Source organism: Pristiophorus japonicus, chromosome 5, assembly GCF_044704955.1.
Source record: "Pristiophorus japonicus isolate sPriJap1 chromosome 5, sPriJap1.hap1, whole genome shotgun sequence".
Lineage (NCBI taxonomy): Eukaryota > Metazoa > Chordata > Chondrichthyes > Pristiophoridae > Pristiophorus > Pristiophorus japonicus.
This window is the reverse complement of record NC_091981.1, coordinates 269,714,955-269,787,043: the sequence shown is the minus strand read 5'-3', so window position 1 is coordinate 269,787,043 and position 72,089 is coordinate 269,714,955. Positions and strand designations below refer to the sequence as shown.

At 42.4% G+C, this 72,089-nt stretch overlaps 1 protein-coding gene across 1 annotated transcript; it reads right to left on the bottom strand.

The window, feature by feature from the left end:
- Positions 1-36,768: 36,768 nt before the first annotated feature.
- On the bottom strand, positions 36,769-50,251 carry shha (sonic hedgehog signaling molecule a). The gene is made up of 3 exons (XM_070880108.1): positions 49,946-50,251; positions 45,830-46,091; positions 36,769-37,463 (listed from the first exon to the last, which is right to left on the bottom strand). Exons 1-3 carry the CDS (start codon positions 50,240-50,242, stop codon positions 36,769-36,771), a joined length of 1,254 nt encoding a protein of 417 aa, XP_070736209.1. The 5' UTR covers positions 50,243-50,251.
- Between the last annotated feature and the right edge of the window lie 21,838 nt (positions 50,252-72,089).

The window sequence follows — 72,089 nt, the reverse complement described above, 5'->3', positions numbered from 1 at the left end:
TTTACCTTCGTGACCAGTCTGCCATGTGGGACCTTATCAAAAGCCTTGCTAAAATCCATATACACTACATCAAATGCATTACCTTCATCGACCCTCCTGGTTACCTCCTCAAAAAATTAAATCAAGTTAGTCAGACACGACCTTCCCTTAACAAATCTGTGCTGACCGTCTCTAAGGGATAAATTGTAGCAGACAGATAGGTGGTCAGAACACAATGCTGAAGGTAGTGAACTAATCAGTATTAGGGGGGTCTGAGAAATTGCCTATGTATGTAACACTTGCTTATGTAGGTATAGCACACTTATAATGCATTAAAACTGTATCCTTAACCTTAGTAACAAATACAAGTCAGCAGTTACAATTTTGATTAGAAGTCTCTGAGGAAAAGATAAGACAGCCAATATTTTGAGAATAGTTGCTTTAGGCGACATGCAGGCTAGGGCAGAGGGAAAATAATGGAACAACACAATGATGGGAGATGGACAATTGCATGCACCACTCAGAGCCAGTCTGATAAGAGTCGACAAATCAATGTACCTCCGCTGATAGCAATAGACCTAGCGATGATTTTGTAGGAGGGTAGCTCCTCTCCAAAGCCTGTATAAATTATACTCAAAACCTCATGTATTTTGAAGGTTTCACGACCGAACCTTCCCTTGTATTGCTTGAAATAAAGCCAGTTAAACCTGAGGTTTCATGTGTTTACTTCATTATATAGAGGAGAAGGGTGAGGTGTCGATTATCTATATCAGGTAGTCTGCCCTGAGGGAGAGAAGCCTTCCTTTTACCCCTACACTCTCCTTGATTAATCTGTGTCTTTCTAAATGAAGACTTATCCTGTCCTTCAGAATTCTTTCCAATAATTTTCCCATCACCGAGGTTAGGCTGACTCATCTGTAATTACTCAGTCTAACTCTTTCTCCCTTCTTAAACAAAGTTACCACATTAGCAGTCCTCCGGCACCACACCTGAAGGCAGAGAGGATTGGAAAATGATGGTCAGAGCCTCTGCTATTTCCTCTTTTGCTTCTCTTAACAACCTGGGATATATTTCATCCGGGCCTGGGGATTTATCCACTTTCAAAGCTGCTAAACCCCTTAATATCGCCTCTCTTACTATGTTTATTTCATCTAATATGTCACACTCCTTCCCGATAGCAGTGTCTGCATCGCCCCTCTCTTTTGTGAAGACAGACGCAAAATATCATTAAGAACCATATCCACATCTCCCACCTCCACACACAGATTACCCTCATGTTCTCTAATAGGCCCTACCCTTTCTTTAGTTATCCTCTTGCTCTTAATATATTTATAAAACATCTTTGGGTTTTCCTTGAATTTACTTGCCAAGAATTTTTCATGCTCTCTTTGCTTTCCTAATATCCTTTTTAATTTCACCCCTGCACTTTCTATACTCCTCTAGAGATTATTCAGTATTTAGCTTTTGGTATCTGACTTAAACTTCCCTTTTTTTCTTTATCCTACCTTGTATGTCCCTAGACATCCAGCGGGCTCTAGATTTGTTAGTCCCGCCCTATTTCTTTAAGGGCACATATTTGTTCTGAACCCTCTGGATCTCCTCCTTAAATGCCTCCCAAATGCTCTGACATTGGTTGAGGTTGTAACTAGCAGAATAGATAAGGGGGGGCAGTAGATGTGGTGTATTAGGATTTTCAGAATGCATTCGATAAGATGCTACACAAGAGGTTATTGAATAAAATTAGGGCTCTTGGAATTGGGAGTAATATACCAGCATGGATTGAGGATTGGTTAACAGACAGAAAACAGAGAGTAGGAATAAACAGGTCATTTTCAGATTGGCAGGCTTTAACTAGTGGGATACCGCAAGGATCGGTGTTCGGGCCCCACCTATTCACAATCTATATCAATGATTTGGATGAGGGGAGCAAATGTAATATATCTAAGTTTGCTGATGATACAAAGCTAGGTGGACATGTAAGTTGTGAGGATGATGCAAAGAGACTTCAAGGGGATATAGACAGACTAAGTGAGTGGGCAAGAACATGGCAAATGGAATATAATGTGGAGAAATGTGAAGTTATCCACTTTGGTAGGAAAAGTAGAAAAGCAGAGCATTTTTAAATGGTGAGAGATTGGGAAATGTTGGTGTTCAGAGGGACCTGGGTGTCCTTGTACACTAATCACTGAAAGTTAACATGCAGGTACAGCAAGCAATTCAGAAAGCAAATAAAATATTGTCCTTTATTACAAGAGGATTTGAGTATGAGTAAAGACATCTTACTGCAATTATATAGGGCCCTGGTGAGACCACACCTGGAGTATTGTGTACAGTTTTGGTCTCCTTACCTAAGGAAGGATATACTTGTCATTGAGAAAATGCAACAAAAGTTCACCAGACTGATTCCTGAGCTGAGGGGGAATTGTCCTATGAGGAGAGATTGAGTAGACTAGACCTATATTCTCTCTAGAGTTTAGAAGAATGAGAGGTGATCTCATTGAAACATACAAAATTCTTAGAGGGCTTGACAGTATAGATGCAGGGAGTATGTTTCCTCTGGGTGGGGAGTCTAGAACCAGTAGTCATAAACTCAGAATAAGTGGTCGGCCATTTAGGACTGAGATGGGGAGAAACTTCTTCACTCAGAGGGTGGTGAATCTTTGGAATTCTCTACCCCAGAGGGCTGTGGAGGCTCAGTCTTTGAGTATATTCAAGACCGAGAACGATAGATTTTTAGATATTAAGGGAATCAAAGGATATAGGGATAGTGCAGGAAAGTGGAGTTAAGGTAGAAGATCAGCCATAATCTCATTGAATGGCGGAGCAGGTTCGAGGGGCCGAATGGTCTACACCTGCTCCTAATTCTTATGTTCTTATGTTCTTTTAAATACAAGTTGTTGTTGTAGATGTTTAATGTCATGTCCAAAATTTGACACTTTCAACAATGCAGCAGTCCTCTAGTGCTGCATTTCAGTGACAGTCCAACTTATGTGATCTAATCTTGCGCTATAATTTGTTGACTCAGATGGAGAGTCAAACCTTCTGACTCTTAGTTTTAAAAACTTCATTCTCAGGATTTGTGCATCCCTGGCAAGACTGACATTTATTGCCCAAACACTATTTGTTCTTGAGAAGGTGGTGGTGGGCCTTCTTCTTGAACCGCGTGGTGAAGGTACTCCCACAGTGCTGTTAGGTAGAGTTTCAGGATTTGACCTTGAGACGATGAAGGAATGTTGATACATGTTGAAGTCAGGATGGTGTGCGACTTGGAGGGGAACTTTGAGGTGGTGTCTTTGGTCTTTGGTTCCTGCCACAAACTGCGTTCCCTGGTCACCGACTCCATTCCTCTCCCTGGTGTCTGTCTGAGGCTGAACCACATTGCTCACAACCTAGGTGTCATATTCGATCCTAAAATGAGCTTCTGGCCACGTATCCGTGGCATAACTAAAACCGCCTATTTCCACCTCTGTAACATCACCCGTCTCCACCCCTGCCTCAGCTCGTCCGCTGCTGAAACCCTCATCTAGGCCTTTATTACCTCAAGACTTGACTACTCCAACGCACTCCTGGCTGGTCTCCCACATTCCCCCTACGTAAACTTGAGGTCATCCAAAACTCAGCAGCCCATGTCTTAACTCACACCAAGTCCCGTTCACCCATCACCCCTGTGCTCGCTGACATACATTGGCTCCCGGTTGAGCAACGCCTCGATTTCAAAATTCTCATCCTTGTTTACAAATCTCTCCATGGGCTCGCCCCTCCCTATATCTGTAATCTCCTTCAGCCTCACAATCCCCCGAGATGTTTGTGCTCCCCTAATTCTGCCCTCTTGAGCATCCCTGATTATAATTGCTCAACCATTGGTGGCCGTGCCTTCAGCTGCATGGGCTCTAAGCTCTGGAACTCCCTCCCTAAACCTCTTCGCCTCTCCACCTCTCTTTCATCCTTTAAGACACTCCTTAAAACCTACCTCTTTGACCAAGCTTTTCTTCATCTGCCGCAATTTCTTCTTATGTGGCTTGGTGTCAAATTTTTTGATTTGTCTTATAACACTCCTGTGAAGCGCCTTGGGATGTTTTACTATGTTAAAGGCGCTGTATAAATACAGGTTGTTTTTGTTATTGTTTCCATGCACCTACTGCTCTTGTCCTTCTACAACAACAACTTGCATTTATATAGGGCCTTTACTGTAGTAAAACATCTGAAGACACTTGCTCAGTGGTAGAGGTCATAGGTTTAGCACCTGCTGCTGAAGAAACCTTGGCAAGTCAAAAGTACACACTGCAGCTCCAGCACGCTGATGGTGGAATCGATGGATATTTAGGCAAGTGAATGACATGCCGTTCAAATGGTCTGCTTTGCCCTGGATAGTGTCAAGTGTCTTAAGTGTTGTTGCAACTGCACCCATCCAGGCAAGAGATGTCAATCCATCACAATCCTGTCTTGTGTCTTGTAGGTGCTGGAAAGGCTTTGGCGGGATTAGGAGATGAACCATTTGCCGCAGAATACCCAGCATCTAACCTGCTCTGGTAGCCACGGTATTTATGCAGCTGGATCAGTTGAGTCCCTGGTCAATGGTGACCCCCAGGATGCTGGGGGATTTGACAATGGTATTGCCATTGAATGTCAAGGGGCGGTGGTTAGGCTCTGTTGTTGGAGATGGTCGCTTGTGTGGCACGAATGTACATGCCACTTATCAGTCCAAGCCTGGTTGTTGTCCAGGTCTTGCTGCCATTGGTCATGAACTGCTTCATTAACTAAGGAGCTGTGAATGAAGCTTAACACTGTGCAATCATTAGCAAACATCTCCACTTCTGACCTTATGATGGAGGGAAGGTCATTGATGAAGCAATTGACGATGGCTGGGTCTAGGACACTGCCCTGAGGAACTCTTACAACCATCACAAAATCATAGACAATACAACACAGAAAGACGCCATTCAGCCCACTGTGTCTGAAACCAGCTCCTCGAAGAGCTATCCAATTAGTCCCATTCCCCTGCTCTTTACCCGTAGCACTGCAAATTTCTCCTTTTCAAGTATATATCCAATTCCTTTTCGAAAGTTACTATTCAGTCTGCTTCCACAACTCTTTCAAGCAGTGCATTCCAGATCATAACAAAGCATTGCATAAAAAGATTCTCTTTATCTCTCCCCTGACTTTTTTGCCAATCAACTTAAATCTTTGCTCTCCTGCCAGTGGAAATGGTTTCTCCCTATCTACTTCTCTCAAAATCCCTCATAATTTTGAATACCTCTATTAAGTCTCCCTTAACCTTCTCTGCACTAAATAAAAACAATCCCTGCTTCTCTAGTCTCTCCAAATAACAATGCACTGAGGCTGAAATGATTTGTCTCTAACAATCATCTTCTTAGTGCCAGGTATGATTCTAGCCACCGGAGAGTTTTCCCCTGATCCCCATTGACTTCATTTTTGCTGAAGTCCCTTCGTGTCGCACCCATCCGAACACGACAATGATGTCAAAGGACAGTCACTCTCACCTCACCTCTGGAACTCAGGTCCTGTGTCCATGTCAGAGGCTGACTTCCTCATCTTGTTTGAAGTCCCAGAGTGTCACCATGCAGTGTCACACTTTGTTGTCCTCCTCCATTTTGAAGCGGCATTGGATAATCTAGGTCAATGACTTCTCCTCGGCCACTGTGAATAATACTTGCTGATTATCAGCCAGAGGTGAGAATTTAAGTTCTCGATTGTTCTCGGAGAAGGACCATTCACTGGTCCATCGGGTAGCTAGCTGAATATAGTGGCTCTTTCAATGGTGATTGTCAATTGTTAAAGAATGTTTATCCAGCTAGTTATGGTGACTCCCTCCCCACCTTTATCTAACACATGTGGCAAATAACACCAGGGGAGGGGGAAGATTTCTTCTGCTCACTATATGTTAGCAGCATTGTAAACATAATGGGAAGATCTCTTCTGATCATTACTTCCAGTGGACTTGTAAAAATGTTCTTACAGAACAAATTAAGAATTTAACTTGAAATAGCAATCAGAGGAAATCGCCCCCATTTGACAAAGTTATGAGTTTACATGGGATATCAACAGCAAAGCATGGAAAGAAAGACATTTATATAACCCCTTTCACAACCACCGGACATCTCAAAGCACTTTTTGAAGTGTAGTCACTGTTGTAATGTGGGAAACTCAGCAGCCAACTTGCACACAGCAAGCTCCCACAAACAGCAATATGATAATGACCAGATCATCTGCTTTTGTTATGTTGAGGGATAAATATTGGCCAGGACACCAGGGATAACTCCCCTGCTCGTCTTTGAAATAGTGCCATGGGATCTTTTATATCCACCTGAAGGCAGACGGGGCCTCAGTTTAACGTCTCATCCGAAAAACAGCAGTACTGCACCGGAGTGTCAGTCTAGAATTATTTGCTCAAGTCCCTGGAGTGGGACTTGAAACCCATCACCTTCTGACTCTGAGGCGAGGGTACTAACCACTGAGCCACAGCTGACAGTGACAGTAGGGAAGAGAACAGTCCATAAAATGTGAGCAGCGACACGAGAGAGCAGTCAGTTCTCTAGTAAGATAGCCAGGGATTTAAAAAAAAGTTATCTGCACCTTGGAAATGTTGAGGGGTAAAAAGGGCACAGGATCGGTGTAAGGAGTGAGCTGTCTCCAATACTGCGCTGCACAAGTAGAGCTCAGTCTACTCACTAGATGGCGCTGGAACTCCACGGAACCTTATTGTCTGGACAACTTCAGAGCTTCCACTATATTTATATTCATGCATAATCCTCAACACACGTGATTATTCAGCGTGTCGCCATCTGAAGCTTAACTTGAACCAATTAACTAAAAGAAATGAATACCGGAAATACGAGGTTTTAAAAAGTACTCGCTACCTTTAGAAAGGTTTACCCATCTGTCTATTTGTACAGGAGAAACTTGATTTCAGCTCAAAGTTTTTGAATGTAAACATAGCCACTCGCCTCCAACAGGCTCCTTTCACCTGGCAACTGGTGCTCCACACGTTAGCTGTATATTAAAACACATTTTTCAAACTATTAACCTTCTGTTTTAACTTTGAACTGTTCTTTTAACTTTAGACTCAGGGATTCTTAGGCGGACCAGCATTCCCAGTGCTGGCATTGTCAGCGATATGAATATTGTCGCAAAGCACTCGCATTCTCGTGTCTTCTCACAAACTCCTGATATTGTGTGTGAAAAATAACCCCCACCACCACCCTGTATAGATCTGATGCATCCTTAACTTCTTCAACCCATTCCCTCTACAGGGGCAGCACTTTGCCATTTCTGACCTTATTTATGTTTTATTTCAAGGGTTTCCTATTAAAATCTTTGTATTTGTTTACACATAATTAGCTCGGCAGTGCTGGGGACACAGACAAGCAACCACAACTTGCATTTATATAGCGCCCTGAACATAGTAAAATATCCCGAGGCGCATCACAGGAGCGTTATCAAACAAAGTTTGCAACCGAGCCATATTTTTACTTGAAGTTTTCATTTGTGTCAAACTCCTGGACTTGGAGCTGTTCTTCTGAGAGCTGAAGGGAATTACTAAATTGCCACAGAGTCCCAGGATACCAGAGTCTGATCGCATGCAATGACGACAATCTCCCAGCCTGCATTAGTATGATTATTTCACAAACATAACTGCAAGTATGTTGAACTTCCAAGTTTACCTTTTCAATTTATCATACATGAGTTGGAGAATGAACGTTTTAAAGGTTCCACAGGCAAATAAATTTCCAAATGCTTATTTTTACTTCATAGAGAGGCTTTTGAGAGAGCAAGAGAAAGAACAGATCAAGGCCGTAGGAGACTTCTTTTTATTCACGTGGGATGTGGGTGTCACTGGCATGGCTAGCATCTATTGTCCATCCCGAATTGCTCTTGAGGAAGGACATTCTTGCTATTGAGGGAGTGCAGCGAAGGTTCACCAGACTGATTCCCGGGATGGCGGGACTGACATATCAAGAAAGACTGGATCAACTGGGCTTGTATTCACTGGAGTTCAGAAGAATGAGAGGGAATCTCATAGAAATGTTTAAAATTCAGACGGGTTTAGACAGGTTAGATGCAGGAAGAATGTTCCCAATGTTGGGGAAGTCCAGAACCAGGGGTCACAGTCTAAGGATAAGGGGTAAGCCATTTAGGACCAAGATGAGGAGAAACTTCTTCACCCAGAGAGTGGTGAACCTGTGGAATTCTCTACCACAGAAAGTTGTTGAGGCCAATTCACTAAATATATTCAAAAAGGAGTTAGATGTAGTCCTTACTACTAGGGGGATCAAGGGGTATGGCAAGAAAGCAGGAATGGGGTACTGAAGTTTCATGTTCAGCCATGAACTCATTGAATGGCGGTGCAGGCTCGAAGGACCGAATGACCTACTCCTGCACCTACTTTCTATGTTTCTATGAGAAGGTGGTAGTGAGCCGCCTTCTTGAGTCGCTGCATTCTTGTCTTATTGTGGTTTCTTGTAGCAGGTTGATACAATCGAGTGGTTTGCTTGGCCATTTCAGAGGAGCAGTTAAGAGTCTGTGAGCTTGGAGGCAGGTATAGGCCAGACCGGGTAAGGATGGCAGATTTCCTTCCCTCAAGGTTGCATATTCAATTTATCATACATGAGTTGGAGCATGAACATTTTAAAGGTTTCACAGACAAATTATTTCCAAATGCTTATTTTTACTTCATAGAGAGGCTTTTGAGAGAGCAAGAGAAAGAAGAGATCAAGGCCGTAGGACACTTCTTTTTATTCACGTGGGATGTGGGTGTTACTGGCATGGCCAGCATCTATTGTCCATCATTAATTGCTCTTGAGAAGATGAACCAGATGGGATTTTACAACTATTACAAATACTAGCTTTTTATTCCAAATTTGTTTAATTAACTGAGTTCAAATTTCCCTGGTAGGATTTGAACCCTTGACTACAGGTCAGTAGTCCAGGCCTACTGGATTACTAATGCAAAAGCAAAATAAATTCTGGCATCTGAAATAAAAACAGAAAATGCTGGATGTCGCAGACCTGAAACAGTAACTCTGTTTCTCTCCACAGATGCTGCCTGACCTGCTGAGATTTCCAGCATTTTATTACTGGATTACTAGTCCAGTAACATAACCTCTATGCTACCGTACCCCTTTACAGGACACCATCCTCCCCAATGCATCATGAGTATCATTAATGCATTACTTAAGTGAACCTTATTATCTCTTGGAACCAGGTTGTAGCCATGGAGCAACATCTGAACGGTACTATCATTGGAAGTGGAAGTGAAAATGTCCACCACACTCAAATGCTAGACAACTGGACCTTTCAAGGAGACAGCAATTGATCAGCCAGTATGTGACTCAGTGCCGCATTATTGAGGTATCAAATGCCACCTTGTGCCACCTGTTAGCGTACCTCACATTCACTAGCCACATTCAGCACTAGCTGGAGAAGCAGATCCAATGTTAGCAGTAATGTCGCACTCCTGAGTACATCATCATCATCATAGGCGGTCCCTCATATCGAGGACGACTTGCTTCCACGTCAAAAAGGGATGAGTTCACAGGTGTTTCATTGATATTCCAGGTCGCGAACTACATATTGAAGGGTGGAAGATGCCTGTGTGTGGATTTTTTTAATGTGTGGTGGCCATTGCACACCAGCCACCACACGGGCTTAACAGAGCTCGGTCTTGGTCCAGTGGCAAGAGTTATCCAAGTCGACTGGAGACCAGCTCTGCTGCACGGGCCTAGTGCGCACACATATCGCAGTGTGGGCTGGTCCGTGCTGCCCTTGTCCTGAGTACAAGGTGTCATTAATTGCAGTCACATTACCATTCAGACATTTGAAGGAATATTGTGGGGAATATGCCTACAATTTCCCGATAAGTGCACCATGGCAAAATCAACGCATACAAATATAGATTTGGAAATCTATGCAAGTAACGGAGGTGGACAGTATGCCCTTGTTACAAATAGTTGGTTGTGAATTACATATCAGCACTGGTAAAATGTCATACATGTGCATTTATGAAGCTAGAAATTTAACCTAGTTACATAGGATGGCATTAAAATATGAGCAAATCTTCTGTCCTGTTGCTCACAGTGAGTCAAAGATTCCTGAAAGCATTTGTAAAGACGTTAGTAAAAGAAATATGTGCTCAGGGATGGTGAAGTAAGTGTTTTTGATTGTTTCCCAGAAAATAAATGCATACAATCAATAAACATGCCAAGAATTCTTATGGAGGCTTCTCCCAATCTTCCACCGTAATTTTGGCAGAAGACTAACGGAAATCCTAGAAAAGCTATACAATGAGAGAATGGGAAGACTCCAAGGAAATTCTGACCCATAGCATTTTTCTTACCCATTGCAGGTAGACTATAGAATCATCGAAATTACCACGCAGATGTGTAACAAATTAAGCTTGAAATAACATCACTGGGGATATATTGTGTGTTACATAGTTGGTGTTTTTTTGTTTGAAAAGACAGGTGACAGCCTGCACTTCATTGACAGGAGCTGAAAAGAAAGATTTGTTTCATAATAAAGGAAAATTGAAGGCTCTGTGGATCAACCCAATGCTACACACTCCTTTCATAAAATAACAGGTGGATTTTTGGTTGGAGTCTATTTCAGGCGATAATGGCGACGGGACAGCAAGTTTTGTGCCGGGGAATGGTTTGCATCTGTAGCCACAAAATGCAGCAGCTGGACCCTGAGTGTGGAACGGAGCGTTAAGGGAGGCGCTCCACACCTCTCTTAGGGCTCTAGGCCGGCTGAGCAACTGAAACTCTGTTGCTAAAGAGCCGGCCCCAGAGCGCCTTAAGAGAGGCTTCCCTGGAAAAAGAAAACGTAAAAACACCCACAAAAAACTTGCTCATCCCACATAAAGATAAATTGCAAAAATAACAATAAAAGATCCATAGACACTGACCTCATTTAGTCATTCCTTCCGTCACCGACATCGGAACATCTCGGACCGCCCACTTTCCCAGGCGGTCCCTCTACGGGGCACTATGGGTCCCGCTCCAAACAAAGTTCACAGTGGTGTCACAACTGGGGGCGTTGCACACCGGCTCGACGGTCCCAGGCGATACTGCTCAGCGCCCCCGCTAAACCGGCACTGAATGTCCTCGCGGGGCGCTGGAAGCTGGCTGCCCGGCCGGAAATCATTTGCAGATCCATTACTGCCCCTCTGGGGCACCAGTAGAGGTACAAGCCCAATGCAAATTCACCCCCATAGCTTCTGTCTTGGATGAGATTTGATAGTTTACATTAAATTCTTGCATCCAGCATGAATTTGCTCCATTCACTTCGGTTGTCACACTTTGCGATCTGCTATTTCAGTGTCCCTTTTGCACCTGAGTAAAATGATTGAGCCTACCTATGCAATAGCATTTTCTGCATTTAAAATTTGTGCAACAATGTTTCCTGCTGTAGTCTGCGCCTTTCTGAGAAGCCAATGAGCTTCCCAGCACCACCAATGTCAACTGAGGAGACTGAACACTGTAGTGGGCTACAATTCCTGTCTCCTTGTCAAGCAATGGAAAATTACACAGAATAAGAGGACACAGATTTAAGGTGATTGGTAAAAGAACCAAAGGCGATGTAAGAAAAAACCTTTTTTACACAGCGAGTGGTTAAGATCTGGAATGCACTGCCAGAAAGAGTGGTGGAGGCAGACTCAATTTTATCTTTCAAAAGGGAGTTGGATAAGTATCTGAAGGAAAACATTGAAGGGCAACGGGGAAAGGGCTGGAGAGTGGGACTAGCTGAGAGTCGGCATGGGCTCGACGGGCTGAAAGGCCTTCTTCCGTGCTGTGAGCATTTTATGATTCAATGAAAATCCCCAGGAAACCATGTTTAGATAGCAGTAAACGTAACCAGAATAATGGCATTGTTATTAATCAAAAACAACATGTTACCTGTTTTAGTTAGTGCACTTTGAAATTTGTTGTTCTTTATTCTTTGTATTTTGGAATGTAATCTAAATGGCTATACCAGCTACAATTCTTGTAGTTATGTTTATCTCAGAACTGAAGAATAAACAGCAAAAATTATTCATGTAAATGGCAGAAATTCTGGAAAGACTGATATTTTTCAAGTTTGATATAAGGTTCTAAATAAAAGTCCTGAATTGAAGCCTGTTTATTTAAGTAGAACTTTTAGTAAGCTTAAATGCTGTTGCGGATATCTTTGACAAGGAAAGATGCAAGTTAGGTTAACCATTCCTCAATGTTTATACATTTATAGAGGAAGCCATAAAAAGGCCAATAATTTGGTTTCATAAATAGCAGCATAGATTAGAAGAGTAAAGAGGTTATTAGCACACGACAATGGGTAGGCCATAATTAAAGTTCTGTGCACAGTTTTTGGTACCCCATTATAGAAAGTACTTGGATACTATTAAAGCTTGGAGATTGCATGACATAGATTTACCAGGAGGTTACCAAGGATAGCTAGCCATAGTTGTGAGGCGAGATATGAAATGCTGGTGCAGGGAAGATTTTATAGGGTTTTTTAAACATTTTCACCTGAGAGAATGAGGAGAGGAGTGTTAAGAAATTTGTCTACCCAGAGATTTGTTGGGAGTATGGAACATGTTGTCACAGGTTAAGTCAGAGACCATTGCATCAAGAAGTGTAGATGAACATTTGAAGCAGAGGAAGATACAGGGTTCTATTTCTTGATCTCCATTATAAAAAAACATAAACTAAACAGATGAGTCATAAAAGGTAGACCATGTTATATGCAGAAATGTATTTATTTTCTTAAATCTAATGGAGTGGACAAGGGAAAACCAGTGGATGTGGTGTATTTGGACTTTCAAAAGGCTTTTGACAAGGTCCCACACAAGAGATTGGTGTGCAAAGTTAAAGCACATGGTATTGGGAGTAATGTATTGATGTGGATAGAGAACTGGTTGGCAGACAGGAAGCAGAGAGTCGGGATAAACGGGTCCTTTTCAGAATGGCAGGCAGTAACTAGTGGAGTGCCGCAGGGCTCAGTGCTGCGACCCCAGCTATTTACAATATACATTAATGATTTAGACGAAGGAATTGAATGTAATATCTCCAAGTTTGTAGATGACACTAAGCTAGGTGGCAGTGTGAGCTGTGAGGAGGATGCTAAGAGATTGCAGGGTGACTTGGACAGGTTAGATGAGTGGGCAAATGCACGGCAGATGCAGTATAATGTAGATAAATGTGAGTTTATCCACTTTGGTGGCAAAAACAGGAAGTCAGAATAGTACCTGAATGGTGACAGATTAGGAAAAGGGAAGGTGCAACGAGATCCGGGTGTCATGGTACATCAGTCATTGAAAGTTGGTCTGCAGGTACTGCAGGCGGTGAAGAAGGCAAATGGCATGTTGGCCTTCATAGTGAGGGAATTTGAGTATAGGAGCAGGGAGGTCTTACTGCAGTTGTACAGGGCCTTGGTGAGGCCACATCTTGAATATTGTATACAGTTTTGGTCTCCAATCTGAGGAAGGACATTCTTGCTTTTGAGAGAGTGCAGCGAAGGTTCACCAGACTGATTCCCGAGATGGCAGGACTGACATATGAAGAAAGACTGGATCGACTAGGCTTTTTTGCACTGGAATTTAGAAGAATGAGAGGGGATCTCATAGAAACATATAAACATCTGACGGGATTGGACAGGTTAGATGCAGGAAGAATGTTCCCGATGTTGGAGAAGTCCAGAACCAGGGGTCACAGTCTAAAGATAAGGGGTAAGCCATTTAGGACCGAGATGAAGAAAACTTCTTCACTCAGAGAATTCTGAACCTGTGGAATTCTCTACCACAGAAAGTTGTTGAGGCCAGTTTGTTAGATATATTCAAAAAGGGTTTGTTAGATTTATTCAAAAGATGTGGCCCTTATGGCTAAAGGGATCAAGGGGTATGGAGAGAAAGCAGGAATGGGGTACTGAAGTTGCATGATCAGCCATCATCTTATTGAATGGTGGTGTAGGCTCGAAGGGCCGAATGGCCTGCTCCTGCACCTATTTTCTATGTTTCTATGTTTCTATAAGGAAAATGCTATTTATTTATTTCTAGCAACCAATCAAAATGCTCCCTTCGCTGTTACCGAGCCGTTTTCTTTTCAAATTCTTTCAGCGGAGATGTGATCTTCTACCAGCAGCATGACCACTGATATACTGGGAGCAATGCCACATGAGATCTGCTCGTAAATGGAAACTAGCCACGCAGGCATTATTGTCCTCGGGAGCCGGCACCTCACAACTTGAGCCTCTTCCGGAAAATCCCCTCTGTGCCGGCTGCTCTTGCACACTCTCCACTTTGCCATCCTCGTCTGCAGTCCGGACATCTTGGTGTCTGCAGGAGGCAGGGGTCCCCAATGGAGTGCTCTCTATGCAGGAATCCTCCCTTTATTTATTGGGGACTTGGCCTGGAGGGTATTGCATGGAGCAGTCCCGTGCAATATGTTTTCAAGTTGATTAATGGACCCCCAGGCCGCCTGCAATTTGTGCAATCTGGAGGAGTCCGTGTTCCATGTCTATGTCGAACGTGTGAGGTTGCAGTCCCTATTCCATTATTTGAAGGGGCTGCTCCTCAGATTCTGCTTGCACGTCAGTCCCACGCTCCTGATCTTTGGGCACCCGGTGCGGAGAGCGGGCAGGTCGGAAGTTCTCCCCGTAGAACTGCTCCTGGACATGGCCAAGGTGGCCTTCAACCGGTCCAGGCAGCGGGCGGTCGAGGGGGTCGTTCAGACTGACTGCCTGCCTCTCTTCCATGGATATATTCGAGCCAGGGTGTCCCTGGAGATGGAGCAGGCGGTGTCCACCAGTACGCTCGCAGTCTTCCGCAAGTGGTGGGTGCTGGAGGGACTGGAGTGCATCATCACTCGCGGCAACCAAATTTTAATTTGACCATAGAAACATAGAAAGTAGATGCAGGAGTAGGCCATTCGGCCCTTCGAGCCTGCATCACCATTCAATAAGATCATGGCTGATCATGCAACTTCAGTACCCCATTCCTGCTTCCTCTCCATACCCCTTGATCCCTTTAGCCGTAAGGACCGCATCTAACTCCCTTTTGAATATATCTAACGAACTCGCCTCAACATCTTTCTGTGGTAGAGAATTCCACAGGTTCACAAATTTTCTGAGTGAAGAAGTTTCTCCTCATCTCGGTCCTAAATGGCTTACCCCTTATCCTTAAACTGTGACCTCTGGTTCTGGATTTCCCCAGCATCGGGAACATTCTTCCTGCATCCAACATGTCCAATCAAGTCAGAATTTTATATGTTTTTCAAAAGTATAATTTGATTATTTATCAGTTTTAGTGCCTCTTTAACAAGGGGGCACTTGATTTAAAATTTATTTTAAAATAGTTGCAGGCATTATTGTTATTTTAACCCCCTTCTTTGAATTGTCTGTAGTTAGAGTCCAATCATTTTAAAATGACTGTTAATTTAATGTTATTGGTGCCACTCAGCTGCAGCACCAGGATAGAACCAATCCCATCAGACTATCTAATGGCATGGTTTCCATAGAGACCCAAAGAGTGCATTTAAGGATCAGGTTGTAGCCTAGTTCACTGCACAACCAATTTCTGCAAATAGCGTTTTAAGACTGCATTTTAGAGCATGCTGGCAACAGGCAATAATTCCTCGCACTTATTTAGTCAACCCATTGTACTTAAACGTGCTAAACAACATGAGTAGCTGAGAGATCAGTTGTCATTTATCTGTGACACCGTGCTAAAAGTTCCTGATTTTTTACGAAAACAGAATAATATTATAGATCTTTGACTTCTGGTCTATTGAACATAAGAACATAAGAAATAGGAGCAGGAGTAGGCCATTTGGCCCCTCAAACCTGCTTCACTATTCAATAAGATCATGACTGATATGATCACGGGCTCAACTCCACTTCCCTGCCCGCTCCCCATAACCCTTTACTCCTTTATCACCCAAAAATCTGTCTATCTCTGCCTTAAATATATTCAATGACCCAACCTCCACAGCTCTCTGGTGCAGAGAATTCTACAGATTTACAACCCTCTGAGAGAAGAAATTCCTCCTCATCTCAGTTTTAAATGGGCTAGCCCTTATTCTAAAACTATGCCCCCTAATTCTAGAGGCCCCCATGCATGGAAACATCCTCTCTGCATCTACCTTGACGAGCTCCCTCATCTTATATGTCTCAATAAGATCACCTCTCATTCTTCTGAACTCCAATGAGTACAGGCCCAAACTGCTCAACCTTTCTTCATAAGTCAACTCCTTCATCTCAGGAATCAACTGAGCGAACCTTCCCTGAACTGCCTACAATGCAAGTATATCCCTCCTTAAATAAGGAGACCAATACTGTATGCAGTACTCTCGGTGTAGCCTCACCAATACCCTGTACAGTTGTAGCAGAACTTCTCTGCTTTTATACTTTATCCCCTTTCCAATAAAGGCCAACATTCCATTTGCTTTCCTGATTACTTGCTGTACCTGCATACTAACTTTTTGTGTTTCATGCACAAGGGCCCAGGTCCCTCTGTACTTCAGCATTTTGTAATTTTTCTCCATTTAAATAATAATTTGCTTTTTTATTTTTTCTGCCAAAGTGCATAACCTCACACTTTCCCACATTACACTCATTTGCCAAATTTTTGCACACTCACTTCGCCTGTCTATATCCCTTTGCAGATTTTTTGTGTTCCCCTCACAACTTGCTTTCCCACCCATTTTTGTGTCATCAGCAAACTTGGCTACATTACACTCAGTCCCTTCATCCAAATCATTAATATAGATTGTAAATAGTTGAGGCCCCAGCACCGATCCCTGTGGCACCCCACTAGTTACTGGAAAATCCATGCTAATATATTACCCCCAACCCTGTGAACTTTTATCTTGTGCAGTAACCTTTTATGTCATCATCATCATAAGCAGTCCCTTGGAATCTGGAAGACTTACTTCCACTCTTAGCATGAGTTCTTAGGTGGCTGTATAATCCAATACGAGAACCACAGTTTCTGTCATAGGTGGGATAGACAGTGGTTGAAGGAAAGGGTGGGCGGGGAGTCTGGTTTGCCACACACTTCTTACGCTGCTTGCGCTTGATTTGTGCATGCTCTCGGCGATGAGACTCAAGGAGCTCAGCGCCCTCCCGGATGCACTTCCTCCACTTAGGGCGATCTTTGGCCAGGGACTCCCAGGTGTCAGTGGGGATGTCGCACTTTATCAGGGAGGCTTTGAGGTTGTACTGTCCAACTTTTTATGTGGCACTTTATCGAATGCCTTCTAGTAACCCAAATACACCACATCCACTGGTTCTCCCTTATCCACCCTGCTCATTACGTCCTCAAAAACTCCAGCAAATTTGTCAAACATGATTTCCCTTTCATAAATCCATGCTGACTCTGCTTGACTAAATTATGCTTTCCAAATGTGTTGCTACTGCTTCTTTAATAATGGACTCCAGCATTTTCCCAACCACACATGTTAGGCTAACTGGTCTACAGTTTCCTGCTTTCTGTCTGCCTCCTTTTTTAAATAGGGGCGTTACATTTGCAGTTTTCCAATCCGCTGGAACCTCCCCAGAATCCTGGGGATTTTGGTATATTACAACCAATGCATCCACTATCTCTGCAGCTACATCTTTTAAGACCCTAGGACGCAAGCTATTGGGTCCAGGGGACTTGTCCATCATTAGTCCCATTATTTTACCGAGTACTTCTTGTTTAGTGATAGTGATCGTTTTAAGTTCCTCCCTCCCTATAGCCCCTTAATTATCCACTATTGGGATTTTTTAATGTCTTCTACGATGAAGATCGATACAAAATATTTGTTCAAAGTCTCTGGGGCAAGAATTACCCCAAAGCCCGCCAGTGCCCAATTGCCGCCCAAAAAACCACTAAGGCTGGAAGATTAGCGCCGGCGAAAACGTCCCCAAATATTTTTTTTTAAACCGCCCAGCGAAAAATATGCAATTTCAGCTGGATTGGGCAGTGCCTAAAGAAAATGGCCGATAAATTAAAAAATCTATAAAAATTTACACTGAGGCTGTGAGTTGGGCCTAACATGAGAAAAAGAATAAAAATAAGTTTTCAAAAAACCTAACTAAAAAAATCAAAAAAACATTCCCAGCACACTTTAAAATTAAGTTACCCCAATAGATTTTTGAAATAAATAGTAAAAAAATCAATCACTTACCTTTTTCTTGCAGCTGTACTTACCTACCGCCCAGCTCCGCTGATCCTCGTGGGCGATCAAAACATTTTTTTTCATACTTAGCTATGGATCCCCGCACAGCCAAGGATCGTGCCAAAGCAATCTGTGGACAGTGCACGCCAGTGGTCTGCTCCACAGCAGTATTTCAAAACTGTTGGCGTACCTCAGCTGGGGAGTTTTTTGCCGACCTGGTTCTCACCCAAAACGGCCAATATGCTGAGAATCCGGGCGGTGAACCAATGCAAATTTTAGCCCTCCGTCATTTCCCTGTTCCCCTTAATTAATTTTCCAGTCTCATCCTCTAAGGGACCAACATTTACTTTAGCCACTCACTTCCTTTTTATATACCTGTAGAAACTCTTACTATCTGTTTTTATATTTCTTGCCAGTTTAGTTTCATAATCTATCTTTCCTCTCTTTATTATTTTTTTAGTCGTTCTTTGCTGGTTTTTGAAAGTTTCCCAATCTTCTGGCCTCCCACTAATCTTGGCCACTTTGTATGTCATTGTTTTCAACTTGATACCATCCCTTATTTCCTTAGTTAGCCATGGATGTTTATCCCTTCTCTTACAGCCTTTTCTTCTCATTGGAATATATTTTTGTTGAGAGTTGTGAAATATCTCCTTAAATGTCCGCCATAGACGGAGAACAAAACGGCGCACTTAACGGAACCTGGCAAGGAACCAGTACCGTGCATTTCATGGAAGGCGCTGAGAATGTTTTCTGCAAAGCCTTGCATGCTCCACATGTAGTCCTCACCCATGCCAAGGTCTCTCACAGACTTGAAGCTCGCTCTTTGCATCTCGTACATACCCATACCTCAGGAACACACGCCGGCAATGCAATGAGGAATGGGACACTTGGCCACAATCACTTCTGTCAAGGCTGTTATATGTCAAGTCACTTTAAACTAACCTACATGCTGCGCAGTCACTTACTGGAAACCAGGCTGGTGTGCATGTCTGTCATTGTGTATGTGCTCCTTCAGCTTTCAACCTTTTTGGCTGGCTTTTCTGCTGGTAGAACGAGATGTCGCTTTGAGGGCTCAATCATCAGCTGCAGAAAGGCCCCTTTGTTCCACAGTAGGTGCCAAAGGCACTTCTGCATTAACATGCTCGATGGCTTATCTGTACCTCCAATCTATTTACCCACCTGTGCTCCATATCCCTTGATACCCTCCCCTAACAAAATTTGCTCTATGTCTTGAAAGCTCCAATTGTCCCAGCATCCACAACCTTTTGAGGGAGAGAATTCTTAATCTCTACTACCCTTTGTGTGAAAAGTGCTTCCCAATTTCACTCCGAAATGGCCGAGCTTTAATTTTAAGATTATCCCTCTTGTTCTGGATTCTCCCACCAGAGGAAATAGTTTATCTGTATCTACACTATTGAATCCCTTAATCATTTTAAACACCTCAATTAGAGTACCCTTCAACTTTCTAAACTCACGGGAATACAAGACAAGTTGATGCAACCTGTCCTCATATCTTAACCCTTTAAACCCTGGTCTGGTGAATTGTACTCCTTCCAAGGCCAATATTTACTTCCTAAGGTTCAGTGCCCAGAACGGGTACTTCAGATGGGGTCTGACTAAAGCTCTGTGTAACTGAAGCATCACTTCCTCACTTTTAAATTCCAATCTCCTTGAGTTAAAAGCCAACATTCCATTCAATTTGTCCCTGTGCACTAGCTTTGAGTGATTTCTACACATTGATACCTAAATCCCTTTGCTCTTCTACAACTCCAAGGGGGTGAAATTAATTATCGTTCTGTTTGTACATCAAGCAGAGCGCCGGGCTGAGCGATCGCAGCCAGGGACCCCGTGAAGAAAATGGAGCAGCAGCGGGAACCACCAGGTAAGTTTTTTCTCCCCCTCCCCCCGGCTCCGATCCTCCTTGCCTTTAATTCTCGCCCCGGTAGTGGCCATCCGCCTGAGCCACGTCCCCTGCAGCTATTGGTGCTTTCCCTCGGCACTGCTGCAGGGGCCGAAAGTAAATTTTGATGCCGGGGTGCTAACAGGGCGATGCGCCCGGCGATGACATCACGATTTCCGGGCGCAGGAGATTGGGACACAACTCTGTAGCGCCACCGCTAGACTCCCGCCCAGTATAGAAACATAGAAACATAGAAAATAGGTGCAGGAGTAGGCCATTCGGCCCTTCAAGCCTGCACCGCCATTCAATGAGTTCATGGCTGAACATGCAACTTCAGTACCCCATTCCTGCTTTCTCGCCACACCCCTTGATCCCCCTAGTAGTAAGGACTACATCTAACTCCTTTTTGAATATATTTAGTGAATTGGCCTCAACAACTTTCTGTGGTAGAGAATTGCACAGGTTCACCACTCTCTGGGTGAAGAAGTTACTCCTCATCTCGGTCCTAAATGGTTTACCCTTTATCCTTAGACTGTGACCTCTGGTTCTGGACTTCCCCAACATTGGGAACATTCTTCCTGCATCTAACCTGTCTAAACCCATCAGAATTTTAAACGTTTCTATGAGAATCAGGGGAAGTCATAACGGGGAACATAGAAATGGCAGACCAATTGGACAAGTACTTTGGTTCGGTATTCACTAAGGAGGACACAAACAACCTTCCGGATATAAAAGGGGTCAGAGGGAGTAGGAGGAACTGAGGGAAATCCTTATTAGTCAGTAAATTGTGTTGGGGAAATTGATGGGATTGAAGGCCGATAAATCCCCAGGGCCTGATGGTCTGCATCCCAGAGTACTTAAGGAGGTGGCCTTGGAAATAGCGGATGCATTGACAGTCATTTTCCCACATTCCATAGACTTTGGATCAGTTCCTATTGAATGGAGGGTAGCCAATGTAACCCCACTTTTTAAAAAAGGAGGGAGAGAGAAAACAGGGAATTATAGACTGGTCAGCCTGCATCAGTAGTGGGGAAAATGTTGGAATCAATTATTAAAGATGAAATAGCAGCGCATTTGGAAAGAGGTGACAGGATAGGTCCAAGTCAGCATGGATTTATGAAAGGGAAATCATGCTTGACAAATCTTCTGGAATTTTTTGAGGATGTAACTAGTAGAGTGGACAAGGGAGAACCAGTGGATGTGGTGTATTTGGACCTTCAAAAGGCTTTTGACAAGGTCCCGCACAAGAGATTGGTGTGCAAAATTAAAACACATGGGATTGGGGGTAGTGTGCTGACGTGGATTGAGAACTGGTTGTCAGACAGGAAGCAAAGAGTAGGAGTAAATGGGTACTTTTCAGAATGGCAGGCAATGACTAGTGGGGTACCACAAGGTTCTGTGCTGGGGCCCCAGCTGTTTACATTGTACATTAATGATTTAGATGAAGGAATTGAGTGTAATATCTCCAAGTTTGCAGATGACACTAAACTGGGTGGCGGTGTGAGCTGTAAGGAGAACACTAAAAGACTGCAGCGTGACTTGGATAGGTTAGGTGAGTGGGCAAATGCATGGCAGATGCAGTATAATGTGGATAAATGTGAGGTTATCCACTTTGGGGGCAAAAACACGAAGGCAGAATATTATCTGAATGGCGGCAGATTAGGGAAAGGCAGAGGTGCAACGGGTGTCATGGTTCATCAGTCACTGAAAGTTGGCATGCAGGTACAGCGGGCGGTGAAGAAGGCAAATGGTATGTTGGACTTCATAGCTAGGGGATTTGCATATAGGAGCAGGGAGGTCTTACTGCAGTTGTACAGGGCCTTGGTGAGGCCTCACCTGGAATATTGTGTTCAGTTTTGGTTTCCTAACCTGAGGAAGGATGTTCTTGCTATTGAGGGAGTGCAGCGAAGGTTCACCAGACTGATTCCCGGGATGGCGGGACTGACATATGAGGAGAGACTGGATCAACTGGGCCTTTATACACTGGAGTTAAGAAGGATGAGAGGGGATCTCATAGAAACTTACAAGATTCTGACGGGACTGGACAGGTTAGATGTGGGAAGAATGTTCCCGATGATGGGGACACAGTTTTAGGATAAGGGGGCGGCCATTTAGGACTGAGATGAGGAGAAACTTCTTCACTCATAGAATTGTTAACCTGTGGAATTCCCTACCGCAGAGAGTTATTGATGCCAGTTCGTTGGATATATTCAAGAGGGCGTTAGATATGGCCCTTACGGCTAAAGGGTTCAAGGAGTATGGAGAGAAAGCAGGAAAGGGGTACTGAGGGACTGATCAGCCATGATCTTATTGAATGGTGGTGCAGGCTCAAAGGGCCGAATGGTTTACTCCTGCAACTATTTTCTATGTTTCTATGTTTCTATGAGATTTTTCCTTTATATACTCTTTTGCTCTCTAACACTAGCACACAGCAACAAGATACTTGAATGACACACCTTTTCAGGAAACCTTTAAGTTTTGGTGTGTATAACCTTAAAAGACTTTCCCAATAATCTCTTGCATGCTGCATATTCTTCTTTAGTAAAGACCAGCTATAGCATAGGCCTGTGAGAAGGGGTCTCAGAATTAAACTTTACATCCAAAATGTTAATCTTAATTTTCTCTTTTCAATTGCTGACAGACTTGCATATTTTTAGTATTTTCTGTCTTTGTTTCAATAACTTAGTTACCTCCTAAAAAACTGTAACGTATTACTTCTCAAACCACGCTGACTGCTCCATATAAGACCTAAGCTCTTTCGTTGTGTTTTGAAACCAAAAAGGAAGCATTTTATTCAAAGATATATTATGGCGTTGGGTTTTTTATTTATGCCACAGTATAGCTCCCTCAGAGTTGCGGACATTTGGGGCCCAGCCTGTAAAGGAAGAAAGATTTCTGTGCACCAGCAATTGCTCAATGTACTGGACTGCCTGCCAGTGAGTCCACTACCATCGTGTGTGGTGCTCTCGCACATGATATCAACTCTCTGCAGTCGACCATGGAGCACGTGGTTACCTTAATGGATGCTACAGCTGAGCTCTCCCTGAAGGAGCCTGTGGTACCAGTAACAGCATCTCTCATGGATGCTCATACTGGGTCCACACAGGTTGTGGGCTAAACCATCTTCTCTGCCTCAGACAGGCTGAGAAACCGAATGGATAAGAGCTTCAGTCCGTGTCAGCTGTGACTCAGTGGGTAGCACTCTCGCCTCTGAGTCAGAAGGTTGTGGGTTCAGATCCCACTCCAGGAATTTGAGCACAAAAATCTAGGCTGACACTCCCAGTGCAATACTCAGAGAGTGCTGCACTGTCTGCGGTGCCGTCTCTTGGATGAGACATTAAACCAAGGCCCCGTCTGCTCTCTCAGGTGGACGTAAAAGAGCCCATGGCACTATTTCAAAGAAGAGCAGGGGAGTTATCCCTGGTATCCTGTGCAATATTTATTCCTCAATCAACGTAACAAAAATAGCTTATCTGGCTATTATCACATTGCTGTTTGTGGGAGTTTGCTGGGTGCAAATTGGCTGCCGCATTTCCTACATTACAACAGTGACTACACTCCAAAAGTACTTCATTGACTGAGAAGCACTTTGTGACATCCAGTGGTCGTGAAAGATGCTATATAAATGCAAGTCTTTCTTTTTTCTGTTTCAGTTGGACTATGGATGTCCAACAGTATGCTGTTCTGCAGATCAGTAGAAGTGCTGAGCTGCAACTCAATAGCAGAGGCACTGATGCAATGTAAGTGGTGCAGGCTGCCATCTCTCATGATGACAGCATATCTGGACCATTGCAATCCCAGCACTTGGTGCAAGAAAGCCAGACCTGGCCAGACTGCCCTGACAAATGTAACGCTGCTGCAGCCTGCAGCCGGCCCCTCTCAGGCCTGAGCATCTGAAGTGCCCTTGGTTGAGCCACAGCAGCCTTGCGCCTCCCATAGGTACACCCGGTGGGTGGGGGAATGGGCCGGGGAAGCATGCCGTAGAAGCACTAGAGTCTAAAGAGCACATTTAAGACAGGTACTAGGGGCTCACACAGGGTGATAATTACTGTGCTGCCAATTGTGTAACCAGTAAAATCGTAATCCTGTTTGAAATGTTTGTGTATTCCTCTAGCAGCTGCTGACCCTGCAGTGTTGGTCGACATGAATATTAATGTTGGTCTTTGAGCAGAAGTAATTCATTCAACGGTGGAAGAACTGGAGCTGATGCTCGCTCTTGACTTTTAATGCAGGGGAGCAGGGATTGTTCAGGTGAAGCACTCTTCAATGAGCTGCAGTTGGAGAGGGCTTGCTGTAAACAACTCCTGGACTTCTCATTTTTCCTCACTATCCTCCCTGTCTTCAGCACTGTCTCCCTCAACTTGCTGAAGCCCCTTATTCAATGGTGGCTCTCTGCATTGTGCCCATTGTGGAACAAAGCTGTGCAGCGTACAGCAGCTCTGATTTGCCCCACCGTTTTGCTGTTGTTCCAGCTCCTTTTGCCGGAGTGGAACTGCCGGAAGGTCCACCATGAAGAAACATTGCTAGAAGCCCCTTAAGTGCTCAAGACATTCTACAACCACTAAAAGTACTTTGAAATGGTCCAAGCAGCAACAAAGTACACTGTGTAATATAAGCAAACCATCTCCCCAAACTGTCCAGTCTTTACCTGAGAATTGCCGATGATCTTCTTTAAACGTTGCTGGAGGCAGCTGCCTGTGGAATTGGCGATAGCAACTAGGGCAAAGACAAAAATGCATTCGAGGCCCTGACAATGGTATCTGACCCCCCGATTAGAATCTTTTCTCACCCAATTCCACATGGCTCCGGTTGGGATGGAGTGTAGAATGTTTCAGTGTAAGGGGTGTCGCAGTTGTGTGGAGCGTATTGGTTGGGCTGGATGCTCTTTACCTTTCCGCCATTGTTCATTGTTCATAGGTTTATATGTAGCCTTCAGGGCCGCTGACCAAGGGCCGTGCAGCTCTTTGTCAGCTGGATGAACACATGGCTTGAGGAGTAGTGCAGAAGGGAGCGATTCAAATTCCTGGGACATTGGAACCGATTCTGGGGGAGGTGTGACCAGTACAAACCGGACGGTCTGCACCTAGGCAGGACTGGAACCAATATCCTCGGGGGAGTGTTTGGTGGTGCTGTTGGGGAGAAGTTAAACTAATATGGCAGGGGGATGGGAACCTATGCAGGGAGACAGAGGGAAATAAAAAGGAGGCAGAAGCAAAATATAGAAAGGAGAATAGTAAAAGTGGAGGGCAGAGAAACCCAAGGCAAAAAACAAAAAGGGCCACATTACAGCATAATTCTAAAGGGGCAAAGTGTGTTAAAAAAACAAGCCTGAAGGCTCTGTGCCTCAATGCGAGGAGTATTCGGAATAAGGTGGATGAATTAACTGCGCAGATAGCAGTTAACGGATACGATGTGATTGGCATCACGGAGACATGGCTCCAGGGTGACCAAGGTTGGGAACTCAACATCCAAGGGTATTCAGCATTTAGGAAGGATAGACAGAAAGGAAAAGGAGGTGGGGTAGCATTGCTGGTTAAAGAGGAAATCAATGCAATTGTAAGGAAGGACATTAGCCTGGATGATGTGGAATCGGTATGGGTGGAGCTGCGGAATACCAAATGGCTGAAAACGCTAGTGAGTGTTGTGTATAGACCACCAAATAGTAGTAGTGAAGTTGGGGACAGCATCAAGCAAGAAATAAGGGATGTGTGCAATAAAGGTACAACAGTAATCATGGGCAACTTTAAACTATGCATTGATTGGGTTAACCTAACTGGTAGCAATGCCGTGGAGTAGGATTTCCTGGAGTGTATTAGGGATGGTTTTCTAGACCAATATGTCGAGGAACCAACCAGGGAGTTGGCCATCCTAGACTGGGTGATTTGTAATGAGAAGGAACTAATTAGCAATCTTGTTGTGCGAGGCCCCTTGGGGAAAAGTGACCATAATACGGTAGAATCCCTTACTTAGATGGAGAGTGACAAAGTTAATTCGGAAACTAGGGTCCTGAACTTAAGGAAAGGTAACTTCGACGGCATGAGGCATGAATTGGCTAGAATAGACTGGCAAATGATACTAAAAGGGTTGACGGTGGATAAGCAATGGCAAACATTTAAAGATCACATGGATGAACTTCAGCAAATGAACAATCCTGTCTGGAGTAAAATTAAAACTGGGAAGGTGGCTCAACCATGGCTAACAAAGGAAATTAAGGATAGTGTTAAAGCCAAGGAAGAGGCATATAAATTGGCTAGAAAAAGCAACAAACCTGAGGACTGGAAGAAATTTAGAATTCAACAAAGGAGGACTAAGGGTTTAATTTAGAGGGGGAAAATAGAGTACGAGAGGGAGCTTGCAGGGAATATAAAAACTGACTGCAAAAGCTTCTATAAATATGTGAAGAGAAAAAGATTAGTAATGACAAACGTAGGTCCCTTGCAGTCGGATTCAGGAGAAATTATGATGGGGAACAAAGAAATGGCAGACCAATTGAACCAATACTTCGGTTCTGTCTTCACGAAGGAAGATACAAATAACCTTCCGAAGGTACTAAGGGACAGTGGGTCTAGTGAGAAGGAGAAACGGAAGGATATCCTTATTAGGCGGGAAATTGTGTTCGGGAAATTGATGGGATTGAAAGCCGATAAATCCCCGGGGCCTGATAGTCTGCATCCCAGAAGTGCTCAAGGAGGTGGCCCTAGAAATAGTGGATGCATTGGTAATCATTTTCCAACAGTCTATCGACTCTGGATCAGTTCCCATGGACTGGAGGGTAGCTAATATAACACCATTTTTAAAAAAAGGAGGGAGAGAGAAAACGGGTAATTATAGACCGGTTAGCTTGACATCAGTAGTGGGGAAAATGTTGGAATCGATCATGAAGGATGAAATAGCAGCGCATTTGGAAAGCGGTGACAGGATCGGATCAAGTCAGCATGGATTTATGAAAGGGAAATAATGCTTGACGAATCTTCTGGAATTTTGTGAGGATGTAACTAGTCGAGTGGACAGGGGAGAACCAGTGGATGTGGTGTATTTGGACTTTCAGAAGGTTTTGACAAGGCACCGCACAAGAGATTGTTGTGCAAAGTCAAAGCACATGGTATTGGGGGTAATATATAGTGACGTGGATAGGGAACTGGTTGGCAGACAGGAAGCAGAGAGTCGGGATAAACGGGTCCTTTTCAGAATGGCAGGCAGTGACTAGTGGAGTGCCGCAGGGCTCAGTGCTGGAACCCCAGCTCTTTATAATATACATTAACGATGAAGGAATAGAGTGTAATATCGCCAAGTTTGCAGATGACACTAAACTGGGTGGCGGTGTGAGCTGTGAGGGGGATGCTAAGAGGCTGCAGGGTGACTTGGACAAGTTAGGTGAGTGGGCAAATGCATGGCAGATGCAGTATAATGTTGATAAATGTGAGGTTATCCATTTTGGGGGCAAAAACACGAAGGCAGAATATTATCTGAATGGCGGCAGACTAGGAAAAGGGGAGGTGCAACGAGTCCTGGGTGTCATGGTTTATCAGTCACTGAAAGTGGGCACGCAGGTCCAGCAGGCGGTGAAGAAGGCAAATGGTATGTTGGCCTTCATAGCTAGGGGATTTGAATAGGAGCAGGGAGGTCTTACTACAGTTGTACAGGGCCTTAGTGAGGCCTCACCTGGAATATTGTGTTCAGTTTTGGTCTCCTAATCTGAGGAAGGATGTTCTTGCTATTGAGGGAGTGCAGCGAAGGTTCACCAGACTGATTCCAGGGATGGCTAGGCTGTCATATGAGGAGAGACTGGGTCAACTGGGCCTTTATTCACTGGAGTTTAGAATGATGAGAGGGGATCTCATAGAAACATATAAGATTCTGACGGGACTGGACAGGTTAGATGTGGGAAGAATGTTCTCCATGTTGGGGAAGTCCAGAACCAGGGGACATAGTCTTAGGATAAGGGGTAGGCCATTTAGGACTGAGATGAGGAGAAACTTCTTCACCCAGTTGTTAACCTGTGGAATTCCCTGCCGCATAGAGTTGTTGATGCCAGTTCACTGGATATATTCAAGAGGGCGTTAGATATGGCTCTTACGGTTAAGGGGATCAAGGGGTATGGAGAGAAAGCAGGAAAGGGGTACTGAAGGAATGATCAGCCATGATCTTATTGAATGGCGGTGCAGGCTCGAAGGGCCGAATGGCCTTCTCCTGCATCTATTTTTCTATGTTTCTATGATTCTATGACATGATGGGCCAAACTGGCCTTCTTCTGCGCTGTAAATTTCTATGTTCCTATGTTTCCAAATGCCTAAATCGACGCCTGCCAGGATATCGGAATAAGGAGACGGTGAGCAGTACGTTGGTGGTCCTGTTGCCCATTCATTTGTTTTTAGACATAAATGGGGTGGAAGTGAGACAAAAATGCCCCCCCCCTCCCCACAGAGTTGTACTGCACTGGCTGACCCTGTCTCCTTGTGCTCCCTCCGCGGACCATCAGCAACTTCATCTCATCTCCACTGCTTCACTATTCCTCTTAGCCCGTGGGAGGGAGCAGTGACCACCTTGCAGAATGTATCTTTGAATAGCCTCTCCTCCCAACACACATTGCGATTGTAATCACACAAAGACTGTCGTCAGCTGATTCTCAAGCTTGCCGCTATTTTTGCTGTTATAACGACTGGTATTGTTACTGTTATTCTTGGTTTTGCTTTACTTTAATTGTGCTACTGCAAATGCCATTATTGTTTCTGCTCATGTTACTGTTATTGTCGCGGTGATTGACATTATTGCAAGTATTGTTGCTGTAGTTGTTGTTGTTTTAGAATTATTATTCCTGATATTGGTATTTTGATCTCACTATTGCATTTACCTTTACTTTTATTGATACTGTGGTTAATGTTACTATTATATGCTGATTCTGTTGATGTTATTGTTGCTGCAGTGATTGTTATTGTTGTTAACATTACTGTTATTAATACTATTGTTATTGTAATTGTTGCTGATATTGTTACTGTTACTATTATTGTCTCAGCCACGGCTCAGTTGATAGCACCCTCACCTCGGAGTTAGAAGGGTGTGTGTCCACGTCCCACTACAAAGACTTGAGCAAAAAAATCTAGGCTGACTCTCCAGTGCAGTACTGAGGGAGTGCTGCACTGTCAGAGGTGCTGTCTTTTGGATGAGAAATTAAACTGAGACCCTGTCTGCCCTCTCAGGTAAAAGATCCCATGGCACTATTTCGAAGAAGAGCAGGGGAGTTATCCCCGGTGCCCTGGCTAATATTTATCTCTCAATCAACATCACTAAAAGAGATTATCTGGTCATTATCATATTGCTGTTTGTGGGAGCTTGCTGTGCACAAATTGGCTGCCATATTTTCTACATTACAACAGTGACTACACTTCAGAAGTACTTAGTAAAGCACTTTGGGACGTCCTGAGGTTGTGAAAGGTGCAGGCTTTCTTTTCTTTCTTTATTGGTGCTACCATCCTGTAACTACTGTCGTTTAGGGGTACCGAGGGATATGGAGTAAATTGAGCTGAAGTATAGACCAGCCATGATCTAATAGAATGGAGGAACTGATGCAAGGGGCTGAATAGTCTGCTCCTGTTCTTCTGTTTCTATGTTCCTATATTCCTTATTATTGTTGTTTATAGTCACTGTCATTGACGCTTATATTATTGTTGTTGCTTTTACATAAGAATATAAGAAATAGGAGCAGGAGTAGGCAATTTAGCCTCTCGAGCCTGCTCCACCATTCAATAAGATCATGGCTGATCTGATCCTGGCCTCAACTCCACTTTCCCGCCCACTCCCCATAACCCTTGACTCCCTTATCATTCAAAAATCTGTCAATCTCCATCTTAAATATATTCAATGACCCATCCTCCACAGCTCTCTGGGGTAGAGAATTACAAAGATTCACGGCTTTTCTGAGAGAAGAAATTCCTCCTCTTTTCTGTTCTAAATGGGCGACCACTTATTCTGAAACTATGCCATCCAGTTCTAGATTCTCCCATGAAGGGAAACATCCTCTCTGTATCTACCCTGTCAAGTTCCCTCTGAATCTTATATGTTTCAATAAGATCACCTCTCATTCTTCTAAACTCCAATGAGTATAGGCCCAACCTGCTCAACCTTTCTTCATATGACAACCCCTTTATCTCAGGAATCAACCTCGTAAATCTTCTCTAAACTGCCTCCAATGCAAGTATATCCTTCCTTAAATAAGGAGACCAAAACTGTACACCATATTCCAGGTGTGGTCCCACCAACGCCCTGTACATTTGGAGCAAGGCTTCCCTGCTTTTATACTATATCCCCCTTGCAATAAAGGCCAACATTCCATTTACCTTCCTGATTACTTGCTGTACCTGCATACTAACGTTTTGCATTTCATGTACAAGAACCCCCAGATCCCTCTGTACTGCAGCACTTTGTAATCGCTTCCCATTTAAATAATAAGTTGCTTTTTTAATTTTTCCTACCAAAGTTGATAACCTCACATTTTTCCACATTATAGTCCATCTGCCAAATTTTTGCTCACTCACTGAGCCTGTCTATATCCCTTTCTAGATGCTTTGCATCCTCCTCATAACTTGCTTTCCCACCTATCTTTGTATCATCAGCAAATTTATTTTGCTACAGTTTTTAATGATTGTTCTATTCTGGTTATTGTTCCAATATTGTTATTACCAACAATAAGAACATTCAGAAGACAAGGACCAGCACCTACATAAAGTTTCCAAAGCCAATAGTTTTTTTATGGGGATGGTGGCAGGGGGAGGGGTTGGAGTGGTGGTGGTGTTGGTGGAGGTTATGTATTATCCCCCAATATAAACCAACTTTCTCCTTGCATTATGTTGGCTGATTGAATTTCTCAGTAGCTCAGGTAAAGCCAGACAGTAATTATGCCAAATTATCCTTGTTTGCTCTCCTTAATTAAATTAAATTAGTTTCTGTCCATTGCCATTTGCCTCGTGACTGGAAACTGTTTAGAGTTTAGCTAGACAAGAAGTTGTCACCAGCGCACCTTTGCTGGAGATCCTTCAATGTATTTAAATGCCACAGGCGTAATAAATCACAGGAATAATTGTCACTTAAAAAAACAACAACTTTAGGACCAGTGAATCACCATTAATATGCCATCCATCATTGATGTTATTCTTGTTCTACAGTATCTGGAAGACCAATCACTTTTTTAAAAGTTGTGCCCTGAAGCTCCATCCCCAACTCCCACAGCCCTTATAATCCCTGTTAACAAATTGCAGTTTGTGTGGATCCTTACTTCACAGATGAAATTTACCTTCTTGCATCATTACACTGCAGCTCTGACTTAAACAGGCAGAAGGAAAGTTTGCTTCTTTGAAAAGCCAGCCAATGAGTTTGGAATGTATTCCTCAGAAGCCAGATAATAGGTGTCTAAATGTAGGAACATATTTCTCAGGAGCTTGGAAACTGGAATCCACTGTCCACAAGTTTGGATTCTCTTTAGATCTGGATCACATTCCCATTGAATCTGGATCACATTCCCTTGAATCTGGATCCTATTCCCATTGAATCTGCATCACATTCCCTTGAATCTGGATCACATTCCCTTAAATCTGTATCATATTCCCATTGAATCTGGGTCACATTTCCTCGAATCTGGATCACATTCCCTTGAATCTGGACCACATTTCCATTGAATCTGGATCACATTCCCTTAAATCAGGATCACATTCCCTTGAATCTGAATCACATTCCCTTAAATCTGGATCATATTCCCATTGAATCTGGATCACATTCCCCTTAAATCTGGATCACATTCCCAATGAATCTGGATCACATTCCCTTGAATCTGAATCACATTCCCTTAAATCTGGATCATATTCCCATTGAATCTGGATCACATTCCCCTTAAATCTGGATCACATTCCCAATGAATCTGAATCACATTCCCTTAAATCTGGATCATATTCCCATTGAATCTGGATCACATTCCCCTTAAATCTGGATCACATTCCCAATGAATCTGGATCACATTCCCTTGAATCTGGACCACATTTCCATTGAATCTGGATCACATTCCCTTAAATCAGGATCACATTCCGTTGAATCTGAATCACATTCCCTTAAATCTGGATCATATTCCCATTGAATCTGGATCACATTCCCCTTAAATCTGGATCACATTCCCATTGAATCTGGATCACATTCCCCTTAAATCTGGATCACATTCCCAATGAATCTGGATCACATTCCCTTGAATCTGGATCATATTCCCATTGAATCTGGATCACATTCCCAATTAATCTGGATCATATTCCCATTGAATCTGGATCACATTCCCAATGAATTTGGATCACATTCCCTTGAACCTGGATCATATTCCCATTGAATCTGGATCACATTCCCATTGAATCTGGATCATATTCCCTTAAATCTGGATCCTATTCCCATTGAATCTGGACCACATTCCCTTGAATCGGGATCGCATTCCTATTGAATCTGGATCATATTCCCATTGAATCTGGATCACATTCCCTTAAATTTGGATCACATTCCCAATGAATCTGGATCACATTCCCTTGAATCTGGATCATATTCCCATTGAATCTGGATCACATTCCCATTGAATCTGGATCACATTCCCTTAAATCTGGATCCTATTCCCATTGAATCTGGATCACATTCCCAATGAATTTGGATCACATTCCCTTGAACCTGGATCATATTCCCATTGAATCTGGATCACATTCCCATTGAATCTGGATCATATTCCCTTAAATCTGGATCCTATTCCCATTGAATCTGGATCACATTCCCTTGAATCGGGATCGCATTCCTATTGAATCTGGATCATATTCCCATTGAATCTGGATCACATTCCCTTAAATTTGGATCACATTCCCAATGAATCTGGATCACATTCCCTTGAATCTGGATCATATTCCCATTGAATCTGGATCACATTCCCATTGAATCTGGATCACATTCCCTTAAATCTGGATCCTATTCCCATTGAATCTGGATCACATTCCCCTGAATCTGGATCCTATTCCCATTGAATCTGGATCACATTCCCTTGAATCTGGAGATCATTCCCACTGAATCTTGAGCTCTTTCCATTGAATTGGGAATCCATTACCTTTGAATCTGGAGCTCAGTCCGTTTAATCTGGAGCATCCAGCACATACTCCATGAATAAAAGTCTGGAATGAGTGAAATTGTGGAATGTATGCCCCCTGATTTTAGCATGCATTGCCCTTGGAGCTCAGTCCCCATGAGGCTGGAGCACATTCCTTACTGGCAAGGCATTCATTAGGAAATGGAAGTTGAGTCGAGAGCCTGGCACGCTCTCCATCTGTCTGGATTGACCCCTTGAGGGCCCAGAGCATAGGTGTTTCCAAAGCCTGTAACCCAGGAATTCTCCTAGAACCTGAAGCACCTTCCTCATAAGATTGGAGCTTGCGCTTATTAATCATAAACCAGAAGTGCATTTTACAGAACACTGGACCTTCACCTTTCCTTGTCTGATATCAGGAGTTGTACTAATCCCCAGAATGCTACAATTGTCTTGGGAAAGCAAATTTATGGAAATTGGCATCTCTTTTTAAAAGCATATTTCAAACTAAGAAATGATTAATAGTACATTCACACCCCACAACTTTAGGATGGGTGCCAACTTCCAAGCGGTTTGCGCTATGAACCCATGCTAAACATAAGAGTGTGGAAACCCAACCTAACTTCCATGCAAAGCAGAGAGATTCCCTTCTGCAGGGCATTTGACTCCACTTGATTCTAGGTGTTCGGTGGGGCACTGAGGCATGACTTATACTGATTGGAGCCAACACTACAATTGTTGGACATACGCATTCTGAAAGGGAGAGACATTCCGGCCCATTAACCATTGCGAGCAGGGGCGCGTTTATTTATTACATAAGTTCTTACAGTTAGGGCACCTCCTTCTCCCTGACGCTGAGGATGATGTGCAAACAGGGTCGATGTCAAATCGAACCCTTCTGCAGACCCAGCACCCGATGGTGCGAGACCCGATCAGAACATGGTGGGCTGTAATATGAACATGCTCTGTAACGTGGCTTCCAAACGACAAATTGGGGAAACAATCTCCAATATGTTTATCCTACCGGAGATAAACTCTTTTTAGTGTCTCCTACATTTATAAAAAACGGTTTTGTGTTATGATATCATCATGTTAGTGTCCAAATCCTCAATTGAAATTAAGATTGAGTTTTGGAGGTGTTCGGTATGAATAGGCTTGTCAGCCCGGAGGTGACCTCTTGGCTATTGCTCTACTGCCTTTTGGGAAGATTTCTGGCTTTTCTTTATAAATGTGTGTTCCTTGAATGTCAAAACCTTGAAGCTGTGTTATATTTAATCGACGGGCCAGTCTTAAAAGCCTCCTGTCTCCATTATTAACAGTGGGAGTCTTCTTTCGCTTCGGCTGCCTGTGGGTAGCTTCGCGTTTGGTAGATTGGTTCAACTTTCCACATGTAAACATTACAAAGGCCAGGACAGTTTGGAATGTATGTGATGTGAGTGCTGTGCAAAGCGAACTAAAGCCGCCATTATACTCCTAATAGTTAGTGCCTCCTTGTTAGTATGTGTGTGTGTGCGTTAAAAAAAATATTGGGGGCAACCACTCCAGAAGTGAATTAAAGAATGGTTTTACAGGATGTCCAATCCTTTAACTTCTCCTCTCCCATATAAGTTCATTCATATAAGTTTAAAAAACAATCATAGCAACTCGCTCATGTGATACAGATATATATATATATATATATGCACACACACACAAGCTCCATCCAGTCCATCCCATTCCATTCTAGAAAATGCAGACTCGAACAAACAGTTACTTTTCTGCACGGGGAATGTGTCACTCGTTTGTGATCGTTTCATTAGCCACACAGACACATGGATATTGAAGGGGGTGTCCTGGCTGATCTGGAATGCTCTGCCTGAAAGGGTGCTGGAAGCAGATTCAATAGAGAATTTGATATGTACTCGAAAAGGAGACACTTTTAGGGCTATGGTGAAAGAGTGGGACTAATTGAATAGCTCGTTCAAAGAGCTGGCACAGGCATATTGGACGAACGGCCTCCTGTGTTGTATGAATTCAGTTGACCAAATGCCTCCGCTTCTGACATCGGAGCTGATAAAACTTTTGTAAATGTAATTGTTCAAACCAGAATCGATTATATAGTAATGTTATTATTCGGCCTCAGGTTACAACAGCATCGTTTAGGTTTCCAATGCAGGACTCTGAGCAAGCTTATCTCTAAGAAAGAAGATGCAGCCATATAGCACGTTGGAAAAATATTTTTTGCAGTTCATACATTTAAACAAACCTTCACGCTTACTTTTCTCCAATGCATTACATTAGGCTTCAGAAAAAATTTATTTTTCTTTTAAAAAAAGTTGTTCAAAAACAAAAGCAGCACTGAGGGAAAAAAAACTCTGTTGATCGCAAGCGACCAAATATTTGCTACAAACAATATTTTCGTTTCTTACATTTGTTTCTTTTTAAGTCCCAGAATGATTGAATCAAACAGCATTGTAAAATGTAGTCCGCTCTTTCGGACCCTGTCGCAGTAAATACAACCATTCTACCTCCAGTATGTTGTGACTTAAAAGAGGTGTGGCTAAAACATAAATATCTCTTCTCATTTTTGCAAAATATTTTAAAGTATCTGTACACAATGCCTTTTTTTTCCTCCCTATTATCAAAAGTTGAGTGTAACTGAAATGCTTTATATTTTAATAATATTCAAACAGAGCATTTTGGCACATTTCTATATTATAAAACTACTGTATTAAACTATTACAAAATATGCAAATAATACGGTTTAGTAAATTTACAGCTGTTTTTGTCGAATTTTAATTCGTATGCAAAAAAAACTTTGTACAAACTACTATTTTCATTAGAATATGAATATTCATTATCAAGCTTCCTCACTTTTAAAAAATAATTTCTTCCAATAAAATCCAGTCTCAGTTGGAAATGACTTGGGCCTTGCTAATGCTGGCCGGAGAGCTGTTTATCACCTTATGGGCAGCACATCTGGTTCTCAACATAGCACGTTTAACATAGCAAGAAACAAAAACGGTAAATGGGATGGTCAAAACGTTATATTTTTTTTGCACCTAGACTTTAAATTAAAATAATATATTCTCGTATTTTACACTATTTCAAATAACGAAATGCGATTCAGTTAAGTAATGATATCTCCAAAATCTAATTTACAATTCTGTATAAAAATATAATTTATGGACCCCAAAAAGAAGACGAGACAGAGAGAAAAAAAAACACAATTATGTGAGAGCGGAACACAAGGGCATATGAATGCACCAATAATCCTAACGGAATTCGTTGCAGACGTTTCTGAAATGTTTCATGACTATCAGCCGTGTAGAAAAATATATCCTGCGCCTCTTGTTTGACCACACAAAATAATTTCCTTTCTGGAGGGGGTCAAAAAAAGTTCACGTGGGAATAAATTATCAAAGGAGTTTTAAGGCTCTTGAAGTTCCAGTTTTGTTTTTCGTTACACAAGTAAACAAACAAAAAATACATCAGAAACAAACAGAAAATAAAAACCCAATACAAATGAGAACGAAATAAATATTCCCCCCCCCCAAAAAAAAATTTTTTTGGGGTCTCTGTCGAAATTCTACTGTGTGTTTTTTATGTGTTCTACTGTAAAGTCTGTTTTTTTTAAAGTGTGAAATCTCGCCCTCTCTCGTTAAACTATTTCAGCTAGAGTCCAACGCCATTCCCAGTGGATGGATAGATGCGCCGTCCAAAACCCATCTGCCTATTTGATACAAGGCGCTCGAGTACCAGTGGACCCCGTCTTCCTGGACAGTGCTGTTGCCCATTGGTGAGTCGCTTGGTAAAAACAACGAGCTGGCCGCGTAGCTCATTCGTACAGGCGCGAAAGCCCAGTGGGCCAGCGTGTGCTCCTCGATCACCGCATAGCAAGAGGCCAGGACCTGGTTGACCACAAGGGTGCCCTGGACAGTCAATGGGGCGTAAGCACCTGCCATCTCCTCCAGGTAAACCTTCTCGACCCTGGCAGGCTGCAGCAGGCGGCCGCCCCCGTCGGCGATGTACACTAGCTGTCCGGATCTCACGTTGCTGGCGAAAGTTGCCTTGAAGGCGCTTTGGCCCCGGGTCGCCTCCTGCCCGGCGAAAAGTAGATGCGCCGCGGTGAGGGCGACCCTCCTCCGAGGTTCTCGCGTTTCTATCACGTAGAACATTTTCCTGACCTCTTGCGCTCTGTCCAAGAACATGACGAAGTCGCTGTACAGAAGGTTGCCTTCCGCGTCCGCCGCCAGTACCCGGTCTCCCGGCTTCAGGTCCTTCACTGACTTGTTCCCACCGTTCTCCAAGTTCACACTGGCTGAAGCTGGGAAGCAGCCGCCGGACTTAGCAGCGACCGAGTTTTCTATTAGAAAAAACAAGAGGAGCAAGAACATTTTCAGAAGGACGTGGGGACCACCGTTAAATGGGTTATAGAATAAGCAGGTGGATTACAATGCAAGACTGCCAACCCGCCGATATTGACCTGGCTGCAATTCCCAAGTGACGGGCAGAGTTATATTGGCACTTTCACCTCAACCTGGAGTGGTCTGTAACAGCAGCTTGACCCAGGAGCCAATTCCCAACCTGACTCCGGAGCAATGTGAGATTCCTCCAGAACCCCAATTGGTAACTCCGATCGAAGCCTGTACACATATGAAACAACACCGTGCATTTATATAGTGCCTTTAACTTAGTAAAACATCCCAATGCGGGGACAGAATCAAAACAAAACAAAGCTGACACCGAGCCAAATAAGGACACATTATTTAGGACAGGTAACCAAAGGTAATGAAAGAGGTATGTTTTAGGAATGTGCTCAGGTGATCTATCGGACCTACTCGGGGACTTTCTTGTACAAGGTTGACCCGCCTGCCCGCTCTACCCTAACATCATTAAAGGACCTAACATTTAGCCTTTGGGAGGGAAGAGCTCTTGCACACGTGTGCCAGCTTCCTTGTGGCTAAACTCTGTGCGATACATAGATGGCAGTATGACTCTGCTCTGTACACGACACTCCCATGAACCGGCACCGGCATGGGACCAGCAGCTGCCGTTTAACTGGAGCTCCAAACTACATTCAGCTTTGTTCCAGGTGTGCGCGTTTTCTACCAGAAATAAAGCTCTTTCAAATTCAGCTTGTATGTGTAAGTTCCAAGTTTCTTTGCAATACCTGCATTATATAGGGGAAGGTGAATAAAAATGGAGGTACAGCGTTTCCAGACACCATTGATGGGTCATGTAAATCTTGCCTTATATTCAATGGAATTTAGAAGCATGAGAGGAGATCTCATAGAAATATATAACATTCTGAGGGATTGGACAGGTTAGATGCAGGAAGAATGTTCCCGATGTTGGGGAAGCCCAGAACCAGGGGTCACAGTCTAAGGATAAGGGGTAAGTAATTTAGGACTGAGAGGAGGAGAAACCTTTTCACTCAGAGAATTGTGAACCTATGGAATTCTCTGCCACAGAAAGTTGTTGAGGCCAGTTCATTCGATATATTCAAAAGGGAGTTAGATGTGGCCCTTACGGTTAAAGGGATCAAGGGGTATGGAGAGAAAGCAGGAATGGGGTACTGAAGTTGCATGATCAACCATGATCATATTGAATGGCGGTGCAGGCTCGAAGGGCCGAATGGCCTACTCCTGCACCTATTTTCGATGTTTCTATGTTTGCCTTGTTTTTGTCAATACGTGGATACATGTTGCTGCAATCATTCTTCCCACCTTTACACCCAGGGATGCTCCTAGTTAAGTGTATTTGTTCGTTTCAATTTACAGGGACTCAGTTTTTGTACTTCGATTTTATCAATGGCCAATAGATTTAATCAAATGACACCGAGGCCTCGTGTTTTGGACACTCGCTAATTTTCTTCACAGACCCAGAGAAAACAATTTGAATAGACCTGTCTTTGATGTCCTTGCACAAGTTTCAGTTTCTGCTTATCGTTTTATTTATATCATCAATGCGGACGACATCATCGGGAAACTGACTGGAAGGGGTTACAGAGCCCTGCAATATCACTCAGATAAATTAAGGTCAGTTGAGACAGGGGCATCGGGTGACTACATCATGGCGAATTTGTCATTTCAAACAGTGTGCAGACACTTCGCAAGTGAACGTCTCTCAGCTCCCAACTCCCACAGATCAATCATACACATGCACAAGAATAGAATGAATAAAGGTTATGGTTATTTAATTTCTGTGTATTATATATACAGCATAGTTTAAAAAGAAATCTGATGGCCAGGCTCCTTTAAACTCAGTTTTTTTACACTGTATTTTTACACATACAGTAATGTTTCAGGTAGGACAAGAGCTTTGGTCTATCTACGCTATCCTGCCAAACCTCCTATCAGATTCCTTACATGTGACTCTGGAATGATTAGCCCTACATCTCTTTAACTGACAGGAAACTATCCAGTCTTAAAAGAGGGCATTGCTTTCTATTTCACCACCCTGACTGGAAATCAGGTTCCCGATCCAGTTACCACCTTACTAAATGAATCAAGTTCCTCTTAACTTTAAACGGCGCCTGGTAATCCTTGAATACTATGCTCACACAAAAATCTGTCCTGTATAAAACCTTCTCTACACCCATGAAAATCTTAAAGTCCTGTATCAAGTCCTTCCCCCCAACATCCTCCTCCTCTCCAGAGAGTAAGGTCCAAGGGTAGACCATCTTTCATTGTACCTCAGCCCTCTAAATTTAGGAATCCCCCTTCTAGCCCTGGTATGGACACCCTCCAGTAATTCTATATGTATCCTATAACATGGAGACCAAAGCTAAACCTCGTAGTCCAGATGTACTTCAGTAAAGACCTGATACAATTTTAACATCATCTCCTTTGACTTGTAAGTCATACCCTGGCTGCACATCCCAACATTCGGTTTGCTCTCTTAACTGCTTGGAACAATTAACCGAATAACTTAACCAATTATTCACCAAATTCCACAGATCTCTTTCTTTTTGTGCTCCATCAAGCAGGTACCGTGTAGCATAGGATCATAGGAACAGGAGTAGGCCATTCAACCCCTCAAGCATGTTCCATCATTCAATTAGATCATGGCTGATCTGCATCCTAATTGCATGTACCCGTCTTGGTTCCATAACTCTAATTACCCTTGCCTAACAAAAACCTTCCCCACCAGAGGAAATAGTTTCTCTCTACCTACCTATCAAATCCTTTAATCATCTTAAACACCTCAATTAGATCACCCCATAATATTTTATACTTGAGGCAGTACAAGTCTCGTCTGTGCAATCTGTCTTCATAATTCAACCCTTTTAGCCCTAGTATCATTCCAGTTAATCTGCACTGCACCTCCTCCGAGGCCAATATGTCCTTCCTGAGATGCGGTGCCCAGAACGGAAGGCAGTACTCCAGGTGGAATGTAAGCAAGGCTCTGTACAACCATGGCATAAATTCCACCCTTTGTATTCCAGCCTCCTTGAGATAGAGGCTAAAAACCTAACCTTTTTAATTATAGTTTGTACCTGTCCACTAACGTTTAGTGATTTCTGTACATGGACCCCTAAATCTCTCTAGCCCATTTGTTTAATACATTATTAATTGCATGAAACTGTAAAAGTTGTCATGTATTAAAGAGTGGTATCATTGAGTTTATTTTATATTATAGAGATACAGTGTAAGATATAAAAGGGAACACCTGACACCGATAATAAGATACTGGGCAAGTCTCACCAGAGCCAGGCAAAGGGCAGGGTTCTCTAAATGAACTTCAGACACATCTAATGCACAGGTGTGAGATGTACACTGTATTTAAAAATAATAACAATTCAAGTGTAACATTTTAATTTTGTCTATATTTAAAGATCTCATTTTCAGCAGACTATTAAATGATTCATTGGCCAAGACTAACCTCGGACAAAAAGTGTGAGAGCAATGGGATTAACACAATGCTCACTAACCCCTGAAATGTGAAAGTTCAGCCAGTGTATTGTCTAAATGGGAATCTGAGGTTACAGCAGTATATGACAACGAAAGCTGAACACATATTAACATTTATATATACATATATATATTATACTGCTATGGCCTTTCCCGCTCGAATGGTTTGATTAGAACAAGAATTAATTATACATTTAAGGCCATAGCAGTATAATATATACATATATATATAAATGTTAATATGCATTCAGCTTTCTGTGTCACATGCTGCTGTGCTATGTGTTCAGGTAATATAGAAAGATAAATACATAGAGGAATGTATATATACATACATCTGTGATTAAATAAATAAGACAGACAGATAGGTAATAGATTGATATATGGATACACAGATTGATATAAATAGGTAGATAGATAGATAGATAGATAGATAGATAGATAGATAGATAGATAGATAGATAGATAGATAGATAGATAGATAGATAGATAGATAGATAGATAGAAGGAAATGATTGTTTCCATTCATTATATATTAAGCAAATGAAGGGACAGGGAAGACCAAATAAATTGAAGCAATGATCTGTGGACATTTCCAGTTTACACATTACATTTACTGATTGTACAGAAATATCAGACCATTCCATTTAAAGGACTCTTTGGGGCTTCAAGCGTTTAACTTCTCTATCCTTGCCGTTCATTTCCTTCCTTTCTCTGGCCAGTGTTTTCCCTCATGTATCTTTTCTGAATGAAATCAGTGTTCAATTTATTTCCCCGGAATTTAGTAGTCCCATTGGCTATCAGTTAGGACAGTAGAATACAAATTCCAGGCCATAAGCACATGAGAAATAGGAGGTCACAGTTAAGTACTTTTATTTTAAATGTATAATGAATTCTTGTTCTAATCAAACCATTCGAGCGTGAATCTTATATATATTATTTTGTATCTGGACCGATATTTAAGCGAGGAGCAGGATGACTGGGATGTGAAGCTCCGGTAAAGTCGCTCACTTGAGCAGCCAATAGCCCCGAAAGCTTTCGGCCCTGCACAAGTGAGGTGCCGCCTGTTTGAATCAACGAGGAATGTGCGCCTCTGTCACTTGCATCGCCATGGTGATCACAACGAGGATCGCAATGTTAAAAAGAAAACAAGACAGCGATTTTCCTCCGTTCTGTTGAAAATACATTACCATCTCCTAACACGCAGCGATTCGCATTTAAAAACAAAGTCCTGTCTGTTTCTCAGGAAATTACTTTTTAATTGGCGAGAAAGAGCAGCAAATTACATTTTATTGATTTGTTAACGACTTTCTCGCCTCCGTTTAATGGAAGTGAACGAATTTGCAAGGGCTTGTCACAGATTGCATGCAAGCAAACGCAAGCAAACACCAAAAATAAAGAGTTGTTTGTTTTTTGCGGGGGCTGTGAGGAACTGCAGAGCCGGCAGAGCTCTGAGTCTAACCCGGAGAGAGCGAGTCAATCTTGCTGCTTTTGCGGGTGAGAATGGCTGCGGCAGAAACTGCCCTGCAGCTGGGCTGGGAATGGGCCGCAAGGCTGCAACCCGCCGCTTGAGGGGACTCGGTCCACGCCGTCTCATTAAAATCCAATAGAGGGGCTGTATGGTCATTCGGATTCAGCTAATGGAGGGGACCACTCGTGGAAGAGAGGACACTTCCACTTTTTTTTCCCAGCCCCTCTGCCTGTTTGCTCAGGTGCAGAAACCCCCTATGTGTTAATTCACACATACACTACACGCCAGAATACAGTGTTTGCACAGCAGATACTCTGTTCGTTTTGCTGGACACTCAAGATGGGCATTTGAATTTTAAATGCCCGAGGTTGGCTTTAGATGCTGGCTATAACCATCATCAATGCCTCCTTCTCTCACTCTGTTCGCCTGACAATGATTCAGGGCTTGAGACAATTCCGCTTTGCATTCCTATCCCCGGGATCATACTTTCGGCAAATAGAGATGTAGAAAGCGAATCTTCCTCGCTGGAATGTTTCTCCTCTGCAGACAGCATTTAATCTTCTCATATGATTCACTGACATGAAATGGTAGCGGAACAAACGGGTGGAAGCTTGAGCTAACAGTATTCTCCAATAGTTCGGCCAAATCCATTTGGTATAGTCACACGACCCACATGACATGGACTCAAATGAGTCTGGAAAGCTCAGTGTGTTTGGAATTTTAAATGTTAGATTTGTCACTCTCCTATTTAAAGACTAATAACAGGAGGGCGGGATTACACTCGATATTAGACGAGTCTTCACGCAGTTCTTATCTGCAATGCAAGATCTGTTATTGTGTAGCTGGCACAGCACTGTTAATTCTTCATTAAGACAGTGTGTGGCGTTGCAAGTACGGCGAAAGAGCGGCTGGATCTTTCTGCACTCGAGAGGTTCCCCGGGCCCCACTCTTGTCTTTTTAAAGCGCGCGGTTCACAGCTCGTTTGCACAAGTGGACATGCTTACTTTGCTGAATATTCTTGTGAACAAAAGGAGATTTAGGCATTTGCCATCTCACAACTGCACGGCCGATAGAATGGGGAACATTTATAGAAATATAGTGTGCGTATGTGTGTGTGTGAGAGAGATAGACAGGGATCAATAATTAGATATAAATATATGATACTTAGGTAGATAGATAGATTAATATATAGGTAGATAGATAGAAAGAGATAGATAGATAAATTAATATATAGATAGATAGATAGATTGATATACAGATTGATATATAGATAGAGATAAAAATATATATAGAGATAGATAGGTAGATAGAGATAGATGGATAGATAGATAGATAGATAGATAGATAGATAGATAGATAGATCTTTTTTTAACTATAATAATACTATATATAACTATAATAGGAATGTTGGGGAAGTCCAGAACCAGGGGTCACAGTCTAAGGATAAGGGGTAAGCCATTTAGGACCGAGATGAGGAAAAACTTCTTCACCCAGAGAGTGGTGAACCTGTGGAATTCTCTACCACAGAAAGTTGTTGAGGCCAATTCACTAAATATATTCAAAAAGGAGTTAGATGAAGTCCTTACTACTAGGGGGATCAAGAGGTATGGCGAGAAAGCAGGAATGGGGTACTGAAGTTGCATGTTCAGCCATGAACTCATTGAATGGCGGTGCAGGCTAGAAGGGTCGAATGGCCTACGCCTGCACCTTTTTTCTATGTTTCTGTTTCTAATGCACGTCAACCCAACGGAGTTAAAATCATCAATTAGCTGCAACACTGCGGAACAATAGTGAGGGATTCAGTAAAATTATACTAAGTCTGACTCTCTCCCTCCCCCCACACACTTAACTGTTTTGGGGAAAGGAATAATTAGCACGGTATACATTACTCAAAATATTATTGTTGATTCAATTACCTGAGTGTTAAGTTTGTAGAACTAAATATAACTTACCTGTTCTGTTTAAAACCAAGATGTATGCATTTATTCCATTGTCTCTATATAATTTCACGCACCTATTATACGAAACTCGGCCCGTATTTGGATGTCCCAAAAAGCAGCAGTGTGATTGATTTATGCAAAAGTGTGCATTGGGTTTGGTTGGGCGAGGTGCGATTAGCACCCAGGACCGTTAATTGCAGCTAGTTCTCCGGTGTAGTACAAAGAACGCGTTATCAACACAACACTGACAAAACATATTGGATTTCTACTGATTTTCATTTTTTCAAAGTGCAGTTGATGTTTTGCCGACTCCTGGATTTATATTTACTAAGCATTCACCGCACGTTTTCCTACTTAAACTCTATGAAGTCTTTTCATTACATAGATATCTGTGGGCTGGGACAGTTTAAGTATGAGCTCGTACGTGACCCGTGCTGCGGTTTCTTTATGTGTCCTTAGAGACTGGAGGAGAAAAATTGCTTAAAGTGACCACGTTGTTTATCGCTAGAGATTCCGATATTGCATTAATATGAAAACACATAGAAATCCGCCCAATGACTCGGAATATATGGGGAATAATATAAGAAACAAATTATGTACAGGCCATGGTTATATGAACTAGTTATATATTGACATGATTGATGCAGGATCTACTTTTTTTGGTACATAATCTATGCCGGTCTAGTGTCGAAAGTTATCCTTCACCGTGGAACCTCTGTCTGGCCAGGGAGAGTTAAGCCCTGCTTATCGGTCATCTACTGACCAATTGGTGACTATTCGTCTTGGGTGGGGGTGGGGGGGGGGGGAGGTATTTCACTTGAGTTCGCTCCAAGATGACACCCCTAATAATGGAGGTTCGTATCCTCGGCATATAAACTGCGACTGTAGCCAGATCCTCTCTTGTGCACGGGGAGACTGTGCTTATAAGTTCTCTCTCGGCGTGTGTCGATAGGGAGCGCCCCTTGAATGCTTCCACCTATTCCAGCCCCACATTCCGGAGCAGGCAGGCAGTAACTACTCCTTTGGACTTCTCACTCGTCTGGTTTGGAGATGTGGTGACTGAGTTCCCGCTGGTGATAGCACAAACTAAAAGCGATTGGATTATGGGCCCGGCGCAATGATTGTCGCCTCTTTAAGAACACATCCCAGTTTACTACATTTGGCTTACATACTTCCTACCATTTGCCGTGAAATAATGACCCATATTATTTATTACAAGATCAGTAAAACGACCCTGTAATGTTCCAGCGCCCCCGCCCTGCAAGGGAGTGACAGGAAGCGTTGGCTGGCGCCTGGGGTGTCTTCAGATTAAAAGTGTGTAATGCAGATATGAAATATGATCACGTTAATCGGCACAGCATACCGGCTGATGGGAAAGGCGCGCAGGTTCTTGAAAGCGCTCCCTCACCTGCTTTGACGGAACAGTGAATGTGAGCTTTGGATTCGTAGTAAACCCAGTCGAAGCCCGCTTCCACGGCCAGCCTCGCTAACATGCCGTACTTGCTCCTGTCGCGGTCCGAGGTGGTGATGTCGACGGCCCTGCCTTCATAGTGCAGGGACTCCTCGGAATGATGGCCGTCTTCATCCCAGCCCTCTGTAACCCTCAGCTTCACCCCGGGCCATTGGTTCATCACTGAGATCGCCAGAGAATTTAATTTATCTTTGCACCTCTGTCAGGAATACAAAGAAAGAGGGAGAGAGAGAGAAAAAAAACTCAGTTAAGCCTCCGGTCCAATTTGTGGAATTTTCTGGTTTTGCGGTTGGCTGCGAGACAGAATGAGGCATTTAATCATTACGGTAACACACTTGTTGCCTCCTATTTATTTATATATTGGCCAATTACACACACACATGAACACAGGCACTAAAGAGATGAGTATCAGGAGGCGGGGGGGGGGGGGGTGAGGAAGAAATTCGGGATCTCCAGCTAACATCAGGAGCAATCCATGGAAGCATTCACCTCGCCTTGTCAATGCTCCCCCACCTATTCTACCCCCACCGACACGCCCCCCCCAAACACCCGTCCCCCGTGTAAGTTTAACGTGTTTCATCACTTCTTTGTGGAACGCCAAGGGTAAGTAGGAATCAGCCAAAAAAGCACCGGCTGTAAGTAAATTGGAAAAATAGTCCACCTTCTCCGAATCAGGGTCAAACAGACCTTAACACATAGGCTCGGTCTCCGTGTGTGGGGAGATGGGATTCACGCAGGTATCCTATCACTGGAGTGCTCGTCCATCTCGCTAATGTGACAGAAATGCTCTGGAAGATGCTGATATCTGTTTGGCGCAATTGTGGGAAAAAAAACCCAGGCCGCCTCACAGACACACACAAGCGCGGGGGTTACGGTTTTATTTCCCCGAAGTTCTCCCAACAAAGAGAAATTCGATGCGGCGAGAGTCAGAGAGAGAGAGGGGGGGAAATGAGGGAGGAAGGAGGCGCTCTCTAACTTCTGTGAGCATTCAGTGCTAGGATGCTTCTCCAGGACAACTCTCCGCAACACTATACCAATGTGTGAAATAAAACACATTAGTCCTTTGCCACAAAGGCTCTTTTCAGACCAGAGAGAGTGAGTTGGGGTGTGTGTGGGGTGGGGGGGGAGAGAAAGGGAAACTTGCATTATTTTCGCTGCCTGTCTTCTGTAAGACGTGACAACATCGCGCCGAGTAAGTCTTCACTGCGAGCTGAATGTTGTCTCACGGCGGACTGTCCAGAGAGTAAACGGAATATTTCTGCATGTGCAAGTTAATGATTCTCCCTATTAGGGTCCCTGGCAGACTTTCTCTAAGTGCTCAATAAATGAATCGTTGCATCGGCTTTGCTGGGAACAAATGAGAAGCTGAAGGGAGGGATGAACTCATTTTGAGATATATTCTCGATGACTTAAAGACCACAGTCTATACACATGTAACATTCGCAAACAAGCACGCCACACACTGCACGCACAAACTCACACAATGCGCGCACACACACTTAAAACCCAGCTAGAAGCCGGCTGCACCTTCCTCAGGATGTGCATTCTGAGCAAGTTTTCTTTCCCAAACGGTCCCGACTCGCGGTGATATCACTTTAAACCTCTTCCACTGCACCAGGTCGCCAGTGCGCACATGCGGGGTCTGTGCTAGCGATAGATCCCCCAATATCCTTAATGCCGCCCACCCCCCGCCCCCCCACCAACAACCTCTCTAGGACCAGTCATTATTGAACGGGCTTCCAGGAGATGCTGAGAAGCTCTGCATGGGGAAAGTGTGACACCGGCTCCTTTAACATAGCACAACCAGCCGGAGGTCGCAGTCGTGGGCTTTTACCCAGGGATATATAAAGCGAGCGACCGATCAGAGTCACAAGCAACGCAGCCACAAAAAAAAAGTTATTAATTCATCGGGTCGTGTGCCACAAATCAAGCCCAATTCTGACCCGCCACCAGCAACGCTTAGCGTGACATCTTTGCTGACGCTTTGTGTGGCCACAAAGCACTACAAGCAGCCACCGCTGGTGATAAGGTCTTAAATCTATTCACGCTGGGATTGTGAAATGAATTGGGTGGGGGAGAGAAAACACTTAACAGATACCTGTTCATGCAAACAGCTATCCGGGGCTGTCAAAGGCAAACAAAAAAGGAGGGCTCACTCCCCACCCACCACCCCCACCTTCCACATATCGATCGCCAATCGATTATATTCGGGTCCCGCAAAACGCAAAGTCGCGAATTCTCTCCCCGCCAAGTGTCTCAAGGGTTATTGGTAACACACACACACACACACACACTCTGAACACAGATTCGTCCTTTGGGCTGCCGTTACAAATTCGGAGGGAGGTGGTAGAATTACAGTTGAACTTGACATCCAGAAAGCTGTTCATATATATATATATATAGGGGAATATTTAACGAAACACAGATGGAAGGCGCAAGTGTGTGCTGCCGTTGCCTTCATATTGGGAGAAAACGAGAGAAGGTCATAAGTTCAAACGCTCGCAGCTAATGCAGGATCCGTGTCGAGACGCTGTCTATTCCCAGGGAAGTGTCCGCTCCCATTCTGTGCACTCGCTCTCCTCCCGGGCAGTCAGTACAAACGATTTGGGATTAAAAAAAAACCCCGATGCGGCATTTCAGCTATTTCTGAACCAATCTTAAGAAGCAGCGCAATTTTATTTTTGGCCTCTCTTTTAAAAAAAATCTTTTATTCATGAACCCCCGTCTTCGAAAGCACCGCGCACATAAAACCCGAGCTTTGCGGTTGCCACTGCTTATGAAGAGAGAGAGAGAGGTAAAGATGAAATGTGAGATCCTAGCCAGTCGCGATCGATAACAGAAGAGGAAGTGGAGCTGAAAATGCGAGGCGTGTGTGTGTGAGAGAGAGAGAGAGACCCGGCGGAGGACCGGCTATGCAGCATACAGCCGCGGCGATCTGGGACTTACATGAGCCTCGCCGTCTGCACAATGTCAAATTGAACAAGCTTGAAGCCAGCCAGCCACCTTCTTGCTGTTAAAAAGCGACACAAGCTCCTTGGATGCAGCACCGAAGAACTACACGCGCTGCTTGTAAACATTCAACCACTCTAATTGTTTAAAGGGGTAATATCACCGTACGTGCAAAATTTGCACCGTCTGTCTTTTTAAAATCTCTGTTTAGTTTCACTGTATCTGTTCATTAAACGCCTGTTAGGGATTTAAAAAAAATGTTTTTTTTTACACGTTTAAATCCTAACACTGACTTTTGGTGTGGGTCCCACCAAATGACATACACGGCGATCAGCAGGTTACGCCGCGTTCGGAGAGGAATTTTCTGTCATTACCCGAATATAGTCCTCCTAAAAATTGTAATAAAACTTTGATGCAAGCGGACCATTGCCTTTTAAAAAAAATCTGTAGCGCTGGCACGCACGCCCAACACTTGCCCCTCTTAAAGAAATATCAATATATTAACGCTTCGACAAACACACCGCAACACGATGCGATTGCGAGGTGGACGGCGTCAATACACAGATTGCAGACAAGGCAGGCGAGAGGAAGACGGGTCGATTTCGCTCCCACCCCCCTCCCTCTCGCTCTCGCTCTCTCCTATATTTAGAAAAGGCAGCCTCATTAAGTCATCCCAGCTCAGATCTGCGAGATTCAGAAGCTACTTTAATAGGAGAGAGAGAGAGAGAGAGAGAGAAAAGTCAAACCCGCAGCAGGTTAGCTATAGCAACATAGAAACGCAGGTTAGCAATGATACAAGTGGTCCCGCGGTCAGTATACACTTGGGAGTCCCCCTTCCTTCACTGTGCACACTCTGATTGATCAAAGTACAGCCCTAGGGACTATTGCAAACAGATTCACAAAACCGAGCCACAAGAAGCTTTGCACACCAACCCAAAAAAAATAGGGATATAAAAGGATTCACCGGAATCTATAAAGTTTTTCCCCCCTCCTATATATGACTCCCCTCCGACGTATTGCTTATATCTGTCACACATCTCGGCAGCAAACGTTGGACACGCTGGTCCGACAATGGGAAAATGTAATTGGTGATCTGAACCGTACCTGTGTCATCAGCCTGTCAGCCCCCGTGTTCTCTTCATCCTTAAAAATAATGTCTGGGTTGTAATTGGGTGTCAATTCTTTAAACCTCTCCGAGTTCCTGGTAATCTTGCCTTCGTATCTGCCACTTGCCCCCAGAGTCTTTTCTGCCACATTGGGAATATATTGCTTGTAAGCCAGAGGGGTTAATTTTCTGGGATGCCGCCTTCTCCCATAGCCCCGGCCCGGCCCACACGCCTTCACAGACGAGACGAGAGAGCAGCAGATCATTCCCACTAACACAATTCTTGTCAGCATCATGTCCACTGAATCCAATTACTCGGGGCTTCTATGTCTTTCTCTGCCCTCTTGCTATCTCTCTTGTCTTCCTTCTAATGTTCCCTATCGAGGCAGGTGCTGAAATGGCAAGCTTCAGATCCCCGATAACGGTTACACATCGAAGTTGGGAGCTTTGACAGCGTTTTTTTTTAAATAAAAGGGACAAAATGCTGTTTAAAGGATACGAAGGCTGGAGACGCTAAAGAGAGACTGGCTGTACAGCAATGTAATATAGCCTCAAAAGGCACAACGGCGAGATCTGATTGGCCAGCCAGCCGCTACTGGCTTCTGATGTGTTCACTAAAACCAACAATTTCTGAAAATTCACCTGAAGTCTGGCGTATCAGGAGCGGGAGGAGGACTGCCTCTCGTTATGAAAACATCCATTACAACTTGTTTTCATTGCTGGGTCTCTCCCCCCTCGGTGCAAATGCAAATCAATCACCGGGATTGATTGGCTCCAATGTAAAATCTTCTCGCTTGACACACGGAACAGCGGTACAGTTGCAAGCAAATAATTGATCTAAATTCCAAAATTGTATTTATTGTAAAGATGTCTTAGCATCTGCCATTTGTCATTATATATTATCAAAAGGGAGTTTAAGAAACACACACACACACATATATACATAGTCAAATGGCAAATATATATATATAAAGTGGCACCTATTAAGGAGGTATTTCTTAAACTCCCGTTGGATAATAATATTTCAGATAGACTTTCACCTCCGACCGCAATCCTTAAATAAAAAGAGACACTTTTGTCCTTAAACTCTTGCAAAGTTAATTAAATGCAAGTATAAAGTCCAAAGGCTTATTTTAAAAAACTGATTCATTTGACACATGTTAAGCAAAAGCGCTTGATGAAACTTAAGTGTCCTGATAGAAAGTTGAACTGCGAACCGTTAGTTAATATTCGGATTTTTTTTCCCGAATAGAAAAGTAATGGGTGTAAAATGATGATAGGAAATGCAGACACTTCCAGACTTTGAACATTCACCGCTGTCCAGTATTTTATTTTAAATAATACAAACAGAATATATATGAAATAAATAATTCAGTGTTCCAGCACAGAAAAAAAATCCACTTAATCAGGCTAAAATCTGAAAAGCAGTTGACTGCTTGGACACTGAAGATTAAGAAGGGGAAAGTTCCTTTCCTCTCTGTCAACCCGCATTTCCTGATACCTGGTGTACTATATATCTTTTTACAGATCGCCACTGGCAGACGCTTTCGGGATGGGGAAAAGAGTGGCGTGGAAGAGTATCTGTAAATACAATTTCGCAGTGATCGATCCGGAAGATGAGTTTAATGTTAAATTCATTGCTATCTCATGCAGCATAGCAAAATGATGCCCTTCTCCCCACACACCCAAAGCCTGGTAATTGTAAAGCTTACATTGGGGTGTTCTAGGGCTCTAGCCTCGACAGTGCAGTTCACAATGTAAAAAAGGACAAGGCTTTGACTGTCCAGGAGTTAACTTCTCCAATAGAAACTTTCAGCACCGATGGGATTGGGCACAGCTCGGGAGCCGTGGACTAGACATTTTAACTAAAGGTGAAAAGTTTCCTCCCTTCCTAATAATGTGACTGCTATTTTTTTAAGTTCATTGATAGCGACATTTTTTTTAAGCAGACAAGTTCTGAAGTTTTGTATCATTCTTAAATCATAGTCACTTTAGATTGCAAAGGGATTACATGGCAGATGAACATGGCACGTTAATTCAAATGCCCAGGATGCAAATCAATGCCCCAGTCCGCGAACAACGACCGTTTTCTATTACATTCGCCGTTCTGGGGATGTGCTAAAAGTTATTTTTCTTTAAAAGGTTTAGTTGTTGATTTGAGTTGTTTTATTGGTTTAAAAAAAATAGAATGCACTCACAAATATATATATAGGAGAGAGTGCGAGCGATGATTGCGGACGAAGTACACTGATGGATTCTCACCTCTGTCTTTATAGTTAACTGGTACATTATTCTGTGTTTAAAATACTATTCCTAAGCAACACAAATAACATCTCTAAAGGGATAAAAACACAGGAACACATTTCCAAGTAACAAAACTCAAGGGTTAATTGTCAATTAATCTAATCAAGATCCTTGAATCAGTTTACTTTGAGCTTGTGCAACTTTTGTAGTGTTCTTTCCTTATGTATCCCTTCTACCAACTTTTTGATGGAACTATACCCGTTTAACACTTGTTTCTTTGCCCCGCTTTTTTCTTTAAAAAAAGGAAATAAAATTAATGCTGCCTAATTCAAGCTAAAGAGTGCACCAAATTCTGGATCTGATTGGGAAAGTTTGTTTTTGAATAACTACAGGGCTCATTTGCACTCAATACGCGATTGATTGAGTATCGGCCTGTGCCATCTTTGCACCGAACATATTTTCAGACAGTGGCAGTCACTGTGTGTAAAAAAAAATAACTTTGATGTGGGATAATCCACTGTTGATGATCTCGATTAAAACCGAATAACAGGAGCGCATTTCAGATAGTCTGGTGTCCTTTGCCTTTTCAGTGCCATTTAAATTCCCTCCCTTTTCCTTCAAGAACACGCCACAAAAAAAGCCCAATTGCTTTCATCTTGTTCCCAGTGACAAACCGCTTTTCAAAAAAAAAAATCGCTGGACAATATCACAGTAACTTTCGCAGACAACTGGTGGGGCGAAGGGACCCGAGAAGTTATTAAAAGTTTTCACATAACTGGAGCAGTGGTCCTGTGGTCTGCTCCATAAAAATAAAACTAAGTCTGCTCGAGGAAACGATCACACAGGCTTTGTTTTTTTACAACAACAATAACAACAACAACAATAATAAAAGAGAAACGAGTTGTTTATATTACTCTATGCTCCACTGACCAATTTAACAGTGGGGAACTTTCCCCATAAAAAAAGACCTTGTAATTAGAGACTTCATACATCGAGGTTCAACGCTGAAGGATATTGAAAATAAAACGCAGGTTAAACCCTCCTCTCCCTCCCCCCGCGAAAAGTCTGAGAAATCTTAGTTTAAAACTTTTTTTTGTTAAAGTGGAGGGAAGCGGTGACCCACGTGGGACCCCAATAGTCAACATATAATCGTGTTGCTATGGAACTCTCTGAACATTGTTTTACTTAAGTGTACTTTTTTCCCCCCACATATATATATATAAATAAATAAAAGCTCTCCTGATCATATGCAACACATCGGGCAAGTTTCATTGGATTATTTTACACATGTTGTTGATCAGATAAGATAACAGTTTCATGTGTCCTGGGCTGTGGTTGTCCAGATTGGACCCCGCAGGGGCCGTTCAATTGCTGTGGTTTCGATGACTTATTGCTGACCATTGTTCCGGCTTTCAAAAATACAAACAGAAGCCTTTCCATTGAATTGCAACCAGCATTGCTTCACTCAGCACCACCAAACACCAGAAGGATCATCTCCAAAAAGATACACATGAAAATGTTAAAGGGGCAGCCACAGTATTATCACTTGAATTTCCTTTTAAAAAATGTTCATTTTAACACCCGGTTTTCCAATAAATGGAGAATTACCAGTGGATCTGACTGAGGTCTCCTACATTGTCCTTACTTTAATCCTCTTGTTTTACGCAGCAAGTTTGAAAGTGTTAAATCTGTAAATACACTGCATGCCTGCATCCACGCATCCCCACACAATAATGATGCGCCCGAAATTTACTTACCATGGTTTAAAATTATTCCACGACATTAAATCCTTAATTCATTCAGTGAGTCGCTTGGGACGTCCCAAGAGTGCGAAAGGCGCTATATAAAAGCGAATTGTTTTGTTTTGTCTTTTTCCCCTTAATTTTTACTATTACATAGTGTTTACAGCACAGAAACAAGCCTTTCGGCCCAACAAGTCCATGTTGGTATTTATGCTCCACACAGACTCTGGCAAATGCAACAAAATAATACAAAGTTTGACGACTTTTATTAATTGTCCTGAAAATGCACCTTGACAAGATAACCCACACAAACATAGATAGATAGGCAGACAATAGATAAATAGACAGAGACCATAGATAGAGATAGATAGATGGATAGATAGATAGATAGATAGATATAGATGGACAACAGACAGATAGACAGAGACCATAGATAGATAGATAGATAGATAGATAGATAGATAGATAGACAGATATAGATGGACAACAGACAGATAGACAGAGACCATAGATAGAGATAGATAGATAGATAGATAGATAGATAGATAGATAGATAGATAGATAGATAGATAGATTTAGATGGACAACAGACAGATAGACAGAGACCATAGATAGAGATAGATGGATAGATAGATAGATATAGATGGACAACAGACAGATAGACAGAGTGGATAGAAAGATAGAGATAGATAGATAAATACAGATCGATAAATATAGATAGATAAATATAGATAGATATAGATAGCTAGATAGATAGACAGATATAGAGAGATAACAGACAGATAGACAGAGAGAGGATAGATAGAGATAGAGAGAGAAATAGATAGATAGATTGATCAATAGATAGATGGACAGATGGATAATAGAGAGATCGCTGATAGATAGATATAGTTATATAGATAGATATAGATAGATATAGCTAGATAGCTAGATATATAGGTATAGATAGATATATAATAGAGATAGATAGACTGACTACAGATAGATAGATAGATAGAGAGATAGATAGGCAGCTATAGATAGATAACATAGGTAGACATAGGATAGATAGAGATAGATAGCAAGATAAATAGATAGATAGATTGATCGATAGATAGATTGATAGATCGATAGATAATAGAGAGATAGATAGACAGATAGATATATAAATAGATAGAGAGATCGATAGAAAAATAAATGGATAGTTAGATAGGTAATGGAAAGATAGATGATATATAGATAGACAGAGACAGACAGACAGACAGACAGACGGTAGGTAGATAGAGAATGAGATAAATAGATATATATAGATGGATAGATAGATAGATTGATAGATAGATAGAAAGTTAGTTAGTTGATAGATAGTTAGATAGATAGATAGTTAGTTAGCTGATAGACAGATCGATACTTAGTTGATAGATAGGTAGTTAGTTTAATTAGTTGATAGATAGATAGTTAGTTGGTAGGTAGACAGATATAGATAGTTAGTTGATATATAGGTAGTTAGTTGATAGATAGTTAGATAGATAGATAGATAGATAGTTAGTTGATAGATAGATAGTTGATAGATAAATAGTTGGTTGATAGATAATTGATAGACAGATAGTTATATATAGTTGATAGATAGTTAGTTGATAGATAGATAGTTATAGTTGATAGATAGATAGATAAATAAATAGTTGATATATAGATAGTTGGTAGATAGATAGATAGATAGGTAATAGAAAGATAGATGATAGATAGATAGACAGAGACAGACAGACAGACAGAAGATAGTTAGTTAGTTGATAGATAGATAGATTGATAGATAGATAGATAGATAGATAGATAGATAGATAGATAGATAGATAGATAGATAGATAGATAGATAGATAGATTGATTTGATATTCGATTAAGTTTGAAGCTGAAAAAATCCAGACTGGGTCTACGAAAATCATATAATGCTCATATCTAACGGATATAGTCCAGCAATAGTTTCGAAATTACAGAGCACTTGCAAACTTCGTTAAGAGGTAAGATTGGAAAGTCTAGACAACACTAGACCACATAGATTATCATGTAGCTCCAAAGTAAAACTAATTTTCATATTAATAAAAGTAAGAGAGTGACGTGAGACATGCCATAAAATGATAGCACAACTCCCACTACAGCCTGCCAGCTGTTTAGTGAGAGAGGCAAAAACCGCTGCGTTGTTATCGAAGGACCGAAATTGCATGGGCGTGTGAACAACAACAGCAACAACAAAAAGTTTAGAGTTAAGTAAAAGCGCATCCATCGCTGCCTACTAATGCCCTGGCAGTCTCCTAAAGGGGGTGTCAAGAGAAACTCAATGGCATGATGCTAACTGAAGGGACCCTGCGCTCTCTGGCCCAGGCAGGCGGGGCCTGGGCTGCCCAAAGTACACAGATATGCAGCCGCGAGCTGGGGCTCTGTGTTTGGGTAAAGCTCGGAGACAATGCCTAGCCCCCAAAGTCCACTTCGAAGCCAGCCCTAGCCATGGCAACCACTGTATTCACTAGTCCATGGCAGCGTTCGAGGTATGTGCATAATTGCGCTGGCTCTTTTTCTCGTATGGGCAGACTATTTTTAAACACACTATAGATGTTGCCTTTTTTGTGTGTGACATATTTACACCCCAGTGCTTGTTTGTCCCACTTGTTTATGGCCGGCCAGTGGGGGTGTCTGTCTTCTGAACACACATATCCAGAACTCCCCCTTACTTTACACGCACGTAAGAAAAGAATAGCCACATTTTAAGGAGTATGTAATGATATGGCATATTTTTTGTTAAAAAAGCACTACAACACGCAACTGAAGGAGTTGCTAGTCTAGATTATTTTTTGCCTGAGTTTGACATAGTCGATACATTAATTCCACTCAACTTGTAGAGAAATCATACATTTGGGAATATGTCTAACCCAACGGCACAGCATGAATTTCATTACTCTCTTAAAAAAAATTATTTAACCCGTATAAAGTTTTTATAAAAGTTTATCAGTAAATGCACGCAGCGGCGACTTCACAAAGATAAAAAAAAAAGCCATTTGCGTCTCCGAACAAAATGCGTTAAAGTTAACAAAATCTGTTAAATATCTGGGGAATGAAGTTGGGAAAAAATCAACTACGCTGCAAAGTCAAAGAACTTTTAAAAGTAATACGTGAGGTGTGAAAGCACATTTTAAGTCGTGTAGTTTCAGTCTTAAAAACTTACATCCATCTGAAGAAGAGCCATTGTGTGATCATTTATATCGTTTGAAGGTCTTCAATATTTGTAGATACCTTTTATAGTCTCTCATTACATGAGAGCATTGCCAACTAATGGAAAATACACCGAATTTCACATAATATCTCTGGGATATTATGGTTTAAAAACACACCTTAGCATTTTGTTTGAATCGTTCCTATTTAAAAAAATAACTGTTTTCCAGTGAGAATATTTATAGGGGGATGTGTCCTCTTTGTCCAGACATATAACATTTCTCGTAGCATTTTGGGAGCAGGTCAATGAAGACAGAATTAAATAGCTTCCAACATACTAAACTGTGCATAATCCATTCGAGTGTTGAGTTTTATGTGTTCAAGTGATCTCCTGAAGTTAAGTCACTTAGTTTTATTTCAATATATAGGCAGAACAGAACGATTGTGATTATTAATGTAACTCATTGAGGATTGTGTGACATTTTCCTACCACTTTAAATAAACCGATCAATTCACTTTAGTTCATCAAATCAGAACATTATTTCAGTGCAGAAAGTGGCCATTTCACCCATTAAGCCTCTGCAGGTACCAGCTTTCTTACTGGAGTTATATACTCTAGTCCCAGCTCTCTCCCCAGTCACCATACCCTTTTACATTGCCTCCCTAAAAATTCTTATCCAATACCATTTTAAATGGTGTCATAGTTCCTGCTTCGATAAGCCACTTGTGATAAAGCATTCCATGTGCTCATGATTTTCTGTGTGGAAACACTTCTTCGAACTTCCTCATTCATTATTCCAGTGATAAGATTAAGCCTAGGTCCCTTTGTTACTGATTTTCAACCAGCGGAGCCAAAACCTATTAGATTCCCCACTAACCTTCTCTGTTCCAGTGAAAATTCTCCAATATTTCAAACCCTTTCCTTTAACTTTAACCTTTCATTCCTGGCACCATTGAAGTGCATCTTTCCATAGCTCTAATATCCTTCATAATATGGGGAGCCCAGAATTGCACATAATAATTATTATTGCCTAACCAACGTGTGTACAAATCCAACATCATTGCTTTTGTATTCAATGCCCCTATATATAAAAACCAGAATCCTATTTTCTTTTGCAATGACCTTTTCTAACTGAACTGCCACCTTTAAAAATCTACATATCAACATTCCCAAATCTCTCTTTTCTTTTTCTCTATTTAGAATCTGACCATTTTCTTTTGCCCCTGTTCTTTTTCCCAAAATATGTTACGTAACAGTTCTCTGCATTGAACTGCATCTGTCACCTATTCATATATTCTGCTAACCTGCAAGTCCCTGATATTCTTCCCTGACACTTTGTCATGCCCCAAATTTATTATCAAAAGATTTCAATATTATTCCCATTGTACTTATGTCCAAATCATTTATATCAACAGAAAACAGATGAGGTCTTCACACTAACCATTTTGAAAAACATCCACTGTCCATTTTTGTTCTTGTACCATCTCTGTCTATCCATGCAGCTACATTCCCCTTAAAGTCATATGCCTTCATTTTTTTAACACGTCTCTTCTGTGTAACCTTATCGAATGCTTCTAAGAGTCCATATATACTGCCTCCATCACATCTCCTTTATCTATACTTTCACATGATTTCCTTAATTAAATTAGTTAAGCATGACCTATCCTTTGCAAGTTCAGTTTGTTGCTGGTACAGCAGATGTACCAGTTTTGGAGTGGTGCAAGTGTACATTGCAGGGTTATATTGCCTGCTTGCAGTACTCTCTTAAAGTACATTTATACGGCCACTTGAAAAAAGAACATTCTTGGGATGTGGGTGTCGTTATCAAGGCCAGCATTTATTTCCCATTGAGAAGGTGATGATGAGTCTTTTTCTTGAACCGTTATAGTCCATGTGGTAAAGGTACTCCCATTGTACGGTTAGGTAGGGAGGTCCAGGATTCTGACTCAGTTGATGATGAAGGATCGGTGATATATTTCCAAGCCAGGATGGTGTGTGACTTGGAGGTGATGGTGTTCCCATGCACCTGTTGCTCTTTTCCTTCTAGCTGGTGGAGGTTGAGGGTTTAAGAGCTGCTATCGAATGTAGGAGGTTTTGGGAGGTGTGCGTCAATGTAATGTAAGTTTTGCTTCATGCTAACTCATTATTGGAACTATGATTTGGAGTCAGATTGGTGTTCTAATCCCCAAGTACATTATAAGAGGAGGAATGAAATCCCCTCCATTCTGCTGCAGCTGGGCTGGCATGTAACTCCAATATGCCTGAGGTTGCGTGCAGAGCAATACATTCCCCTAATTATGGAATAGGCTTACTGTGGGAAGTGTATGTAAGTATACATGAGTAAATCATATGCCTGGCAGGCTGTATGCAAGGTACATCTAGTCGCAGTTTCCAGTATAACTCATGTTTTGCCAGGTATGCTTCATACTCTGCAGGTAATGGTCTCAGACTGATGACACAGTATAACAGCAGCTTACGATGCAGGCATTTGGAGTGAGTTCATAGTTTGGAGCTTTCTAAATTAATTAAATGTAATTGGAAAAAGTACAGAATTATCTCCCATCTGCATTTCCAGTGACAGAATAATGACGTTGGCCCAGAATTTGAGGTCAGCAGCGAAGGCATTCACCACTAACACAACGTTTAAAATTTTGATGGGTTTAGACAGGTTAGATGGAGGAAGAATGTTCCCAATGTTGTGGAAGTCCAGAACCAGGGGTCACAGTCTAAGGATAAGAGGTAAGCCATTTAGGACAGAGATGAGGAGAAACTTCTTCACCCAGAGAGTGGTGACCCTGTGGAATTCTCTACCATAGAAAGTTGTTGAGGCCAATTCACTAAATATATTCAAAAAGGAGTTAGATGTAGTCCTTACTACTAGGGGGATCAAGGGGTATGGTGAGAAAGCAGGAATGAGGTACTGAAGTTGCATGTTCAGCCATGAACTCATTGAATGGCGGTGCAGGCTCGAAGGACCGAATGGCCTACTTCTGCACCTATTTTATATGTTTCTATGTTTCTATGATATTGCGATCCCTGACTTAAGAACTTTGGGTTTTCCAACCTCCAATTCAAATCAACGGATGTTAGTGGGAACCCCCTTGGGCGAAGTGCGTTTCATCAACAGGTTGTCTAAGCAGCCAATCAAAATGAAGAATTCTCATAGACAAGGAAGTCAGTAAGCTCTTAAAATTCTAACTTTTTAAAACTGTTAGAGAGAGCAAAACAAAGATTGGGGCTCTCACCAGGGGAAGAGGCAAACCTGAAATAAAGATAGACAAACTTAAAAAAAAGATGTAATTTGTTTTGGAAAAGTTTCTTAAAAATGTAAATTTTTAATTAAAATGGACAAATTTCACACTGCACAAAATTAAAATTAGTTTTCCAGGCCCGCAACATTTTTTTCCAGCAGTAATAATGCTGTCAAAACCCCCTAATCCCTTTGGGTCTAACTTTTAGTGGGGAATTTAACAGCGTACTTACTGCGAAAGAGCCAAAGGTTTTGACAGTTTCAATGATTTGCAAGATTTCACTGATTGGTGGCTGTGTTTAGGGGTGGGGGTGGGGGGCACAGCGCAACCTGTTTCAGAGCTGTCAATGACAGACCGCAACTTTGGGACTTCTGCTAATACCCCATGTTGCGGTTAGTTTCAAAGGTGGAATGATGGCGAACACTGCCAGTTCACCGTCATCCTGACCGCAAATGCTTTGCCAGTACAGTAAGAGAAATGTGGAACATATTATGCTGTAGAATAGAAATGCAATAATAAAATAATCATTAGTAAAACACTTAATTGCTTTGAACATGTTATTTACCACACAACAATTTGAAGAGAGCTAACAAAATGCAGAAAGAGTTTTCAATAATATTTTTGTGCTAATTGTGGCAATGAATATAAAGGAATGTTTTCCTTTATTCAACACCTATTATCTATTAATGGTTAGAAGCAGACTGAAGCTCTGTTTCAACTCGCCTCAGTTACAACTTCAGAAGAGTAAATCCTAGTGTGCCATTTTTCCATTTGAAGAACCATTGCATGGATTCTCTGAATGAGATTGTCAAATTAGTCCCTAATTACGGATAGTTTTGGACTGTTGGGTTCATGATTACTGGGAACTGGACTGTCCAAACTTATTTCAGGCAGGATCAGTCATTCCATTGGTGTAGGTTGGATTTGACCCCAGATCCCAAAAGTGAACAGCTAAGCCGAGGGATGCCAATATATCCCCATCTTCAGTACAGGAGAGTTAAAAGCTTGTTCTAGGTAAGAATATGGGGCAAAGAATCATCATTCCTTTAAATTAACATTGTTCATTTGCATAATATGCATAAAAGCATCTGGTCTAACATTGCAATTAAGAAGGGGTATATAATACAGTAAGATTATTATTGCAGTTACAAAATTGTAGAAATGTGCTAAAGTACCCTGGAGAATGGTCGTAACTTCATAACATATGATTAATTTAAGCCCAAGGAATTTGTAAATCTAATGAAACTCGGTACCAATATTGCTGAAATCTAATTGAACTTGGTATCAATGCATGAATCAATACTGATGTGCTCAGCCACTGAGGAAGCATAAAAATAGCTGGCAAATGGAATTGTGGCCAAAGTACAGTGTAGTCTTTATAGTCTTAAGTTAGAAATCTATTGGGCATCAAACTAATTCCTTTGATTTAAAGGGAAAGGTAATCCCACGGTTCAGTAAAGTAACATCACTGACATTAACAAATACTCAGTGATGGCTAAATGAAAAACACAGCTGTCTTCCGATGATTGGTCTATAAAAGTCCCTATCAGTTGTAATGACCTTATACAGTGACTGGTGCTCCTGAACGTTCTTTACTCAGAAATTGGTGAGAATGGGGAAATCGCTACCACATGACGTGGTGGCAGCGAATAGAATCGAAGAATGTAATGGGACGCTAGTTAAGTACAGGAGGGAGAAAGGAATAGAAATATATGTTAATAGGGTGAAACAAAGTCAATAGAGTTGGAGGAGGCTATAAATTCTATGCAACTGCCAGGAATGGATGCTGTGTCAGACTAGCATAGCTATCATTCATAAATTGAAATAAATGGAAAGGTTCTTTGATAAGTGATTTTCAAAGTTATCTGTGTGGAGAATCCCTTGCAAACTCCTCACTCCTCATCCTCAGTTACAAAGCACAGGTCCCAATTTTAATTTGGAGGCTGGTAGGGAGTGGGGGTGGGGGGGAGGTGGCGGGAGGGGTGGTAGTGGTGGGGAGGGGGGTGGGGGACAGTGCAGGTTGTGGACAGTGCTGGGGAAACCCCGGAAAATGGATTGGCTGCCTGCTGCCCCCTAAAACCAGAAGTGGGTGGGTTGGAGAGCGGGTTGGGGTCGGAATTCAGATTTTTAATCGATAACCTCCCACCCGACCCCAACTCGCCCGTTGTTTGGAGTTAAAATTCCCCCCAAAGAAAAAGAGCACTAGCATCGCAGAAACTATTTTTCATTAGCATACAGCATCACAACTAAAGTGTTAATGTGTCAACAAATACAGAAGAAAGCAGAAATCTGATGACTTCATGTACCTCGGGAAACTTCACACTAGGGCCTGGAGACCCTGATTTACTGAAATCATTTGAAAATACGAAATTAAAAAAAATAAAGCAAGAGCTGGTAGATGCCCCTCAGTACAGTTTCCAACATTAATATTACATTTCAGTTCAATGTTAAATAAAATCGCATGCCCTTTGTGTGCATTTTGTTCAATGGTGTATTCACTGAATGCGTCTTTATTCCTTCCCAGTGTGTTCCTGCTGTGTAGCTGTTCAAATAAAATCACTTTACTAACAACACAGGAATCGATTTCAGTTCGAAGGTTCTGGGAAAGGTTCCCTTGCTGTAGCTAACCTAGAGCAGCAGTTGCTAATGGAGCCAGCAAGAATGGCACCACCTTAGCCTCCACGCTCAAGGTACAAGCATTGCTCTTCAGAATTTAATCGGTCTTGGCGCTGAAATAGCTTGTCTAATGAGTAATTATGCAACTTAGATAAAGATAGGACAATCATAGAATCATAGAAAGTTACAGCACGGAAGGAGTACATTTCGGCCCATCGTGTCCGCGCCGGCCAACAAAGAGCTATTCAGCCTAATCCCACTTTCCAGCTCTTGGTGAAAAAAATTCCTCTTAAATCTCCTCTTCCAACCAATTACTTTAAACCTATGCCTCCTGGTTGTTGACCCCTCTGCCTAAGGGAAATAGGTCCTTCCGATCCACTCTATCTGGGCCCCCCATAATTTTATACTCCTCAATTAGGTTTCCCCTCAGCCTCCTCTGTTCCAAAGACAACAAACCCAGCCTATCCAATCTTTCCTCATAGCTAAAATTTTCCAGTACAAGCAACATCCTCGTAAATCTCCTCTGTACCCTTTCCAGTGCAATCACAACTTTCCTGTAATATGGTGACCAGAATTGCACACAGTACTCTATAGTTGTGGCCTAACTAGTGATTTATATAGTTCAAGCATAACCTCCCTGCTCTTGTAAGCTATGCCTTGGCTAATAAAGGCAAGTATCCTGTATGTCTTCTTAACCACCATATATATCTGGCCTGCTACCTTCAGGGATCTGTGGACCTGCACTCCAAGGTCCCTTTTTCCTCGACACTTCTCAGTGTCTTACCATTTAATGTGTATTCCCTTGCCTTGTTAGCCCTCCCCAAATGCATTACCACACAATTCTCCGGATTGAATTCCATTTGCCACTATTCTGCCAACCTGACCAGTCTATTGATATCTTCCTGCAGTCTACAGCTTTCTTCTTCATTATCAACCACACAGCCAATTTTTGCATAATCTGCAAAATTCTTAATGATACCCCCTACATTCAAGTCTAAATCATTGATATATAGCACAATAAGCAAGGGACCCAGTACTGAGCCCTGTGGAACCGCACTGGTAACAGCCTTCCAGTCACAAAAACATCCATCAACCATTACCCTTTGCTTCCTGCCTCTGAGCCAATTTTGGATTCAACTTGCCACTTTGCGTTGGATCCCATGGACTTTAACTTTCGTGACCAGTGGGACCTTATTAAAAGCCTTGTTAAAATCCATATACACTACGTCAAATGCAGTACTCTCATCGACCCTCCTTGTTACCTCCTCAAAAAATTCAATCATTAGTCAGACACGATCTTCCCTTAACAAATCCATGCTGACTGTCCTTGACTAATCCGTGTCTTTCTAAATGAAGATTTATCCTGTCATAAGAACATAAGAAATAGGAGCAGGAGTAGGCCATTTGGCCCCTTGAGCCTGCGCCACCATTTAATAAGATCATGGCTGATCTGATCATGGACTGAGCTCCACTTCCCTGCCCGCTCCCCATATATATTTATTCCCTTATCACTCAAAAATCTGTCTATATCCACCTTAAATATATTCAATGACCCAGCCTCCACGGCTCTCTGGGGCAGATAATTCCACAGATTTACAATGCTCTGAGAAAAGAAATTCCTCCTGATCTCAGTTTTAAATGGGTGGTCCCTTATTCTTAGACAATGCCCCCTAGTTTTACTTTCCCCGATGAGTGGAAATATCCTCTCTGCATCCACCTTGTCGAGCTCCCTCATTATCTTATATGTTTCAATAAGATCACCTCTCATTCTTCTGAACTTCAATGAGTATAGGTCCAACCTACTCAACTTATCTTCATAAGTCAATCGCCTCATCTCCGAAATCAACCTAGTGAATCTTCTCTGAACAGCCTCCGATGCAAGTATATCCTTCTTTAAATACGAGACCAAAACTGTACGCAGAACTCTAGGTGTGGCCTCACTAATACCCTGTACAGCTGTAACAGAACTTCTCTGCTTTTATATCTATCCCCCTTGCAATAAAGGCCAACATTCCATTTGCCTTCCTGATTACTTGCTGTACCTGCATATTAACTTTTCGTGTTTCATGCACGAGGACCTCTGTACTGCAGCACTTTGCAATTTTTCTCCATTTAAATTATAATTTGCTTTTCTATTTTTTCTGCCAAAATGGATAACCTCATATTTTCCCACATTATACTTCATCTGCCAAATTTTTACCTATTCACTTAGCCTGTCTATATCCCTTTGTAGATTTCTTGTGTCCTCCTCACAATTTCCTCTGCCACTCATCTTCGTATCATTAACAAACTTGGCTACATTACACTCGGTCCCTTCATCCAAATCATTAATATAGGTTGTAAATAGTTGAGGCCTCAGCAGCGATCACTGCGGCACCTCACTAGTTACTGTTTGCCAACCGGAAAATTACCCATTTATCCCGACTCCTTGTTTTCTGTTAGTTAGCCAATCCTCTATCCATGTTAATATATTACCCCCAACCCTGTGACCTTTTATCTTGTGCAGTAACCTTTTATGTGGCACCTTATCGAACACCTTCTGCAAATCCAAATACACCACATCCACTGGTTCCCCCTTATCCACCCTGCTCGTTACATCCTCAAAGAAATTTGTCAAACATGATTTCCTTTTCATAAACCCATGTTGACTCTGCTTAATTTAATCACGCTTTTCCAAATGTCCTGCTACTGTTTCCTTAGTAACGGACTCCAGCATTTTCACAACAAAAAAGTTAGGCTAAATAGTCTATAGTTTCCTGCTTTCTGTCTGCTTCCTTTTTTAAATAGGGGCGTTACATTTGCAGTATTCCAATCTGCTGGGACCTGCCCTGAATCTAGGGAATTTTGGTAGATTACAACCAATGCATTCAGTGTCTCTGCAGCCACTTCTTTTAAGACCCTAGGATGAAAGCCATCAGATCCAGGGGACTTGTCTGCCTTTAGTCCCATTATTTTACCGAGTATTACTTCATTCGTGATAGTGATTGTATTAAGTTCCTCCCTCCTTATAGACCCTCGATTATCCACTATTGGGATGTTTTTAGTATCTTCTACCGTGAAGACCGATACAAAATATTTGTTCAAATTCTCTGCCATTTCCCTGTTCCCCATTATTAATTCTCCAGTCTCATCCTCTAAGGGACCAACATTTACTTGAGTCACTCTTTTCCTTTTTATGTACCTGTAGAATCTCTTACTATCTGTTTTTATATTTCATGCTAGTTTGCTTTCAGAATCTATCTTCCCTCTCTTTATTATTTTTTTGGTCATTTACTGGCCTTTAAAAGTTTCCCAATCCTCTGACCTCCCACTAGTCTTGGCCACCATTGTATGTCCTTGTTTTCAATTTGATACTATCCCTTAGAAACATAGAAACATAGAAAATAGGTGCAGGAGTAGGCCATTCGGCCCTTCGAGCCTGCACCGCCATTCAATGAGTTCATGGCTGAACATGCAACTTCAGTACCCCATTCCTGCTTTCTCGCCATATCCCTTGATCCCCCTAGTAGTAAGGACTACATCTAACTCCTTTTTGAATATATTTAGTGAATTGGCCTCAACAACTTTCTGTGGTAGAGAATTCCACAGGTTCACCACTCTCTGGGTGAAGAAGTTTCTCCTCATTTCGGTCCTAAATGGCTTACCCCTTATCCTCAGACTGTGACCCCTGGTTCTGGACTTCTTCAACATTGGGAACATTCTTCCTGCATCTAACCTGTCTAAACCTGTCAGAATGTTAAATGTTTCTATGACATCCCCTCTCATTCTTCTGAACTCCAGTGAATACAAGCCCAGTTGATCCAGTCTTTCTTGATATGTCAGTCCCGCCATCCTGGGAATCAGTCTGGTGAACCTTCGCTGCACTCCCTCAACAGCAAGAATGTCCTTCCTCAAGTTAGGAGACCAAAACTGTACACAATACTCAAAGTGTGGCCTCACCAAGGCCCTGTACAACTGTAGCAACACCTCCCTGCCCCTGTACTCAAATCCCCCCGCTATGAAGGCCAACATGCCATTTGCTTTCTTAACCGCCTGCTGTACCTGCATGCCAACCTTCAATGACTGATGTACCATGACACCCAGGTCTCGTTGCACCTCCCCTTTTCCGAATCTGTCACCATTCAGATAATAGTCTGTCTCTCTGTTTTACCACTAAAGTGGATAACCTCACATTTATCCACATTATACTTCATCTGCCATGCATTTGCCCACTCACCTAACCTATCCAAGTCACTCTGCAGCCTCATAGCATCCTCCTCGCAGCTCACACTGCCACCCAACTTAGTGTCATCTGCAAATTTGGAGATACTACATTTAATCCCCTCGTCTAAGTCATGAATGTACAATGTAAACAGCTGGGGCCCCAGCACAGAACCTTGCGGTACCCCACTAGTCACTGCCTGCCATTCTGAAAAGTCCCCATTTACTCCTACTCTTTGCTTCCTGTCTGACAATCAGTTCTCAATCCATGTCAGCACACTACCCCCAATCCCATGTTTCCTTAGTTAGCTACGGATGGTTATCCCTTCTCTTACAGTCTTTCCTTCTCATTGGGATATATTTTTGTTGAGAGTTATGAAATATTTCCTTAAATGTCTGCCACTGCTCATCAACCATCCCACACTTTAATCTATTTTCCCAGTCCACTTTAGCCAACATTGCCTTCATACCTTTGTAGTCACCTTTGTTTAAGCTTAGGACACTGGTTTGAGATCCAACATTCTCACTCTCCAACTGTATTTAAAAGTCAAGCATGCTATGGTCACTCATTCCTCGAGGATCCTTTACTAGGAGATCGTTTATTAAACCTGTCTCATTGCACAGTACCGGATCTAAGATAGCCTGTTTCCTAGTTGGTTCCACAACGTACTGTTCAAGGAACCGATTCTGGATACAATCTATGAACTCTTCCTCAAGGCTACCCTGGCTAATCAAAATTTTTTCCAATAATTTTCCCAAGTGGTGTTCTAAGTGTTTTAAGCACATTCCTAATTCAAATTTTGAAAAAAAGCAGTAACAATGTTCAGAGCTGCATTTCACTTATCTCCAGCATATATAATTTCGTAATATTACATTTAAAAGCTTGGGTAGTGAAGTTATTTATTGATTTTGCACTTTGAGTATTGGAGATTGCTTCACTTTCCCCCACCTACTTGGCTGCCCTGGCATATTGGGATGATCGCAAGGAACATAATGAAGGAAAAAGGTCGAATCATTTGGTAGTATTTATTGGCCAGAATTTCACTTTTTTGCATGATGCTATTGCATCTAAAGCATATCCATTGTATTTTTTCTCAATCTTCCACCTGGTACTGAAATATAACATAATTAGGCCTTGCAATAATAAAGGATACATAGAAAAACATAGAAACATAGAAAATAGGTGCAGGAGCAGGCCATTCAGCCCTTCTAGCCTGCACCGCCATTCAATGAGTTCATGGCTGAACATGAAACTTCAGTACCCCCTTCCTGCTTTCTCGCCATACCCCTTGATCCCCCGAGTAGTAAGGACTTCATCTAACTCCCTTTTGAATATATTTAGTGAATTGGCCTCAACTACTTTCTGTGGTAGAGAATTCCACAGGTTCACCACTCTATGGGTGAAGAAGTTTCTCCTCATCTCGGTCCTAAATGGCTTACCCCTTATCCTTAGACTGTGACCCCTGGTTCTGGACTTCCCCAACATTGGGAACATTCTTCCTGCATCCAACCTGTCCAAACCCGTCAGAATTTTAAACGTTTCTATGAGGTCCCCTCTCACTCTTCTGAACTCCAGTGAATACAAGCCCAGTTGATCCAGTCTTTCTTGATAGGTCAGTCCCGCCATCCCGGGAATCAGTCTGGTGAATCTTCGCTGCACTCCCTCAATAGCAAGAACGTCCTTCCTCAAGTTAGGAGACCAAAACTGTACACAATACTCCAGGTGTGGCCTCACCAAGGCCCTATACAACTGTAGCAACACCTCCCTGCCCCTGTACTCAAATCCCCTCGCTATGAAGGCCAACATGCCATTTGCTTTCTTAACTGCCTGCTGTACCTGCATGCCAACCTTCAATGACTGATGCACCATTTAACTATAAGAAAACATGTGGACGAGAAAAGATGATTCACCCCATCAATCCTGACCTTTCCATCACCCATCAGTGTAACCTCGAGAGGGGAAAAACTAAATAAAAACTCCCTGATCCTTAAATGAATTGAAGGACAACTCCAGAACCTCTATCTGCACCTGTCGACCCTGACTGGCTGCCCTTTGCAGCCAACAAATTTCCCCCCCTCACCCCTTCTCCCTGTGCCTCTCAGCTTCCACTACCCAGCCCCAGCAGCATTGAAACAGATGCTCTCAATGCATATAGTGACTAAGCTGTTTGCCTCATTAAGTAAATCCAAGATATGTTGTAAGTATTATAAATTCCCACCATTGACTGGCATACTAATGAATCATGCAGAACTCTACATGACCTGTCCAAATTGATTAAGATTTTACAGATATAGTTACTTCTTACAGATAGCACTCGGAATCTCTAGACATGTTCTGCTAGCCTTTTTTGCATAAACGCTGTGGCAGTTGAGCTCAATTCCGATCAAACTCATATTTCCTTTACTTACTGCGTTTAGGATTACACTCATTGCAGTTAACAAAGGACGAGTGAGACAGTCGGGATCCTAAATACACTCATCATATGACAAGTCTCAGTTGGTATCTTTCACAGTGCATTGATTGTTTTTAATGATTGTATCAGTCACACTGTCAAATGGAAATCTTATCTGTTCTCATTGCCAAATATGCAGAAGATTGGGATTTCCACTAGGCAAATGTTGCCGTTTACCTGAGCTCTGATAATGTCCGAGAACTATATTTACTTGCATCAGTTGAATGCAAGTGGCCTTCAAATTACATAGCTAGACTTCAGTTTCTGAGGCTGCATTAAGAATTGTTAACTTCCTTTTGAGACATTGAAACACCTTGATATTTTTATGCGCCATTTCTCAAAATAAAAAACATTATTTTACCATAGTACATTTTGCACAGTCACTTTGATGGGCCACATTTATTTTAAGATTAAAAAGAAAATCTCTTTTAGTTGAAGGGTTACAGCTGAAATGTTAGCTTTCCTTTCTCTGTCAGATATCGGTTGGCTTCCTGTACATCCATCCCAGTAACAGTAGCAGCAGAGAGTTTGTCTTTCACCTGGATGTTCATCTGTGGAATACTAGAGTTGCCTTTCACCTTAGCCTAGCTGACACTCTCAATGTTGCACCATATTGCATCACTAGGTTGATTCCGGAGATGAGGGGATTGACTTATGAAGATAGATTGGGTAGGCTGGGCCTATACTCATTGGAGTTCAGAAGAATGAGAGGTGACCTTATTGAAATATATAAGATAATGAGGAGGCTCAACAAGGTGGATGCAGAGAGGATATTTCCACTCATAGGGGAAACTAAAACCAGTGGGCATAGTCTCAGAATAAGGGGCCGCCCATTTAAAAATGAGATGAGGAGAAGTTTCTTCTCTCAGAGGGTTGTAAATCTGTGCAATTATCTGCCCCAGAGAGCTGTGGAGGCTGGGTCATTGAATATATTTAAGGTGGAGATAGACAGATTTTTGAGCGATAAGAGAGTAAAGGGTTATGGGGAGTGGGCAGGGAAGTGGAGCTGGGTCCATGATCAGATCAGCCATGATCTCATTGAATTGTAGAGCAGGCTCGAGGGGCCAAATGGCCTACTCCTGCTCCTATTTCTTATGTTCTTATGTTCTCATATGCTCAACTATCCATGAGCAGATCTTCCAGTTAGATGCTACAGAATACCGATAATGTTCAGCTATATAAAGAGCATTATGAGCTAGTTGTTAATAGACCTTTCCCTCGTTTTAAACTCTCTTAGCCATATTCACGGCTACCCCCTCAACCTTGTCATCTCCCGTGGCCTCTCTACTCCCATGGTCTCCATCATAGACGAGGCTATCTCTGACAATTTCTTTGCATCTCTCACCACCCATACCCCCCAACCCCCAATCCCAATCCTATCAACAGTACTTCCTTCTGTGACCACCCCTGCACAAACTATCCCCAAAGTCACTTCTTTCAAGCTGCCAAATGCCTAGCTTTTACTGTTTCATCTGCCGACACTTCTGCAGATGTCAATTTGCTGAACCACTCCCTCACTTCCACCTTTGATGCTCTTGTCCCCAATAAAACAAGTCTCTACAATCCTGGTCGATCTCCTGGTTGGGCTCCCATCTTTGTTCCCTCCAGTCAAGGGGCACCGACGTGAGCAAATCTGCCGCACGACTGGTTTAACCAGATCCAAGTGGACCACATCAAGTACTACTGGTCCTCACGCTCCTTTGTAAAATCACCCACTACTCCATGATCATCCTGGAGAGCAATGATAATCCCTGGCTTCTGTTCTTCACTATCAACGGACTCCTTAAACCCCTCTACCCTGCACACTTCACCCTCACTTCCAATAGCAGCGTGAAGAGCTCATGGACTTCTTTGTCACCAGGACTGAGAGCATCCATTCAGCTGCCTCTATTGCTTCTCCCTGACATCCTTCCCCAACCAAATCAAGCTTTTCCAGCTTCTCTTCCCACCCCAGCACCATTATCTCTGGAGTCCAACAAGGATATTTCATTGGCCCCTTCCTTTTCCTCATTAACCTGCTGCCTTTTGGTGACATCAGCTTCTACATCTATCTCTCCTCCACTGCCTCTGTTGACAGGCTGCTTATCTGATGTCCAATCTTGGATGCATCCCCACAAGTTCTTCCAGTTAAACAATTGGGAAGACTGAAGACATCATCTTTGGCCCCTGCTACGAGCTCTGTACTCTTGCCACTTATTCCATCACCCTCCTCAGCCACAGTCTTAGGTCAAATCAGAGTGTTTGCCACCATGGCATCCCATTCGACTCCGCCTTGAGTTTCTGACCCCATATCCTCACCATCACAAAGACTTCCTACTTCCACCTCAGGTAACATTGCCCGCATGTGCCCCTGCCTCAGCTCATCTCCGACTAAAACCCTCATCCATGCCTTTGTCACCTCCAGACTCGACTATTTTAATGCTCTCTTGGCTGGCCTCCTATCCTCCAACCTCTGTAA

What these genes read in the sequence shown, in the direction of transcription:
- shha (XM_070880108.1), bottom strand. Translation starts at nt 50,242, where the DNA reads ATGATGCTGACAAGAATTGTGTTAGTGGGAATGATCTGCTGCTCTCTC. An exon ending in CTGACAGGCTGATGACACAG is followed by an intron (nt 46,092 to 49,945) that starts GTACGGTTCAGA and finishes TATTCCTGACAG; the next exon opens with AGGTGCAAAGATAAATTAAA. An exon ending in TCACTGTTCCGTCAAAGCAG is followed by an intron (nt 37,464 to 45,829) that starts GTGAGGGAGCGC and finishes TTTTTCTAATAG; the next exon opens with AAAACTCGGTCGCTGCTAAG.